This window comes from Ostrea edulis, chromosome 3 (assembly GCF_947568905.1).
Source record: "Ostrea edulis chromosome 3, xbOstEdul1.1, whole genome shotgun sequence".
Classification (NCBI taxonomy): domain Eukaryota; kingdom Metazoa; phylum Mollusca; class Bivalvia; order Ostreida; family Ostreidae; genus Ostrea; species Ostrea edulis.
Window position 1 is genome coordinate 44,406,216 of NC_079166.1, and position 72,089 is coordinate 44,478,304.

At 35.4% G+C, this 72,089-nt stretch overlaps 3 protein-coding genes across 5 annotated transcripts in view; 1 reads left to right on the forward strand and 2 right to left on the reverse strand.

Annotated features, from left to right (window-relative positions):
• Window positions 1-2,128: 2,128 nt before the first annotated feature.
• On the reverse strand, window positions 2,129-34,002 carry LOC125673760 (adhesion G protein-coupled receptor L3-like). 3 transcript variants are annotated; one of them, XM_048910553.2, is made up of 34 exons: window positions 33,893-34,001; window positions 30,339-30,400; window positions 28,989-29,097; window positions 28,757-28,854; window positions 26,376-26,552; window positions 26,085-26,175; window positions 25,597-25,742; window positions 24,532-24,669; window positions 23,154-23,384; window positions 23,008-23,070; window positions 22,609-22,770; window positions 21,881-22,030; window positions 21,654-21,752; window positions 21,355-21,449; window positions 19,886-20,080; window positions 19,569-19,640; window positions 19,303-19,408; window positions 19,035-19,172; window positions 17,681-17,750; window positions 17,064-17,208; window positions 16,753-16,805; window positions 16,425-16,533; window positions 13,626-13,729; window positions 9,907-10,009; window positions 9,249-9,426; window positions 8,779-8,848; window positions 8,632-8,698; window positions 8,290-8,375; window positions 7,977-8,103; window positions 7,391-7,432; window positions 3,769-3,906; window positions 3,339-3,461; window positions 3,187-3,252; window positions 2,129-2,744 (listed from the first exon to the last, which is right to left on the reverse strand). In XM_048910553.2, the coding sequence occupies exons 2-33, from the start codon at window positions 30,379-30,381 to the stop codon at window positions 3,199-3,201; spliced, it is 3,582 nt and encodes a 1,193-aa protein (XP_048766510.2). In that variant the 5' UTR covers window positions 30,382-30,400; window positions 33,893-34,001; the 3' UTR covers window positions 2,129-2,744; window positions 3,187-3,198. The 3 variants fall into 3 exon arrangements, with proteins under 3 accessions (XP_048766510.2, XP_056013809.1, XP_056013808.1); XM_056157834.1 differs by having other exon boundaries at window positions 2,129-3,252; window positions 17,681-17,711; window positions 33,893-34,002; XM_056157833.1 differs by having other exon boundaries at window positions 2,129-3,252.
• Window positions 11,238-13,191, reverse strand: LOC130052568 (DNA-directed RNA polymerase II subunit RPB1-like). Its single transcript, XM_056157896.1, has one exon. It carries the CDS (start codon window positions 12,662-12,664, stop codon window positions 11,408-11,410), a length of 1,257 nt encoding a protein of 418 aa, XP_056013871.1. The 5' UTR covers window positions 12,665-13,191; the 3' UTR covers window positions 11,238-11,407.
• A 33,254-nt stretch (window positions 34,003-67,256) lies between the features above and the next one.
• LOC125673773 (uncharacterized) overlaps window positions 67,257-72,089 on the forward strand; it is a 7,699-nt gene continuing 2,866 nt past the window's right edge. The window contains exons 1-3 of the mRNA XM_056160908.1: window positions 67,257-67,332; window positions 69,951-70,136; window positions 70,483-70,568. Coding sequence (XP_056016883.1) covers window positions 67,257-67,332; window positions 69,951-70,136; window positions 70,483-70,568 — 348 coding nt within the window. The remainder of the gene's footprint in view (window positions 67,333-69,950; window positions 70,137-70,482; window positions 70,569-72,089) is intronic.

Genomic DNA, 72,089 nt, shown 5'->3' on the forward strand with positions numbered 1-72,089 from the left:
TTCCAAAGGGAAATAACTCAGACGTATCTCGGAACCGGCGTATTGCTTTGTAAATATAACACCGCCAGATCATCAGCCACTTTAGTCTTTTTGTTTTTTATTAGTTTGTAAGCAAATCCAGGACATTTAAAGAGAAACGGCAGATTCACTGCGGGTCTAAGATTCAACAATATTTTGTAATGTTGAAGCTGGGCATGGCAGTTATCTATTAGAAAAAAATCAATCTTCATATTCCAGAATCCAAGGTGAATGATAATTAACAAAAATAAAATTCTGAACATTGTGCATGTTTGTTTATCTGTTTATATGTTGATTTAAGTCTCATTCGTGGATTTTTCACTCATACAGGTCCATACTTGTAAGTGAAGTGTCACGAATGTTGATATATGCATGGACCTCATGACCATAGGAACGGTGAGAGTTTTGTGTATCGTGCCAACGTCTATAGTGACACGGATCCTTTATTTTTAAGATTGTATATGAAATACTTCTTGTTGAAGGAATAATTACTACCTATGTTAAACGTCTTCGGTTTGACTCGGCGTCGGGATGGAGAATCGAACTCAGGACCTCTCGGTTGTGAAATGAACATCATAACCACTACACTACCAGTGAAATGCAACAAAAAACCCAAGATCAATACAGAAAACTAAGATCAATACAGAAAACCAAGGTCAATACAGAAAATCAAGGTCAATGCAGAAAACCAAGATCAATACAGAAAACTAAGATCAATACAGAAAACTAAGATCAATACAGAAAACTAAGATCAATACAGAAAACCAAGGTCAATACAAAAAACCAAGGTCACTTCAGAAAACCAAGGTCAAAACAGAAAAACAAGATCAATACTTCGAAAATTAGTAATGCAGCTTCACAAACAAAAATATGACAGAATCAATATGGGCAATTACATGTTCTTTTCCTGAAGGTCCACGTGTTGGCATGGTGGGTTTGTGTAGGTGCGAGAATAGAGTATTGTATTTTACTCATAACTATGACGAGTCTTCAAAGAGTACAAGTTCTTTATCATATTTGCTAATCATACTGTACCCTGTCTTGAAAAACGGGCTTTGTCCACAAGGAAGAGTCAATGGTTGAGAACATGAATGAATTTTTCATCAATCGGTCATGTGTTAATATTGATGGTTATTCAGTTGATGAATAAGTGGACAGATGCAGAGTTCGACATTTGGACATTTGGAATTTGTCCCATGGTACATGTAGTTAGAATCACAAATGGGATGACTTCAACTTCTCAATTGTCAACTTTCCTATTTATGTAGCAATATTCCAATAGCACTTGCATATGGTGTTTATGTCTCTCAACTGATTCGATACGTCAGAGCATGTTTTACGTATTATCAATTTTCGAATCGAGGCCGGTTACTGACGACTAAATTGATGTTACAGGAGTTTCTACACTGTCGTTTTCAATAAGCATTTTGCAAATTCTATGTTCGTTATAATGATCTAATTTGCAAATACAACTTGTCATGTGAATTTGACTACGAATTGCTCCGTTTACATGATTAAGATAAAGGATCACGGCGGGTTTGACCGGGCAGCAGGATGCTAACCTAGGCACCTGAATCCACTTCTGGTGTGTCCAAGGTTCCGTGTTTGCCCTACTCTTATTTTTATATTCATCATACAATTTATGAGATTGATTACATGGACATTGTTGCTTCCTGCCATTTTCAAATTAAATTTAGATAGAGATGAGTTGGAGGTCAAATACTCTTGTTCCACATATATACATTTAACTTGTGGTAAAATAAGGATTTTTAAAATACATGTCAAATTAGAAAAATGAAAGTCTGTTAAAAAACAATACAAAAAAAAGTTTCATTATTTTCTTTTTTTTCTATATATCGATAGTCAACCATCTGTATTAAACATTTAGATTTATCTCGTGTAATAATCACTTAGCAAACATGCATCATTTATTTCCTTCTGTGTATATATAATTAAAAACATAAATTACAATTATATACAGATAAATGTAACTATCAAATAATAGTCATAATAAACCCTTGAATTAAATTTTACAACTATTTGATATTCCTTTATTCTTATCAAACGATTAAAAGTTTACTTTTTACCCACTTAAAAGATTGAAAAAATGTCAACGTATACATTTTAATTTTTTTCTTCTTCATACAATAGATGGAAAAATTCACACTTATTCGACAATACAATTTTAGTGACATATATCAATCATATAAGAAGTGTTGACTTGGATGGGGCAAATAAAAGAGGATGAAGAGGTTTATGTCAAGCATGATCATTAAAATGTACAGTGCATTGTAGTATGTGTATATTGTTAATTATGGATATGATATACTGAGCATGCTGTTAATACCTTATAAAATAGTAATCATAAGTTAGAAAATGGAATGTAGAAAACGTAGATTGCAAATATCAATTCATTTTTGACAGAAGTTTATTTCTTTATGTACAGGATGATGATGCATAATCACTTGTGTAAAATTGTTTTGTAATTTGAGAAAGCAGTCTTCATTCCATGATTGTTGGTTAATCATTTGTCATTGTTGTTCATATTTTCGTGTTTGTGGATGATTTCATCCCCTAGGCATGTCTGTTCCACGATCGTAACGAAGTCCGACTACACCCCAACGAAAAACATGCGATGTTTACTGGATTAGTTTTTAAAATGTAACCCTCTCTGTATATTTCTTCCATCGCTTAGTTTTTATATTTATCTGTGTTCTTTGCTTTTTCTGCAAAAATGAAATACATTTCAAATATTGATCAATGATATGTATTTTAAAAACACGACATGCTTGTAATATACACAGTGGAATTAGCCAGTATTGAATACCAACTTTTCATGAAATAATAGGACCCACAATAAAACGTCGTGACACGAGATCTTAGTTTTTAAGGTAATGTTGGAAAGATCCGTGATTCTCATATTTAAATGCCGAGCGTTTGGCGAAGGAGCAATCACTACCTATATTAACGTCTTAGGTTTGACACGACCATGGCACGAGCGGGGCTCGAACTCACAACCTTCCTATTCCGAAGCGAACACTTTACCACTGAGATACCGCGACAGGCTTTATTTGGTGGATGAATAGGAATCCTAACGTTTTATTAACAAAATATAAAGTCTTTTAAAAATGTTTCAGACTTGGAATATATGCACACAATTCAAATCACCACTTTTTTTTCTCAACATGATTTTGACTCCTCGTTCTTTGATACAACGTCCGACATCACGACAATCTGAAAATAAAAAGAAATAACAGATATAAAGTTGCTCACTCGTCAACACAAAGAATTTGAGATAGAAATGAAAAAAGGCGCTTTACTTTGTCTTGAGCAGCGAAACTACAGTTTTCACTGAACACGGTTTCTTCTGTGAAAAACGAGTCGGATGCGGGAACTTTTTCCTCATTGTTGAAAGAATATTTTCCAGATTTTCCAAATGTTTGCTGAAATATTGTTTTTGCAAAGTGTCAATTTAAAAGCATTAGTACTTTAACGATCTTGGCGATGAAGAAAATGTGCTAATTTATGATTTGTGCTGAAATGACAAATCCTCTATTCGTCCACTATAGCAGAACTCAGTAGTGCTTCTATAAATACATTGTATCTAATCACACTGTATACACACCAAGTCGCAAATCATTGGACCTCAATCCACACACGGAAAATATACAGTTTTAAGCAAAAAGGTAAACTTAATTATAAATCTGTTTAACGACTGTTGTTCGTTTGGCTATGTCCTACTTTCTTTACCTTTAATTCTTTAATCAACTGGCCTCGGGAAGTAGAGGGTTGTTCATCTGATACGTAAACCAGTTCCTTTCTTCTTGACCATGTACACGTAGTCAGGACAGACAGGCACGGGTATCGAGTTTTTAGCACCCTCAATAACTAAAAATACATTATATAGATATACTGTAGACAGGGCTATCTTCGCCCCGTGTTATTTTCGCCTTTCTACACTTACAGACAGTTTCTCCCTGTTTTAAATTTGCAGACATAGTTGTGTTAAAAGAGAGATATGGGAGAAAACAGTTTCACTCACTCTTATATTCGCCCAGTGACAACGAGGGCGAAAGGGACGGAAATAAAGAGGGGGCGAATATGTCCCTGTATACAGTAATGCATGCATCACTGTAAATGCCTTAGTCTATAGTCCATTCTGAGGGTTTGTTAACTTTTCAAAACTATACCAGTATGGTTATCAATGAATGAATAGATGAATAGCTCAGTCTAATTGTTGCAGCTACACATTCGATAATGAAAAATTGAAGATAACAAATAGTGATTGGCCAAACTTAAGAATGAAACTATTTCAAATTGAAAGGAATATCAAAAGAGTTGATTGTGTGGATGAGAAATGCACAAAATCGAAAAAGCAGCGAGGAAATTATTGTGGTAGAGGTATATTTGAAATGACAGATGTATTTCATTGCAGATCGCTGTATGCTGTAAAGAGGCATCAATATAAAGTACATTAGCAATAAGACCCTATACGGTTTTGTTAATTGGTGCCTGAAATATTGGCGGGTATTTTTGTTTTAACTCAAAATAATAAATATTAATGAGAGAGACAAAGACTATGGGATATTGATACCCCTCTCCCCTTAAGCACTAGGCTATTGCCACCTTTATACATATGGCTCTTTTTTCAAAGCCTAATTTATAAACACTTGCGAATAGACTGTTTTCTCTGATATTTTTAAAAATCATGCCCATTGATTAACATTGTCATACATCCAGTGCTTTAAAAATCCGACATTTTCATCTGATAACACCCGCGTAAATAGCCGCATCCTGACATAAAATTTAGTGTATCGCATAACTAAGTTTTCCTTTTAAAAGAAGAATACGGAAACAGCATCTAAAATGACTTCCAGCATATTAGCTACAGAAGTTCAGACTAACATGCATTTTTTAATAAATTCGATCAGTGCATACTATCTATTCAATATTTATTACTGGATTCAGGCACTCTTCACACAATTGCTCTGAAAAATATAGTTCCATTCATGATCAGCAGATACAACATTACAGCAAATGTTTAGAATATCGATGTGTATGTAATACGTAAAAGAAAACAAAATTAACGTCAAATGATTTTAAGAAAATCACTTTTTCACCAGAAATGTAAATAAGAAGTATTCATATTCCTACGCTAGCTGCCTCCTTAGTGTATTTCACGAAAATATATAGGTCATTCTTCGATTGACAATTATATTCCTTTCATGATTATTGTTCGTTAATTATCATACAATTTCTTCTGAGAGAGAATGTTAATCATTAATTTGTGTGTGTGTTTTTTCTTGTAATTTTTTTTAACTGTTTATTCTATAGCACCACAAAAAGATTTTCTTTCATCAGCAAACTTTTCACATTTAATCAAAACATGCATCTCATCACAAAAATTCATTTACATACTATGTTCTGAAGAGCCATCCATTCTAAATATAACTGGAAAATTTATTTTGAACAATAGACACTGTATTTCTATATAACTATGTGTTTTGTAATCACTTCTTTCTTTACTTGTATATGTACATTATTTGTATGTATTTTCATGCTGCCCCTTGAGGGCCCTTGATTGGAAAATAAAATATGTTCTATGTTCTATATGTGGGTTTTTCCAACTTCTAAAAATATAACACATGTAAGAAATGTACGAGTGACGAGGTTTTCTTTTTCTTTTTTAAAGGTACTCAACTTATCAACATTTATATTGCAATTTATGTGATTTCTGCTTGTTGTCAGTGAACAAAGTAAAGAAACACGTGTAAAAAAAATTACATCTGCAATATTCACTGCAAGACAGCTCGGTATTGCGTAGATGAGGTACTAGGTGGTACTTTTGCATGGAAAAAAAGTTTACGCAGACAAGTTTATTTAAGTCTCTCGTTTACGAAATTCCCTGCAATTCAAAATGATTCCCATGGTTTTTTTCCCAATATATAAATAAAATTTATTAAGGCAATGTATACATTTCTTGTTGAATAAGGTTGTGATCCTCATGTACAAAATTTATGAATTCATAAGGATAAGAAAATACAAATATAACCATAACAGAGAAAATTTTAAAAAATAAGAGGGGTGGATTAAAGGTTTGGAAATGAGATATTTCTACTATTTATTTTTTTTTATCAAGAAAGGTGACACACATTTGATTCTGGGGTGGGCATTTTTTCAATTAAAAAAGAAATAACTTAATTGGGCAAATTATTTTTTAGGAAATAAAATTAGATGGGGAGGGGGATATCATAGTAAATATCTACAAAGTGATTTTCACCTTCTTGATTTTTGCATTACTCTATAAATGTATTTTTCAGCTAATATTAAGACAATATTTTAAATTATCATTCTTTAGTATTGTTCATGTAATTGTACATTTTTTTCAAGGTTAAAAGATCAAAGACAGGTGTGAGCACTGTTTGCTAGTGAAGCAAGACTGGTCACAGTATTTGCTACGAGTAAATTAAAAGTCGAATTTCTTGGATATGGGGTAACCCATATCTATTCTTGTATATTCTGTGATTCGTAGTCTTCAAAATCTTTTTTGCCGATACTTTGTTCAACTGGAAACAAAAGCAAGTTCCATTAATGTTTTCAAGTGAGAAAATGTAAGGATACTTTATCATGACGCTGATTCAACCAAGAATCTAACCCCCTGTAAATCAAGTTTCCCAGATCTTATTTTAGCAGTAAAGGTTACAATTAACTGTAAGTAAAAAAGAGAAAGAATAACGAGACTCAATGACCATTTGTTCTGAAACTGAAGAAAATTCATGCATATAAAGTGCATATATACGGTGCAGATCTTCTGATTTGTTTGAGTTATGACAAGAAACTATCCTTAATGAAAAGGTGAAGAGGAATGAAAAATTTAGAATAAGCAAACACGTCCTCCTAGAAACACCAGAGGTGGGATCAGGTACCTAAGGGGAGTAAACCTCCCCTGCTGACCGGTCACACCCGCCTTGAGCCCTCTATCTTGATAAGGTAAACGGAATAATCCGTAGTCAAAATCAGTATGCATGTATCAGTATGTAAACAACGGCCCAGCAATTGATATCAAACGCGTCAGGCGGAATGACAGGTTGTATTATTATAACGACCATTTGCGTAATGTTGACTTTAAATGAATGACAGGTTGTATTATTATAACGACCATTTGCGTAATGTTGACTTTAAATAAATGACAGGTTGTATTATTATAACGACCATTTGCGTAATGTTGACTTTAAATGAGACTGTTGAAACTCCTCTAGCATCAACTCAGTTGTGAGTAGCATGCCTTGGTTCAATAATTGATAACAATGAACATGCGCTTCCTATGCCATGCATATCCAATCAGTTGATACATACTTCATGGATTACTCACCTTTTTGTTAAGCAGCACGTGTGAAAGGAATATGAAAACCCCCTGTAAAGATATATATATATATATATATATATATATATATATATATATAACGGAGGAAACGGAAAACGCTACATAATATGTAGAACTTAATTCAGAAATATTTTTCCACATTATAAAACTGTTTCATTTGCTTGCTAACACATACAATGTAGGTCAGAAGTCAACTACTATGTAAACAAACTTATCAGTCATATATAACTTATCAATACTATTGTAGATATTGTATATTTTACATCTTGCACAGACCAAAAGTTGTTTGTGTTTTTTTTTTTTTTTAATTTCCCGTGATACTTCAGATCGTTATATCATGACATCACAATGATCTTTGTTAAAGCGTAAGGCAAAGACCATGGGAGATTGCTTCCGGACCTTCAGTGCGCATGTCTGGTTACTAAAGTTAAACCATTCTGTAAGCATAGGTCGCTGTGTGGTAGACCAGACATGCGCATTAACACCTATTCCTTTTCCGACAAAATGATAGTTCGATCGTACTAATATTCAACTCTAGTTACTATAGTTGATGACCGAACTAGGCCAACCATACCTGTAACGAATTGGCTATAATGAAAACGAACTGAAATACGATAGCGTCCTCGTTCAGAGCCAAGACTCCCAATATCCACGTAACGCCCAAAACCGGCAACAATGTACCGAGAGATCGCAATCCAGATCTAATTAATGGAAAGATAAATCTTAATAAAGTATTAAATTCAAATAACGAATAAAGGAAACTAATCAAGTAATTTTAAATTAAATGTTGACCAGAACTGAATTTCCTATTAAAAGTTTTTGATAAGTATTAAAGGATGTCGAATGATTTACTTTAACACATACATGCGAGTTATTGTTATACGTACACAGTTTTTTCATGAAGAGACGACTTTTTCATTGCACTTGAAGCATACAACACCCGTATCAAAGATAGTATGATACATACATTAACCTGTAATCAAAACAAAAGAACGCATGAGGTCCAAGGGGGCATTTCACTCACCCGAAGAATGCATTGTTTTCTGCTTGATTTATATCCATTTAATTGAACCCCGTAGTGACCGCGTACTGCTTAAACTGTGTAATGTCTAATGTTATAAGCAAAATTAAATGAGAAACACATTCGAACAGTCATGGGATATAATAAGGTCCTCGATTTGTATAGAAATAGAAATATATGTATGAAGTCCATACATTTAATTACATACCACTGCAATGATGCACACTGGAACAATAAACAGATAGAGAGAACCACTTTCCATTGACAGCCAGCAGCTACAAAGAATATCCACACGGTTTATGTGCGCTTAACAATATAAAAATAGGTATAAATACGAAATTTGTATACAACCTACTAGTTTTTCTGGTGATAACCCTTTCCCCAGAATCCTCCTAGTGTTGATGCGACAATAACGAAGGGAAAGCCTGGAATGAATTGGTTGAATCTTGTAAGAATACACTTTGTGAAGTACAATGTATTATGACTTGTGTACACCATCATAAATACAAAGAGTTGCTTTGTTTCTCGAAGGACAAGATGCCACTCTCTCTATGGATAAACATCACTAAATCCTTGAGATTTTCATATGGTGCAGGCTAGTACCAGTTGTAAACACAACGGCACTCTATAAAATCCTTGGCATATTTTGTGTTACAGAAAAAAGAATTTTCAAGGCAATTCGTTGACTTATACGAAATTCAATATAAACCTCAATGACAGAAGTTCGATCTTTTATTATTCACTATAAAAGACTATCTGATGGTGTTTGTCCATACAAGTATAATCGGCCCCTTACCATGATCGAAACATCTTGGTACAACTCACCCCATCCTCCCAAAAGAAACCAGTGGATTCTCGATTTTGACCTGAAATTGTTAGCCACATACATGGCATAGTAGGTCACTGTGATGCTGAAGAAATAGTAGATTCCCATCCCCAGCATACAGAAGAATGTAACGAGGAAGAAATAGTGGATGGTGGCCGTTGAAATAGTACATAAGATCTGGAATATTAATAACGAGGAGGTTTACTAATACTCTTCAATGTTGTTTAAATGCATGTATCATTTCAAATTCCCAACTGTCACTAGTCACTAGTTACTAGACCAGTAATATAACACTAATGAAAGGGATAGTTGGGCTCCCAAAGCTTTGTGCATTCATGATTAGATTGTAGTGTTGTTCAATTAAAATAGATGTGGAAGATATAATTTAGATTGTTAATTCTAATAAATGTGCAACTCAAACTTATGTTTTGTTGTGTGGGACTAATTATGCTCATTTCATTTATTACACAAATTTACTGTAAAGTATTCCGTGCAGTGATCCAAATTTGCATCTGTATCGACTACCAGCGAACGTCAATTAAGGGGGACTTGACGATTTCTATCACGCCGCGATTGACTTTGTACAAATCTACAATGCCTTGCTTAAACAAAAGTCAAACTAAATCCGGATAAGTAGTAAGAAGTAGTAAGGTGTACCTCATTGCTTGTGTTTTTCACGGTTGACAGGAACATTATGTAGCCTACAACCAACGATCCGCAGAGATTTAACAGCAAAGTATTCTGATCAGTCTGTATTTGTCTGAAAGTTAGGGTATAGACAGATGTTATCAATTATATGATTGTTTAATTTGTTCATCGAGGTATCAACAACATCAACAACAACAACAAAACAATAAATCGCAATCTGTATGGCTTCCATGAAAGTTCATACCTTGATAAAAAATGATTTATGATGTCAATGGTTATATTTCAAATTTTAAACCATAGTCGTGATCTAATTTGTAAATTACAAATGCTTGAATGTGTCGAAAATTACATATTACCAGCTGTGTAGAAATACACAGCCTGTCAATAGACGTCTTCGAGGAAAGGGTCTAGAATTTTGTGACATTATAGATTGCATTGAAATGAACATTGGGCGTCCCCAATGTTTCTCTCGTAGATCACGTGACTAATTGTCGATAGATATATGAAAATCTTGGAATTAAGCTGGTTTTTGTATTAAGCCACCATTTGTTTGCAGTCAAAAATATTTGTGAATAAGCCCGACTGCAAAATAAATTGGACTTCTTATTAATAAAAATCCTACGACAATTATATTTATTTCATATTAGTATTTACTCCCCAAATATGTGCATGCAAAATATTACAGTAATGACAAAGGTGAAGAAAACGAACAGTGATTGATTTCAAATCCTATATAAAAGAATACAAATTGAAAGGGGTTCGTGTTTACTCTACTTCAATTTTGTATTTTTTATGAGGTTGCTCACTGTTTGCTATCTACACTTTTCATTTAATTGCTGTAATAAAATTTAGAAATTCATTTCAAAATTAAGGATTATCTCCCTTATGCATAGCTCTGATCCTTAACCGAATTTGACTCCAGTCTTTGGCACTCTGTATTTCCTTTTAGTTCTTACAAGTTTATTGTTATTTCGGATTTCCAATATTTCGGCCTGAGCATCACTGAAGAGACAGTATTTGTCGAAATGCGCATCTGGTGCATCAAAATGGGTACCGTATAAGTTTTACATGCTAAACAATTATTTTTCATCAATGTCCAATGTCGATGACAGTAAATCTGAATTACATGTTATAGAGTTATCTATTGTCTGTAAAAACACATTTAGTCATATGCTTATTACAGAGCAAGACATAGTAGATACATGTATGATTTAAATTCTAGCTATAAACAAAAGTTTAAAACAAAATATAATAATTTCTTCCGAAAAATAGATGTTTTCTAACGAAGGCAAAACATTCAGTTTATCAACATTGTTTTATGAGTTATTGTAAACAGCATATCAATCCCATAGCTAATAACTACACGTGTGTTTTGTTTATTGTCGACATCTATCTCGAAGAGCATTCTGGGAAGAAACGCTGATCTCACACTAAGTTGCTGACAGCCCAATAAAATTTTCGATAAAGTTATTGTCATTTATCGAAGATATTTAACTGTCCTTTCGATTATTCAATTAGTAAAGAGTAAACAAACATAGACAGGGTATATAATGGGATGTTTTGATGTGGTATTGACATAGACAGGGTATATATTGAGGTGTTTTGATGTTATATGGACATAGACAGGATATATATTGGGGTGTTTTGATGATGTATTGACATAGACAGGGTATATATTGAGGTGTTTTGATGTTATATGGACATAGACAGGATATATATTGGGGTGTTTTGGTGTTGTATTGACATAGACAGGATATATATTGGGGTGTTTTGGTGTTGTATTGACATAGACAGGGTATATATTGGGGTGTTTTGGTGTTGTATTGACATAGACAGGATATATATTGGGGTGTTTTGGTGTTGTATTGACATAGACAGGGTATATATTGGGGTGTTTTGGTGTTGTACTGACATAGACAGGGTATATATTGGGGTGTTTTGGTGTTGTATTGACATGGACAGGGTATATATTGGAGTGTTTTGATGTTGTATTGACATAGACAGGGTATATATTGGGGTGTTTTGATGTTGTATTGACATAGATATGATATATATTGAGGTGTTTTAGTGTTGATGTTGTATTGACATAGACAGGATATATATTGGGGTGTTTTGATGATGTATTGACATAGACAGGGTATATATTGAGGTATTTTTGATGTTGTATTGACATAGACAGGATATATATTGGGATGTTTTGGTGTTGTATTGACATAGACAGGGTATATATTGAGGTATTTTGGTGTTGTATTGACATAGACAGGATATATATTGAGGTATTTGTGATGTTGTATTGACATAGACAGGATATATATTGGGGTGTTTTGATGTTATATTGACATAGACAGGGTATATATTGAGGTATTTTTGGTGTTGTATTGACATAGACAGGGTATATATTGAGGTATTTTTGGTGTTGTATTGACATAGACAGGGTATATATTGGGGTGTTTTGATGTTGTATTGACATAGACAGGGTATATATTGAGGTATGTTTGATGTTGTATTGACATAGACAGGGTATATATTGGGGTGTTTTGATGTTGTGTTGACATAAACAGGATATATATTGGGGTGTTTTGATGTTGTATTGACATAGACAGGATATATATTGAGGTGTTTTGATGTTATATTGACATAGACAGGGTATATATTGAGGTATTTTTGGTGTTGTATTGACAAAGACAGGGTATATATTGGGGTGTTTAGATGTTGTGTTGACATAGACAGGGTATATATCGAGGTATTTTTGGTGTTGTATTGACATAGACAGGGTATATATTGGGGTGTTTTAGTGTTGATGTTGTATTGACCAATTTGAAGTAGATCACTCCGTATATTTTCATTTGCATGATCTGTTACGTAATGACATTGATTGTTCAAAACCTTATTATTATGTAACACAGTTTTAAAAGGAATAATATGTGGGCCACTTGGAAAACAAATATTAGTCCTCTAAGATTTTTTAAAAGAAATTGAATCATTAATTATAATGTTTTTGTTCGACATTTGTACGTTCCTTGGAAATAAAAAAAAAAACTCCATTTATTTTATTGTACATGCAGTTAGGTTCAGTACTTTTGTACATATCCTAGGTATAAAGAAGCCAGAAATAATCGTTTTAATGGCATATTTGGAATTTGCAACTTGTATATTAATAGTTAACACACATGTTCTTCTTTTGGGGTGACAACTCTCCAAGTAATATTGAAAACGAATATTTGTTTACTATCACACAATCTTTTATCAAACAGAGAGGTCGTTTTGATTAATTAGTATATGTTGTATGTTACTTTGTTTTTCTTTAAGCTATCAACATGCGCTAGTTTAAATCTACATTGACATATTTTACCATGCATACCAAAGTAGATTGCTATCTATACATGTATAAATGAAGAGAGTATCTGCTCGACCCCAATGTAAATTCATTTACAGTAGCATATGTTCAAATCAATATTTGGGGAAATGATTATAGGAATTTCCGATATAAATTGGCATGTATTTTCATATTTCAGTATTGAATTTTTACCCATAATAAAAGTTGTATGGCTAACAAAATTATCCGAGAAAGTCCCATTTCACTCCACACCCTCACCATCGATTTACTGCCCTTTGGTGGTTGAGCTGATAAGATGTCCTTGAACAGTAACAAACCCCAAGGCCTACCCAACTGAAATATTCGTGTCTAACCCTCAATAAATTCACTAATTGATTTAATGTCCACATACTTCCAAGTCAGGATGTAAACGACGAAAGTTAAAATTGTGAAAGCAATGGACAATATCACACCGATGATAGACAACATCTCCAGAGAGGAACTGGCTTCCTTGTCCTACAAAGCAAATTCTGAATAAGATTTCTAACAATGAAAATATAAATATCTTTTTTTAAAAATATAAATATATCATGTAAAGTATAAAAAAGAATGTTGTCACATTGTTATTTCGCAGGACGGATTTGCTGTTCTTTTTCCGGGTGCAGATATTTCCATCAAAATAACCTCATGTATATTTTTGCGATTCAAATATTTGCAAATTTTGAACGATATGTCTCTAAAAGTTTATTGTTATTTCGGATTTCAAACATTTCAGTTGAGCATCACTGAAGAGACATTATTTGTCGAAATGCGCATCTGGTGCATCAAAATTTGTATCGTATAAGTTCTGCAATTTGAACAATTTATGGAACATGAACGCTAACAATCAACTAGCAACTATTCTTTAGGACAAACTACTTCAGCTCCTCCATCGTAAACTTCCCATATTTATGTATCAAGATTCCATTATCACCTGCATATGACATTCATGTCTCTCAACTGATTCGATATGCGAGAGCTTGTTCTGCGTTTGATCAATTTTAAATCAGCAGCAACTGAAAAATAAATTGATGTTACAGGAGTTTCAACAGTCTTATTTAAAGTCAGCATTACCCAAATTCTAAGCTAGTTAAAATTATTTAATTTGCAAATTGCCAATAGATCGATTGCTGTCTGGTGTGTTTCATAACAATTAATAGGCTATTCATTTCATAATTAATTTGACTTATTATTCCGTACACAGCGCTCATAGCGGTTGTAACCAGTCAGCAGGGGCGCTTACTCTTCCACACATGATCCCATCTCTGGTGTTTTTAGGGGTCTATGTTTGTCCTACTCTCAATTTTGTATTCTTTACGGTATATGTGGGAATGATCACTGTTCGTTATTCCCAGTCTTTTTTTAGATACAATGCTCCCTCAATATATTGCCCCCGCTATAATGCCACCCCCACTTACTGCATGAAAATCCCAAAGAACGGATTAATCCCCATGTTAACACCCCTGTTATAATGCCAACCGCGCATAATGTCATATGCAACTGATTTTCACAAACAAATGGTCACATGTTACAGGTTTTACCCTCGATAATAATGCCAATTACCTAAAACCCATCAACAACCTGTACTTAGAGAGCAGCGCGGTGAAGTGTGACAGTCTGGACAAGGTATTCAGTTGATCAGGTTAATTACAAATAATTGCTGAATTCAACTCAAGATTATTTAAATGTTTATACAGAGTGGAGCCCAAATAAATTCACAAAATTGAATTTCATTTGACTGTTCCGTAAATCGTCTATAACGGTGAATTCGTTATATTGCCACCCCCGCTTTATTTCCAAAATTGGTCTTGAACAAAAATTGATTTGGTACAGAAAAACCCTACAATGTTCAGTCATAAAGTACAAATAAATGAAAGGTTAAGATAAGGAACAGTGATCAATCATAACTCCTATCAAGAATACAAAATTAAGTGTAGGGTATACACGGATTCCTGGACATACCGGTTGGGATTAGGTGCCTAGGAGGAGTAAGTATCCCCTGTCGACTGGTCACACCCGCCGTGAGTCCTATATCTTGATCAGGTACCCGAACTAATCAGTAGTCAAAATGAGTGTGTAGATTAGGGCCTAACAGTTGGTACAAGAAAATGTATTGATACAAGCATCAAATTCGGCCGCAACTACTTGGTAACTATCAAAACGGTGAAAACCGCAATTCAATGCAATAAAATAATCAAATGATAATGGCATCTGGTGCATCAAAATTGGTACCGTATAAGTTTTACATTACGACCCCTGGGTCGAGGCCTTTGCTGGTGGATTGCTAGTTTTTCTACAGCCCAGTAGCTAAGTACTTCGTTACGAGCTTGAAAATACGGATGTATATTTAATTGCTGGGATAAAATTTAGAAAAGCATTTCAAAATTGAGGATTATATCTCCCTCATGCATAGCTCTGATCCTTGGACGAATTTGGCTCCAATTTTTTGGCACTCCAGTTTTCCTTTTTGCTCTTACAAGTTTTTTGTCATTTCGAATTTCCAAAATTTCGGCTTGAGCATCACTGTGGAGACATTATTTGTCGAAATGCGCATCGGGTGCATCAAAATTAGTACCGTATAAGTTTTACATATAGATAATTAAGTTTATTATTTCATAGTGTAGGCCCGCGGTAAATCACAATCGTTTGTATAAAACGATAACATATAATCGCCCGCTTCCTGGCGGCCGATAATGAAACACGCCTAAAAGTATTTGACCTAACAACAGGTTGTACATGTATTGGTAAATTAGATTAATATAACGACAACTGATTTTGTAGAAAGCTGACTCTTCAGAAGACTGTTTAAACCCCTGTAACATCAACCTATTTTTAAGTAACCTGCCTCGATTTCACAAACTGATTATAAACAGAACAAGCTATTGCGTATCGAATCAATTGAGACACATAAAGACCATATGCAGGTAATAATGGAATATTGCTACATGGGAAGTTGACAATAAAAAACCAAGTGATCAACAATCACTTGATTGATTAATATGGATTAATAACAGTATTGATATTAATGTTTTCGTAAATCAACAACATTGCCAATGATAAATAACTGTCAAAATAAATTAATATGCTATAAGATCCATGCACATCAGCGGATAAGAATAACAAATTACATGATTGTAAAACACCTTTTCTTTGATACTGATGAAACTCTTACTGTATCGTATGTTCTCATGAGAATGGCGAAGTTGGTTAGATGATTACACTGACAGACCGTGCTTTTGCTGGCCGTGGACTTCATCGTGCAGCCCTTTTCTGACCACTGACTGAGGAAACACGACCAAAATCTTAGAATGTAAGTACACTCACTTCGAATGAAATTCTTGTCAACGATTTTTTAAAAGGCATCTTCTATTTTTGTTAAAAGCATCGAGTGATGTTGAAAGCAGTAATTTTTAGATAGTATTTGGAAGAGACTTAGTAGGATATTGCAAAGTAAACAATAGTCAAACACAGTACAATTGATATAAATATGACAAACATACTTTATGGTAAAATTCCAAGATACACATACTGCTTGAAAGTTGGAGCCTTTGTCCTGAAGTTGAAAGATAAATGACTTGATACGATGAAATTATTCTTCTGTAGATCAACAACTAATTAAACTGTTATTGGAAAAGGAAAAATGCAAAAGCAGGAATACTTATAGGATAATATTTTTCTATCATGGATGATTTAATAATTCAGTGTTGTGGATGATGTAATAACTTTCAGATTTATATCAACAGGTGACTGTTTTAGGGATGTTGAATAGAAAAATCATTAAATCATTGTGAAGTGGTGGGTAAATTCTCACCATGCTGACGTGCTGGAAAGTCAACTGTATGGGAGGAGATAGCTCGCCAAGGTCCGTCTGAGTACTGAGGGACAGTATACCAGAATCAACGTATTCTTCTTTGACAATTTTTTCTCCTTCTTTGTCGTGATTTGAATTTGCCATTCTATAATGAAAAGTAAAGATAAGGATTATTTACCAATCTCATAAATGTCATAAAAATACTGGACACACCAGAGGTGGGATCAAGTGAATAGGAGAAGTAGTATTATTTTTATGATTTTTTCTCAAAATGAGCATTAGTGACTCTTTAAACATTGTAAGCATTGAAGGGCTATGTTTATCCTGCCATTCATACTTTACCCTTGTCCAACGTCAAGTAGTTGTGTCATGAACATCCTTCGGAATGAAGTTTGAATTTGTTTGAGTTTCTTAAATGTATATTTGAGAACAATGATTTTTCGCCATAAAGCAGGAAGGAAGTTGCAATTTTTAACGATTTACATACCCTCCCCATAAAACATTGTGAAATGTTTCTTGTGGCTGATTATAGAAAAAGTAGATATAATGTAGTAGAAAAAGGAAGGTGATTCATTGAACAATTTTTAGAATAACTAGTGATTGAAGGATATATTTACCTTTTAGATTTTGAATCTTTGGGCATAATATCTGAAATGGTTTTGTATATAACAGCCACATAGTTAAAAGCTGCAAAAGAAAAAGATACATCCATAACATTCCACTATTTTCATGCTTTCATTGCAGAAAATATGGTAATCAATTCAATCATCAAAGAAAGGTAGCTTTGTATTGAAATCGTATGAACCCTATCTCTCAAATGAGATGTCATTAAAACAATTTTAACTGCTACTGGAACCTTGAAGCCCGGGATCAATTGTCCTAAGACGTTAAACATAGGTAGTGACCTTACCAAAATACGCACTATCATAAGTGAAAATCGGAGGATCCGTATCACGGTAGAACTCGGCACGATAAAGAGCCCTCACTGATACGACCCTAAACACCTTGCATACGTCAGAATTCTGGTACACTGTTGTTGTCGTTGAATGAGTGCAAATGAGATGTAAAGCAGCAAACAAAGAAAGCATTGGTACAAAACACCATGTAAACTAAATTTTAGGGGAAGTTCACGGTGTCTTTCCTTTTACAGATAATACAGAGTCTAGTGTTCTGACGTATTAAAAGTTTGATGCATATCCGTTTTAGTGAAAAATGTACTGTATGTTTAACTTCCACGAAAGGGGAGTTGATGAAGACGTGAATGTAGAAGAAAAAGAAAAACTCAAAGCAATTTCCAATGTCTGATAAAAGAATAGAAGTGTTTACACTCCTGTAGATCAACACCTTTGCTCTTTTTGGATAAAAGAATCTAATAAATTCCACAAACGTGGTTACTTAAATAATGAAATGTTTCTTTGCTTTTTAAGCGAGAGATGGAAGATCGCAAACACTACAAATTTTCTACTCTTTTTGCAACCTTCATGGACTATCTAACAAATTAAAGAAAGACATTTTAGCAATTATGTTGTACTGTATTTTTATATCAACAGTTTCAATGACGTAAAATATAGGTATTATTAACTTGTACCTAAGTTATCGAAACAAAACAACTGCAAATTACCTAACCTTGACTTGTTTCCATGTTTGGTGCTTATTTGTTGATAGTTCAAAAAGTAATTTATGAAATATATGTATTAATACGAGGACAGAAAGCATTAAAATTGGATATTACTAGGTTGAAACAGAATGTTTTGTCATTGTTGCAAATGGCAAACAATGGATTTCAATAGAAATTGAACAGTAAACACACAATGAATGTAAATACATTAGTAAGAGGCTCATATAGCAAGATCTTATTGGGAGACCGTCATCCTTGTTCTGCATTTATGCGCTAACTTTGTTAATTTAGGCAGTATTATTCTAGTAATTTACTATAATAAAAACATTTCATTAACATGCATATCAAATCACCTTTATCTGTCGTTTTGTGTTGCTTTGGCAATTCAAAAAAAGTTGCATTTTCTTCGACAGCTTTTGAAATATTGTTTGGGGATACAGCAGGAAACGTCATTCCGGTTTCACCAATCTTAGTTCGGTCAATTGTTAATTCTTCCAAAAATATAAAATGAAACAATCATTTAAATCGTAAATGTAAACCCTTTCACTTTCTTTCAAGAAACACACCCTTTCTCTTTGTTTTCTGTAAGAACTCAATGATACAGTTTTCTATGTACAATACCTAGATTTTTGCCGTTAAAGTTCGCAGTAGATACACTATTCTGTTTCATAATCACTTCACTAAGAGTGTCCACACTTTTCAAAAGCGAAGTAACTGCTTTATCTGTCTAAATACAAAGGGAACTGAATCAGCGTTAAGAAATTTAAGATAATAACCGGGAATCATGTCAAATAGAATATGTGTTATCCATATGAAAGGAGTTTAATACATAGTTGCAAAATATTACTTTTTTGCCCTACAGAAATATCTTTATGCATTCATTATACCTTTTCGCTGACGGCAGTCCATGAGTCCGAATTATTAGTAGACAACACATTGTCTACGACTCCAAAGAAACCCTAAATAATATATTAAAAATAGAACAATAAACATTGGTATCGTCAATTTAATTTGTTTCTTGTAGGATCTGATTTGGAAAATACCAAAATTTGGAATCAAAAACGTTAATCTACTCGAAGAGAGAAAATAGACCCCGACTTCGTTTAATCTTGTTGAAATCAAAGGTATCAAAACATAAAATAAACACTGTTAAATTGGTTTAAGGCACAGAGTACATTATTAATATGGGCAATATGCTATGAACCTCTTTTTCTATGCCTCCATCCGTCCTATTGGTGATAGTGACGATCTTGTCTAGAATATCTATAGATGAACTGATATCCCCGGAGCTGAGTCCATCAACCTTCGAGGTTAGGTTTTGCATTGTCACAAGAGTGTTGTTGACTGCTTTTTGTAATGTTTCTGGGTCATCAACTCCGTCTTCTATCAGACTGCCTAACTGTTATAACAAATTTTAAAATTGTATTTCAAATTTATTTCTCTTTGTTTTTAGCAAATGACAACACATTTATTACAATAAATTTTCTGTGACAAAGTCTTGGTACTGTTTTCTTTAAATGGCTAGTATCCTTTAACGTCTGGGTTTCAAAAAAGACAACTTTGTATTCTTTTAGACTTAATATCGTTATTTTGTGACTTGACTACGGTGAAGATAACGAACAGTGATCAATCTCAACTCCATTAAGGAATACAAAATCAAGAGTTGGGCAAACACGGATCTCTGGATATAACAGAGGTGGGGTCTCTGGATAGTTCCTAAATATATGCGAAGAAATTATCATCGCGGGAGGTATCACTCGCGAAATAGAATTACTCGCTTATAATTTTCTGTCGCTAGAATACATGCTAGAACTCTTGATTAACAGAGGATATACGAACTTATCCTCACATGATTTGACATATACGATTCATTTTGCCATATCAAGTGCTCGCTTAAAATAAGGAATTTACAGTGTACCAGAGGCAGGATTAGGTGCCTAGGAGGAGTGAGGATCCCCTGTCAACCAGTCACACCCAACGCTACTGCACTTGTGTTTTTATGAAATAATAAAAAGCCTCCGTTTTGATCTCTTTATTTTTGTTTTTGTCTTACAAAGAACCGAACAGTGGATCAGACTAAACGACGGAACGACACATTCCACAATAGCGGATCAGAACAAGACATACATCAACATACTTTAAGGTTATTGTTTTTAAACTTTGTTTGATTGATATGCCGCCATCACAAGAATTCTTTGTATAACGTTCCAGTAATCGTTTAAGATTTTCTGTGAATCGTTCCTTGTCTTCTATTACATCATTACGCTTGCTTAGTCGACTTGTAGATGGATCTAGACCTTCTAGATAATGATATTTAAGTACATTTCGTGATGTACTTGTAAAATCAAGATATGACATATTTCATCATCTACAAGGATACTAAGGATGACTTTAATCCATTACGTATATAAGCTCTTTTTTCTGCAAACCCAAACACTCTTAACATAACTGTACAGGTATGTTCTATTAAAAAAAACCAATTAGCACTTATTTGATGATATAAGCTTAAGATTATCAAGGATACCAAATACATGTAGGGATGTGACAAGTTGCGAAGAAAACTGGTCTGTACTCTATTCGATATTCATAGTGCACGTGACAAGATTAAATGTTATTCAACGTATTTGTGAATGTAACGAACATTCACACATTTGTTCTCCATTGAAAACTTACCGCTATAGAAGCGTTCAAAAATGCTTCATCAGTACAATTCACCAGGTTAGGGGAATCCCATGTGCCTTGTAAATTACAGTAACGGGTCGCAGTTCCTAATTAAATCAAAATTTTGATTATTGTCATAATAGGTACATGTATTACCACTAAGGAAAATACTAAAACATCCATCGATACGTCACGCATTATATACATAGATAGATATATAACAAATTGACATTTTGATCAGAATATTACTAAACATGTTATTTCTTACAACCTATGTTAAAAAGATACTACATAAGGAGCGTAGTGGAAACCTTTTTGATTATTGGGACAAGATGTCTGTTTGTTTCTTCCCACGATCGTTGCACTCCATATTATGCCATCTAAGTTCTCGTCTAGACATCTCTTTTGCCCTACAGTAAAAAAACCCTTAAATATCTTCGGCATAGTAGAGGATGTTACAATGATAATTATTATGTACTGAAATATAAAACCATCTGATAAGCTGAATTCCTATTGAACATTACATTACACACACTACCTGGTTGTGCGACAGTGATATCAATGGAAACAAGGACAGGATCGGGGTAACCAGACAATGAGCACGAGTAACTTCCGGAATCATCAGGTTTTGCTGATAGCTTGGTCAGCATTGTTGTTGTGTTTGTATCATTTATATTGAAACCAGAACCTACAAAGTGAAGTCTCAGGAAATATTGTATGCAAGGTGAAGATAACAAACAGTGATCAATTTCATAACTCCAAGAAGCAATACAAAATAGAGGGTTAGGCAAACACGGACCCCTGGATATACCAGAGGTGGGATCAGGTGCCAAGGAGGAGTAAGCATCCTTTGTCGACCGGTGCCAAAGAGGAGTAATTATCCGCTATCGACCAGTCATACCAGCCGTGAGCCCTATATCTTGATCAGGCAAACGGAGTTATCCGTAGTCAAAATTAGTTTGCCAAGAACGGCGAAACAATCGGTATGATAGAAGTCAGTAAATGTATTTGATGTAATTGTTATACTTGATATAAGTTTTTGTCTATAATGAATACTATTTTATAGCAATGATAATACTTTATGTGTAAAATGAATTCCAAAATAGTATGGACAGTAAAATCAAATACGTGAGGTAATGTTTAGTGTCATAGTGGAGAAAGATAATGCTTGTTTAAAAGACTAAGTAAAAGTTAAAAGAAAACAAAAAAATTCAATGCTAAAGAATTCTTTTCATATCCTAATTTTTGGAAAATTTTAATCAATACCTGATACAATTTCCTTCAAATTCTTCTGCCAAATTAAACTTCCGTTTGTCACGCCGATGATAGATTCAGGATTTATAACACTACACTGGATATTTATTTCATCACCGGTCAGATTCAAAAAATCGTATCTTGGTATCATCTGTAGGACAGGCTTTGGAAGAACTAAACAAAAAGTTAATTACGTACTAAATAATATCATTGTAAGATACTCGTTACTTCAGCAGAAAACAATGTATCTGAACTCTGCTTGCATCCTTCCATTCAACTAATTCCAAATATATCTCTTATAAAAACAAAATCGCCCGTTTTAATAAGAAATAATTGGAAATACACATTTATATAAATTTATGTCTGAGAACAAAGCCGAATAGTGAACTGCCCCTTGTAATATGTCCTTACCCTTTATGCTGATACTCCTCTCTGTTGTTGCAATACCATCGGATACTTTTACTGTCCACATGCCTACAATACAAGTGCAAATTCCAAATGAAAATATAAATTTTCGTACATGCAAGACCCATCAAAAATAACTATTTTAATATTACCTTCATCCCGTGGCAGAACCCTTGATATGTTTAGCATATGGCACTCTGTACCATTGGCAGACGTACAGGATCCCATTATAAGTCTAGAAGAAGTGTTGCTTCTTGATATACCATTGTAAAACCATTGGACGCTGGAGACAGAGCCGCCCTTTATTACTGCCTGAATCCATAATGATTTTCCTTCTCGTAGTACAGAATCGCTGCTTCTGAAGGATAGTATCTTTACGGACTCTTTAAAGGAATAAAATAGTTATCATTGTTGTAAATACTGAAGTAGAGCTAATCATGAAATATTAAGCGTGAGTTGTGGTGGAAAATGTGTTATCATAAGATTTAATATACACCTTTATAATATTTCCACTCGTTTATTTAAATTTTGGAGAGGTGCTGTTTAAGGCCAAATAACTTCATCTATACAGTAACCCTAGTGATTTCATTATGAATCAATGCTTATTAATATTTCGAAAAGATATGGTAACTAAATGTTTGGATGTTGTTTACGTCCCATTTGTGTTCACGGCGGGAGTGACTGGTTGACAGGTGGTGCTTAATCTTCCGAGACACCTGCTCCAACCTCTTGTATATCCATGGGTCCCTGTTTACCCAACTGTTAATTTCGTATTCCTTATAGGAGTTATGAGATTGATCACTGTTCATTATCTTTGACTTTTCATTAGAGAGACGTCATCAGGTCAAAGAGCCACAAAGTTTGACCTATGCATGGTACGAAGTGCTGTAGTATCGTGACAATGGCTATGGTGTCATGTGACCTGCCTTTATCAGATTATATCTGAAAGACTTGTGACTTTCACTTCCTTCTCGGGCACATGGTGAGGGAACAGTCACTACTTATATTAAACTTTTTAAGTTTCACTCATCGCCGGGATTGTGAATCAAATCCAAGCCTCTCGGTTGTGAAGTAAACGCCCTAGCTACTGCTACTAGAAATGAGAAATTTTGAAAGTCCATAATTTAATAATAAATGATATTTACACGTATTAATTTGTAATGATAATAAATTAATCGAACCAATGTTAGATTCTTTGGTTTGCTTGCGTACTTCGACAGTCATCTAAAATTCCGTTCGGAGTCACATTAGAGGGATATGTCTGTCAACGAGTGGAATCGTTTTTGCAGAAAGCGTAACTGATTGTTAGGAAATTTCAAGAGTTTCTTGCGAGAACTAACATTCTATAAAGACATTTTGAAGCCTTTTATCTATTTTAAGAAATGAAAATCTGGATCAGAGTGTGTTGAGAACAATTTTGTGTATCCAAGAAAAGGTTACCCCCCCCCCAATTATTGTCAATTTTGCACGTGGTACACACATCCGGTACCCATGCATGCACATTTACCTAAATAAACGTCAGTAACTGACCTTTAACGTAAAAAGTCAGAACGAATCCGCTCTCTTCAATGCTATGGTCAGTAATAAAACTAACTTCCACAGATGTTTTATTTTTCAGCACACGGGAATGAGTCTGCAGAATGTTTTCTTCGTTTTCTTCACAAAATGCTGAATAAAATATATAAAAATGCTAAGATTCATACGATGTGATGCAAACTAAATCCTTAATCATAAAATCATACAAACACATGCAGCACTGGACAATATGTGTATATTTAATATTGATAATGTTTGGATTTAAGACTTTAATAAAACAAGTAATTTTTCATATGAATGGTACCTGTCTCACTCTAACTTTCCAAGAGTAGGAAAGAAAAGGTAATGAACTATATGTACATTGTACAGCTGTATGTTTATTGGACTTGGATTTTATCAGTTTTGATAGTCACAGAGTACTAATTTAATAGTAAGAATCTACTTGTTATGTGACTCTGTTGAGTTTTGTTAAGTTGTTTGTGCGAATTTTGTAAAGCTGCATGTGTGAGTTCTTTACAACTATTTCAATTTTGTGGGTTCTGTACAGCTGTTTGCATGAACTCTATGAAGCTGTTTGTGTGAGTTTTGCAAAGCTGTTCGTGTGAATTCTATGAAGCTGTTTGTATGAGTTCCACGAAGCTGTTTGTGTGAGTTTTGTAAATATGTTTGTGTGAATTATATAGCGCTGTTTGTGTGAGTTCTATAACACTGTATAATTTTTATGAAGCTGTTTGTATGAGTTCCATTAAGATGTTTGTGTGAGTTCTATAAAAATATGTGTGTGAGTTCTATAAAGCTGTTTGTGTGAGTTCTATAAAGCTGTTTGTGTGAGTTCTATCAAGATGTTTGTAGGAATCATGTAAAACTATTAATGTGAGTTTTATGAAGCTGTTAGATTTAGTTCTGTAAAGCTGTTTTACTGATTTCTGTAAAGCTGTTAACATTAGTTATATAATTCATTATGCATACTGAAAAGTGGACAATCAAATATAAAACCACAGGAACAAAATAATTTCGCTTTTCATCTAAAGATTAAAAGAAATTAATACTTATACTTACTATCTAGCCCATCTAACTTAACGTAATCAAAGCAATCTCCATTGAATGCTGATATCTGCTCTAAAAACTGGGATCGAAACTCAAACACTAAATATGCGTCATCCTCCGGCAGAGCAGTTTCCACCAACCAAGTACATTTCAAATTTCTTAAATCAAGAAAGATGTTTAAGATTACAGAAGTGGCGTCATTGCCCATACCACCGTCAGAAACTCACTGATAACCTCCCTCCGTTACTGCCTATCCGAGTTTGGTGTAACGTGCAATCATTCGCCTCTATAGAGTGGACTGTTGCACCGCGTTTCTGAGACGATCACTCTGAATTAAAACTCGCTGGCTTCTCTATGCAAACATTTCACGTTACAAACTCTTATAAACTTTAGATAAGGAAACATGTGAAAATATCACGAAAACCGGATGGACAGTAACTATCCGTCAGTTTCAGACGATTTTGGTTGCAAAAAATTTCAACAATGATTCGAACATTTACGGTTGATACTGAGATGGAAATCCGGGAGAGGTGATGAAGGTAGGCGTTCTGCTTGCCAACAGTCTTGTGCCACTACTTTCACATGTATTGCCTATATGAAGATAATTGTATGCATAAAATGGCTACTGTTCATGATCAGGAAGTTTAGTCCATTGATCAGTGAAGAAATGTGAGAAATCTTTCTTGATTTGTGAATGTTTAAACCAATATGGTGTTGTTTCCAGTAGTCTACATTCCACAGTAGTTCAATTTCATTTCAATATTCACCAATAATCAAGATCTATACTCAACCTTTGTTAATTTCTACAGCCATGAATCGAAATCGCAGACCGCCTTCATCTGATGAGGACATTGTCGATAGAACCAACCAAAATTGTGACAATCCAATCCGAATAATTCGTTTGGAATTGTCTACCATCTCAGCAGGGCAGTCGAACGAATGATTTCCCAGTTGTAAAAATGTTGTATCTTAAAAAATCAATTTAATTCTAAATATAAACCCCTAATATCACACAATCGCAACTCTTATAATTTTCCAAGAAATTGTATAAGTTTCAAGGCTAATGTCTTACTATGTATATTGCAATTGGTCAGCGTCCGTCATCGTCCGTCAACAATTGAAAATGTTTAACTTCTTGATAACTACCATTTGAATTCTTTCCAAATTTCGCATGAAGCATTTTTGGAACGAGAGGGAAAGGTGAATATAATGAACAGTGATCAATATGATAACAGGTAATCCTATAAGCAATACAAAATAGAGAGTTGGGCAAACACGGATCTCTGGATATACCACAGGTGGGATCAGGTTTGAAGTTTCTCCTTCACAACTGTTGATATTTTCGTGAGAAGCAAAGGTAGAGGCTTGGTAAAACACTTACTGGATCCAACAATATATCTTTATTTGTAAGGATTTTTATGAAGTTTAGGAATCCATTATAGGTACTATAAGTATTATAGTGATTTTTGAAAGACTTTTGAATTTGCGGATACAGTAGAAAAACCCAATGCATATTTAGGAAAATCAAATAAAAACTAACAACTCAATTTTGTGACTAATGTGATGAATTCAGCTTCTCTATCGTCAGCTCTCTATATTTATATATCAATATTCGTTATCACCTGCATGTGTATTTCTCTAAACTGATTCGATACACAAGAGCTTGTTCTACATATAATCAGTTTTTAAATCGAGACAGGCTACTGACAAACAGGTTGATTTTACAGGGGTTTCAATAGTTTCTTTTAAAAGTCATTGGTGTAGAAGAAACAGAGAACGTGAAAAATAAAGAATGAAGGTGAATGACATACAATATGTAAGGTATAACGATTTCTCTGTTTACTAAAACGTTAGAAAAAAAGAATACATTTATCAAAATAACCTCGTCGCGTCCATTATCACTTAAAAGCGTTTCATACTTTCTTTACACACTGATGTTGATTACGGATTACACTGTTTACCCTATCGAGATACAGGGATCATGGCGGGCATGACTGTTGAACAGGGGACGATCATCATTATTCCATTGTATCATTCCAACGTCATTGTACCGTTGCGTCAATCGCTCAACGAAATGCATTGGAGGAAACGATTCAATTCCATATTTAGTTAAAAGCAAAACTGTGCTCATAATTTCTTGTTTATCAAAGTTATAATAATCATATTAATCATGACCTCCATCAAGTAGTAAGTAAGGAACAATATTTTTTTGGTGAGTAAATATTGTTTATGGCATTTATCGGGTTAGGATGTTTACAAACCCCTACATTCCAACCTAACCAGTGGATATGGGGTAATTAAAATGTAAAACAATATGTATACAACAAGCACTCACAAATAAAGAAAGAAGAAAAGAGGACAGAACCGTGTGGAAAAAAAATGATATAATACTATGGCTACATATTCCTTATACAAAAAGTAGGCCAAGGTATAGGACAGTCATATAATAACAGTCTTTACATGTAATTTTCTAAATTGTGTACTTAACAATATCCATACATATACCAATATAAATTCATAAAATCTTCTTTTTTATTCCAAGTTGCTCGAATAATTGTAAGGAACAATAATAATGATAATGATTTTTGTGTAATGAAAAGCTAGCTGAATATAGAAGTTGTATGACACTACTATCATCAGTCATTCTATAAAGGTATTGAAAAGGCTTGGCCTCGTTAATATCCAGCGAATTAACTCCATATGTAATTTACAAATTTACCACTTGAATGTTTGCTGTAATTTCCTTTACAACTGAATAATTTTTGTGGGTAGAAATTTTGGCGCATTTCATATTTGGCGAGTTTTCTGCCAACATTTTCAACACACCCAAATTAAACCGATACACACCAATTTACGGTATAAATCGAGTCAAATTATTCAAATGTTGTAACTTGTGGCTTAGTTTACATATTTCTTACTAAATGTGTATGTATGTATGTCGTAAATGTTGTCTCAATAGCCACCTGGTAATCTAAAACACGCGAGGGGACAGTATGGGAGATTCGACTATACATGTTTACAATTTCGAATTCTGATGAATAAAAACAAGTTTTTAAAAATGTTACTATATGCTTTGTTTAGTTTGTTGAAGTAAGCGGCCGTTAAACAGTTGAGTCGTTATTATATGAAAAGATATGGGGAAGAAACGTGACAAATATATTGAAGTGCATACCATTATATAGTTTGATGGTTGTTCTACAGCCGCACGACCACAAAGGATGCACGACGACATCAAATCCTGAAGGTGCGATGATTTCCCAGGAACAGTTTCTGAAACACGATCATCTAGATTATTTGAAGGTAAAACGAATTAATTTCTTTTAAAGATATGCTAATTGATTTGAGAAATTCATATTTTCATTTTGATGAATCGAAGATGGTCTGTAAAATTGTTATTTTCTTACGCTTTGAATCCCGTTTCTTCCGGATATTTTTCTGGATAAGTAAGAGTTGTTCCCATATAAGGCTGAAGATTCACTTGTTGGTGTCGTCTGCATGTACGTACAGTTTTCACTATCGTACATAAAACAAAGTAATTTCTGACATGTATGTTATATGATGTCATGTTTACTGGTATTTGTCCCCCCCCCCTTTTGTTACAGGGATTATATCATTATCTATAATTAGAGTCGTCCACTTCTGCTTCATACTTAAATATTTTATTGAAAGTAGACATTAACGGCACTCTGACAACTCATCTATATGACAAACGGGGTGATTTCAGCTTCTTCGTCGTCAACTTCCCATATTCGTGCAGCAATATTCGCCCCGCATGCGGAAGGCCGGGGTTCGAATCCCGACCGCGAAAAACCTAAGTCGTTAAAATAGGTAGTGACAGTTCCATCGCCAAATGTTCGGCATCAGGTGTGAATGTCACGGGTCCTCAGAGATGACTTTAAAAACGGATGACCCGTGTCACAGTAGGTGTGGTACGCTACAGAACCCTCACTGCTCAATGACGGTAAGCACCGAGCAAAGGCCAAAATTTGAAGCCCTTCACCGGTCTTGGTGACGTCTCCATATGAGTGAAAAATTCTCGAAAGAGACGTTAAGCAAGATACAATCAATCAATCAATCCATTAGCACCTGCATATGGTGTTTATATCTCTCAACTGATTCGATACGCAAGATTGCAATATTATTCTGCGTATGTTCAGTTTTAAATCGAGGCAAGCTACTGACTGACAATTTAATGGTACAGGGGTTTCAACAATCTCGATTAAAGTAAGCATTTCGCAAATTCTATGGTCGTTATAACAATCTAGTTTGCCAATACAAGCTATCATTGGGTCAAATGCTGTCTGACGTCTTTCATACCGATTGTTAGACCGTTCTTGGCACACTGATTTTGACTATGGATAACTCCGTTTACCTGATCAGGATATAGGGCTCACGACGGGTGTGACCGGTCGACAGGGGTGCTTACTCCTGCTAGGCACCTGATCCCACCTTTGGTGTGTCCAGGGATCCGTGCTTGCCCAACTATCTATTTTGTATTGTTTATAGTAGTTATGAGATTGATCACTGTTCGTTATCTTCACCTTTCTTATAATTACAATCGAAGAAGACAGAAAATAAACTAACAGTACATTATCATACATATAATTCTCAACGTACTTCGTTTAGATCTGAGCCCCCCCCCCCCCCCCCCCGAATAATTCAAAGATAAATGTGGCTTAAAAAGAAGTCTATAAATACATTAAAATCTAGAAATCAAAAACGCCAAGGAATCAGGACTCACAGTGAACACTTACCATACAACAGTGTTAAGCAGAAAAATACAAGTTTTGACCTCATTTCTTATTCTCTTGATAATCTGAAACAGAAAAATAAAAGTTTTATCCTCTTTTCATATACCCTTGATAATCTGAAACAGAAAAATAAAAGTTTTATCCTCTCTTCCTATACTCTTGATAATCTAAACCATGCCCAAAAAAGTTCTTGATGAAAATATCTACATTATCAAAACGCATTCAATCTAAATCAAAACAGAACTGAAAATGGTATGAACAGGGGGTAGTGGGGCTCACAGATCACTTGAGCATTACAAACACAAGACGGAAGATATATGTGTGTAAATGATGCAGTGACTGCAAGTTCTGCTTTCATAAGTGATGGTCACTATACTTGGCGTATTTTTATAGAATGATAGCTTTGGGTAACAAGACTCAGTGAAAAAACTAGCAATGTTCAAACGTTTACAAAAGACGGATAAGAATCGCAGTACGTAATTTGAGTGGTTCCCATGACTTTAAAATGGAATGTGCAAATAGATCTGTATAGAGTGTGGTAATGCACTGAACATGGCGCCTCTTAACAAAGAAATGCTTTCTGGCAAGAATCATTTTAAAAAATTAAAACTGTTATGTATTGATTCGAAAAATTAATGAAGACGATCTTCTTTTTTTGTTCATTAAAATTACTTTGTTAAACACCACTCTGATTGCACGCATACATACGCTGAAATAGAAATTAAAAAATGCTGGAGTTCCTAATTAACAATATATTCGTAGTCTTTGGTGATCAGGTCGTCCAACAGTTTGTTGGAATTCCCATGGACACGAATTTTGCCCCCTTTTTAGCTGACCTGCTTTTATATTCATATGAAGCAGAATTTATTAAAAATTTTCGACATGAGAAAAGAATCTCTTCCTGTGGCCTTCAACTCGACATTTAGATATATCGACGATGTGTTTTTTTTTAACAATAATCATTTTCATTCATGCGTCGATTCGATATATCCCAGTGAACTCGATATAAATTACACCAACATTCGTACTTGTATATTTGATAGACATAAACAGCAACTAACAACTCAAGTTTATGACAAACGGGATGATTTCAGCGTCTCCGTCGTCAACTTTATGTAGCAATATTCCATTATCACCTGCATATGGTGTTTATATCTCTCAACTTATTCGATATGCAAGAGTTTGTACTGCATATGATCAGTTTTTAAATCAAAGTAGGCTACTGACAAACAAGTTGATGGTGCGGGATGTTCAACAGTCTCGTTTAAAGTCAGCATTTTGCAAATTCTATGGTTGTTGTAACGATCTCGTTTGCCAATACAACCTACCATTGGGTCAAATGCTGTTTGAAGTGTTTCATACCGATTGTTAAGCCGTTCTTGCCACATTGATTTCGATTACGGAATTCTCAGTTTATCTGATCAAGATATAGGGATCATGGTGAGTGTGACCGGTCGACAGGGGATGCTTACTTCTCCTAGGTACCTGATCCCATCCCTGGTGTGTCCAGGGATCCGTGTTTGCCCAACTCTTTAACCCCACAATATCTTTATCATATTTTCGTCTTTTTCAATGAAATGTATCTTGTATCTTGTTTGGTGTTTTTTCCCAAAGCCGGAATACTTAAGTATTTTCAATTGATTTCCCTTACTTTGTTAACCCATAAAGATGAGTACAATTGTATGTAAAATATGATAACCACACCCAAAACATCGGAAATAAAAGAAACATGAAAACGATACAAAAATGAAAAAAAAAATGAATATACACAAAACGTTTAATCTGTAAATATTTTGAGCAACATGACGTTTTGTTGTTTACCTGATGCAAAACCCTACCCAAAACTTATTCTATTTATATTACTGCAAACTTAAAGATGATTGTTACCAAGCCATCTCAGTCGTAACTAATACAGGTCTTCATGTAGACGATTTTATAAACATGTAGCAACAATTCAAATTTTACATTGACTTAAAGAGTCTCTTTGATAGCAAAGGTGATTCGCATAAATACGCGTCAATCGTTAAAAATAAAAACACATTATATCGTCTGATAGGAAAGACTCCTACTGCGTCATATTGTTGAATGTTATCACTGTCTACAAAACATACAACATTTCATCATCACATGTGAATTAGGAATCAAGCTGAAAGTAGATTTTTCGTTGTTCCTATAGTTCAGTTACCAAATATAGTGTATCATTAGTTTGATCATGCTCGCTAGCCTTTCTTCTGTACCACGTTTATTGTATCATTAGTTTGATCCTGCACGCTGACCTTTCTTCTGTACCACGTTTATTGTATCATTAGTTTGATCCTGCACGCTGACCTTTCTTCTGTACCACGTTTATTGTATCATTAGTTTGATCATGCTCGCTAGCCTTTCTTCTGTACCACGTTTATTGTATCATTAGTTTGATCCTGCACGCTGACCTTTCTTCTGTACCACGTTTATTGTATCATTAGTTTGATCCTGCACGCTGACCTTTCTTCTGTACCACGTTTATTGTATCATTAGTTTGATCAGGCTCGCTGACCTTTCCTCTGTACCACATTTATTGTATCAATAGTTTGATCATGTACGCTGACCTTTCCTCTGTACCACATTTATTGTATCATTAGTTTGATCAGGCTCGCTGACCTTTCCTCTGTACCACATTTATTGTATCAATAGTTTGATCATGCACGCTGACCTTTCTTCTGTACCACATTTATTGTATCAATAGTTTGATCATGCACGCTGACCTTTCTTCTGTACCACGGTTTGCTCATTTTATTTGTGATCTCATCCTGATGCTGTACTTGTCCTTTAAGAGACGCAACACAAAGATTGCTGGCGTGTCATATATACTTGTGGCATCTTAACAACTTTCTGATTTAGAAATCCTCGAGTGCCTACGTACTACAGTCTCCACTATCTCGCCTTTTTTCCATATCATGAATCCGTTTCTTTGTATTATCCGCCATTATATCATTACAAACGCAAACAGGACTAAGTAACATTTTCTGGTTGAAAGCGGCAGAAAACAAGACTGATTTTAAGAATATTTCGTGAATGGATTTCAGTAAAAAAAAAAAAAGAAGTAAAGCAACAAAATCTCCAGACACTTCAAAATATAATCCATCTGATTATCGATACATTTAGAATTTATCATATCAGGATTTTAAGGACATCCAGGTACCGATTCATGCCCGAGTTACAGGTGCATCTTTCAGATTGCGCAGGTACTCTCTTTTCCAATCAGGACGTTATGTGCATAAACTTTTTAAAAAAGTTCCTGTTTTTCACATCTCAAGAAATTCCTACACACGCACCATGAAAGAGTGATAGCTTCATAACTAATTGATATAATTCAACGTGTTTGTTAGCCTAGTATTCTATTTGTTGAAAAAAACCACAACAATTGAGATTTGTTTCGTGATGGTAGAATGTTGGAGTTATATAATTCAACCAGTGTTTCTACAGTTTTAAACATTGTCTCATACATAGCGATGCTTAAAATGAGAAATATAAATTATGTAAATAAAAACTACAACAATTTTGGTAAACAAACTTACCTTCAAGTTAATGTTTCTTTATGGGAAAATGTCCGTGTGTCTTCCCATTTATTTAGGCATCTTAAGATTGTCAGAATCATTTTAATAGCCCCCTCTTATTGTGTATTCACTTCAGTCTAAGTGTCTTCTTTAAATTTCCAATTACATAACCGGATGTTGATGATGAACGATAAAACAATGCTACTCTCTATACTAGATGGCTAGAAGTGCTTCATTTTGTCTATTGATAAATGTTTCACACTGCTTCACACGATATGTGTGCTACTTGAATTGGGGCGAAACTCGGTTCTTAAGAGAGGTCTTAAACAAACTTTCGTCGGTAGAAAAATTCAGAAATCGCACAGGTCATTAAAAGTAGTGTACCACTGAACATCTTTTTAATTTTTATAAATGTTGTAGCTGGCTGTAGCAGTAGCTCATGATTTCCATGGTAACTATGATTTTCCGGTTAACATAGTAACACTTTTGTCAACTTTCTGTAATAAATGCTACAGATGTTTCAGGTGGTGTTTAAGATTGATACAAAAAAATGAATAATATACATTTTATATCAAATTAAACATAAGGTTTTAAATCATGTATTATTTACATACTATCTTAATTCATTTTTATTTCAAACAGTATCACGGTTGCTTTGGAGCAGGTTTTTTTTCATTGATAGAAGTTAATTATCAAACACCACAGACATATTTTCAATCCCGAGAAATAGGTAGGCATGATTTTTTTATTCTACAAATGCTGTAGCATATGTTGATACCATTGCTTCTTGAATGAAAAATAAATACAAAAAGATTAAGAGAAAGGCAAACACGGACCCTCTGGACACAGCAAAGGTTGTTATCAAGTGCCTAGGAGAAATACGAATCTCCTTTTGGCCGGTCGTAGGTTTTCAGGGTTACGGTGGCGCTGCAGAGGTACATGTAAATGTAGATAAATACATATCCTTTTAACTTGTGTAAAAACTATGAATAACGAATTTATATTTATCACTCAATTCATTTCAGACATATATTGATTTTGACTACGGATTATGTCGTTTACCTGATTAATATAGAAAGCTCACGGCGGGTGTGACTGGTTAACCGATAATGCTTACCTTTCCTAGGCACAAAATCTCACCTCTGCTGTTTCCAGGGGTCCCGGTTTACCATGTTCTCGAATTTGTATCCTCTCTAGGATTATGAGATTTATCATTGTTCTTTATCTTAATATTTTTCATGAACCTTCTTCCCGCTCAAAATCACAGGGCCTCTCACCTCTGTCGGTACGGGTTCGAATCCTGCTCGCGCCGGTAAGTGAGAAAGTTTCCCATTTAACTTTCGGAAGGTCGGTGGTCTCTTCCCAGGTACATTGTATCTGGGTTTTCTCTTACACCGATAAAAACTGGGCGCCAAGAAATAGCTGAAAAATTGTTGAGTGTGACAGAAAACACCAATCAATCAATCATATAATTAACGTTATACAACGAAAATTCTTAATTACATGTGAATTGCGGAAAAAAGACATAGATACTGAGATAATCTTAGGATTACACGTTCAATGTCTACATTTACCACCGAAATGGTTGGAAATTTAAGAAAGTAATCGCCTATCAGTACTCGTGTATCATTATATTTTTAAGAAGTAAAGAAACACTTTGTAAAGTTTCACAAAACCACGTAAACATTCTAGTTTATAAGAAGATGAGGTAAAGGAAATTTTATCCGATATATCAACAAAACATGGATATATTTAATCCAATATAATCATAAGTGGATGCATCGGATAGAATAGCATGATAAAGTTGAATAAATGCATAGTATTAAGAAAGGAGTTAATTTAGTATGTTAATGAAGACGAGAAGACCCTTCTGAATTTGATAACAAATCCATTGCTCTAAATTTCAAGAACAAGTTCGCTTTATTTCTCTTAAACAGAATACTTGTAGTAGATCATTCCCATTACGGTCATATCCTGCGCATACGTAATCTGTACATAGTCTGTAGGTACATGTAATCTGTACATAGTCTGTACGTAATCTGTACATAGTCTGTACGTAATCTGTACATAGTTTGTACGTAATATGTACAGTTTGTACGTAAACTGTACATAGTCTGTACGTAATCTGTACATAGTCTGTACGTAATTTGTACATAGTCTGTACGCAATCTGTACATAGTCTGTACGTAATACGTGCATAGTATGTACGTAATATGTACATAGTCTGTACGCAATCTGTAAATAGTCTGTACGTAATCTGTACATAGTCTGTACGTAGTCTGTTCATAGTATGTATGTAATCTGTACGTAATCTGTACATATCCTGTACGTAATCTGAACATAGTCTGTACGTAATCTGTACATAGTCTTAGATGTCCAGGAATTGTCTTTCTTCTTCATTCAGTAAACTGTATTTACTATATTGATTGTTAAATTCCTCCCTTCTGGGCCAAGGAGGTTGCAAGTTCAATATTTCTCTACGACAAATTCTTTGTAAGAAATTTAGATAGTGTATAATTTTGAGTCAGAACTGTTGTTTAGTATTATTATAGTTGGTGAAAAATTGACTTTGTGCAAAAATTGATTTTGTTCCGCATATTCTGTTTTTAAGAGTCTTAAATAAACGTTTATATGATATAATTTTGTTTAGTTCTGAGAAATGAAAACCAGGATCCCCACCAAACTATTAACTACTGTGAGATAGAGACGTATTGTGCCACAACATACATATGTATGTGCGATATTGGTGTAAATGAAATACGGATTCTCAAAACATTAATTCGAACAGCAGAAGTTTTCCAAAGCCAACAGCATCAAAACTTACGACTTTTCAACACCCGAGTTGACAACATCCCTCACGAGGAATCAAAAGACTAGGCTTTTTGAGGTTAGAGACAGCTGCTTCCTCAATAACAATGGAACTTGGAAATATTCATATCTTGTGATCATTCATCTAAAAACTTACTTTGTTAAACATCACTCTGATTATACGCACAAATGCTTTGAAGTTGTTCATCAAAAGACGCGTTCCTCATTTGACAATATCTACAGTCTTTGGTGATCATGTTTTCCAATTGCAATAGACAGGAATTGTGAATTTTTTTTTAGCTAACCTGCTTTTGTATTCTTATGAAGCAGAATTCACTTAAAAGCTTCTACATGAGAAGAAAATATCTTTTCTTCTAGCCATCAACTTGAAATTGTAGATATATCGACGGCGTTTTATCTATTTACTACACTTTATATTAATATGAAGTAGAAATTAAAAACACCAGAGAGAAGTCCATATCTGTTTCTTATTTGGACATCTTATTGAACACAGATGTTAACGGCAATATATATTTAAAATTAGATCCTTTGATCCGCTCACGTATATCAATACTTGAGCGGATCAAAGGACCTTTTTTTTTATTGGATTGATGTTAACGGCAAAGTAAACAACTCAAGCTTCTCCGATGTCAACTTCCCATACTTATATTGCACTATTCTAATATTACCTGCATAATTAGGGTAGTTATGTCCTTCAACTGGTTCAATATGCAGAGCGTGGTCTTCTTTTGATCATTTTTTTTTAAAATTCGATGCAGGCTACTAACTACGAAAGTCGGATAGACTCATTTTTGAAAAAGTAAACAAAAACCAAAACTAACTGGTTATAACAAGCTAGTATCTCGTTGTAACGTGTTCATTATCTCGTTATAACGAGTTAGTATCCAGGAATTGTCTTTCTTCTTTAGTTAGTAAACTGTATTTACTAATGATTTGTTTAATTCCTCACCACTTAGCCAAAACGGTTGAATGTTCAATATTTCTCTAAAGTAAATTCTTTGAATTTGAAACAGCATATGATTCAGATGATATGACTCAGAACTATTGTATAGGGATAATGTAGTTGGTCAAAAATTGACTTGCGCAAGTATTGTTTTTTTTTTAAATATTGTTGGATGATACAAACGTTTAAATCATAGATTTTGCTTTAGTTTTAAAGAAATGAAAACCAGGATCCTCACCCAACTATTAACTGCTGTGATGGAGAGATGTTTTGTGCCACAATATGAAAGGTGAAGATAATGAACAGTGATCAATCTCATAAATCCCATAAGCAATACAAAATAGATATTTGGGCAAACATGGGCCCCTGGACACACCAGAGGTGGGATCAGGTGCCTAGAAGGAGTAAGCATCCCCTGTCGACCGGTCACACTCGCTCTGAGCCCTATATCTTGATGAGGTAAACGGACTAAACCGTGGTCAAACTCAGTGTGCTAAGAACGGCCTAACAATCGGTATGACACATGTCAGACAGCATTTGACCCAATGATGGGTTGTATTGGCAAACAAGATCAATATAACAACCATAGAATTTGCGAAATGCTGACATTAAACGAGACTGTGGAAACCCCTACACCATCAACTTGTTTGTCAGTAGCCTGCTTCGATTTAAAAACTGATCATTAGCAGAGCAAGCTCTTGCGTATCGAATCAGTTGAGAGATATAAACGCCATATGAGGTGATAATGGAATATAGTTGCATAAATATGAGAAGTTTACGATGGAGAAGCTGAAATCATCGTGTTTGTCAAAAAATTGAGTTGTCAGTTTGCCGTTAATATCTACTCTCAGTAAAATATCTAAGTATGAAGCAGAAGTGGAGAACACTGTGGTTGTCTTTTAATTCGAGTTCATTGGGATATATCGAATCGACATATTAAAGAAAATCATTATTGTTAAATATATATGCGAGATGGGTGTAAATGAAATATGGGTTCTCAAAAAAAATGGTTAGTAGATTCGAACTCACATACGATCCTCAAAACCAACACGATCAAAATGTACGAATTTTCAACACTTTACACTAGCACCCCTCCGCATGATGAACTTTAAAGACTAAGTTTTTAACATCATAGCCAACTGCTTCTAATAGGTATGAAACACGTCAGACAGCATTTCACCCAATGATAGGTTGTATTGGCAAACTAGACCATTATAACCACCATAGAAGTTGCGAAATACTGACTGAAACGAGACTGTTAAAACCCCTGTAACATTAACTTGTTTCTCAGTGGCCTGACTGACAAGCGCTTGCGTATCAAATAAGTTGAGAGATGTAAACACCATATGCAGGTGATAATGGAATATTGCTACATAAATTTGGAAAGTTGACGACGGAGACGCTGAAATCATCCCGTTTGTCATAAGATTGATTGTTAGTTTGTCATTTATATTTATTTTCAATAAAGTATATACGTATGAAGCAGTACTCAGTGATGTCTTTTATTTCGAGTTCACAAGGATATATCGAATCGACATATGAATGAAAATGAGTATGTTAATAGATAGAGCGTCAGCGATATATCTAAATGTTGAGTTGAAGGCCACAACAAGAGATTTTTTATTCTCATGTAGAAACGTTTGAATAAACACTGCTTCATACGAATATAAAAACACGCCAGCTAACACTTAAACACATATATTCGAAAACTATTTCGGTAGGTCACTGTAAAATTCGATAAAAATCAGACAAAATTCAGAGCTCAAAAAGCCTGCTTCACACAACTTGCGCACGCGCATTCGCTTACGGAACAAAGGAACATAATGCGTGCCTTTGGGAATTCCAACACACTGTTGGTAGACCAAATCACTTATACATAAGCTAGGAAATTGAATGTAGAAACCTTAAATCATTTAAGACATTTTTAATTATGATGCAGAATCTTGTATGTGAACTTGAATTTTTAATTATGATGCAGAATCACGTATGTGAAATTGTTTTGTACTTTGAAAAAAACCCAATCTAGATTCCGTGATTGAAGATGTATCATTCGTCATTGTTCATATTTTAGTGTTTGTTGAAGATCTAATCCCGCAAGTATGTCCATTCAACGAAAATAACAACAACAAAAAATCAGACGAGAAGACCAAATTACACCCTGTCGAAAAGTATATGATTTTACAGGATACTTCAAAAACTGTAGATGTCTGTGTACATTTCTTCAAATGGTTAACTTTCAAATGTACGTGTTCTTTGCTCTCTTCAAAATGAAATACATTACATTTCAAATATTGAGAAATACCATACATTCTAAACACGACATGCGACATACAGTGTACACATTTATTATGAAACTAATACAGTTTTAGTAATACAATCTTCATAAATTCTACATAAGCTTAGCGTGTAATACACACACACACACACACACACACACACACGTACACGCACGTACGCACGCGCACGCGCGCTTGCTTGCTTCAAATTCCCTTGTGACCGAATTTTTACAGGGGACATCGTTGAAAGAAATTTGAATCTCCATTTTATAAAAAATAATTCATACCTGTTTTGGCATTACAGGTTTTGTGGTATTGGGGATGAAAATTTACACAGACAAACGCTGAAGAAAACAATCAAAAACTATTAGGAAATAAAGACATTTCATTTTCATCTACTTGCAATCTGACTAAAGTACATACCTATATATATAATAATATAGGTCTGTACTTTAGTCAGATTGCCTATAATAATATAGGTCTGTACTTTAGTCAGATTGCCTATAATAATATAGGTCTGTACTTTAGCCAGATTGCCTATAATAATATAGGTCTGTACTTTAGCCAGATTGCCTATAATAATATAGGTCTGTACTTTAGTCAGATTGCCTATAATAATATAGGTCTGTACTTTAGCCAGATTGCCTATAATAATATAGGTCTGTACTTTTGCCAGATTGCCCCCAAATTACATTTTAAACAGGTTTCTATGTGTTCCATGTTTTCAATGCGAACAGATGACGGGAAATATACACGATACATCCAATTCGTTTTCAGAAATGCCAGATTCTTCTAACTATAACTTCCTCCCAACGGTATCTTAACACGAGATTCCGCGTGGATAATAAATGTAGTTCGAAAGCTCTGCAATAGGCGCTACGCAGTAATTATCAATTATAAATAAGACATTTATTTTTGTTCTCTGCTACGTTTTAAATAGTTTATTATTGCACTTAAATTAAAACTTCCATACACTCAATCATTTTGTTATTGTTCTTTAAGAAGATATATTTTGCAAGGAATTTCCAAATACAGATAATGAAAAGATAATTCCAAATACTTAGATTTTACTTTCATTCCGTGTGGGGACAAGGTGACTTACCTATATTAACCATGCTCTCGTTCGAAATCAAAACTGATTTGCGCCAAAAAGAGCTAAAAAAAACTTTTACAGAAAATGAAATAGAATGTTTAAAGTATTAGATATAAAATTTCTTTAATGGGATAATAGTTTCTAGAGACCGTCACAAACGATAAAGATTAAGATGCATGCTTACATTTTGAATGAAAATGTTGCACTTGCATCGATTTATATATAAACAAAAATACAATTCCTATCATTTTGATTTTTTATGCTGTTCGCTGTGATTTTATCTTCGCTTTAAGAAAAAAAATATCGTCAGGACAATACTCCAAATCACAGAGCAATGGAAAAGGAATTGGGTCATAGACATCTTAGACTCTCAGAGACTAAACTATCCACCATATTCTCATGGCGATGCGCAGACAAGTTTTTCTTGATCTGTATTCAAAGCAATTGATATAATCTGTTAACATTAAACTAGATACATGAATTTTTTTCAAAATAGATTTAGAATACCCCTACTATCTCACCCCTTTCGTGAGCAAAAAAATAAATTAAATGTAGGCCGTTTCTAACTGTCATGACGTCATACGCCAGTTTCGAGATACGAACTCTTCTGTGTAGGAGGTGCATTTAGTGTAACTTTGAATGACTAAGTGGGACAGAGTGGACCTACAGTCAATGAGGAAGACGATGAAATGTATTAAAAGCGGCTTCTCTTTTAATATGTAAATGTGGGAAATACAAAATACTATCGAAAGAAATGTTTTACTAAAGTGGAAACATAAAAACAATGTCATATTTGCAAGTAATATCTTTGATATGGTACTTATGACCAACGAAATAACGTGATATGATAAGAATTATATGTATCTAATTACTCCCTAAATTCTTATAACTTACTTAGTTTGTGTATCAGTCGAATTCGGGTGATCTAACAGTGTATGAAAAACTCACAGAGTACATTCACTTACGCAGTGATGAATATTAGTCCCACTCCCGCGTGTAAACAAATTGTTTCGCGCCTCACTATATACGAGAGTTCTCCAAAGGGAAATAACTCGGGTGTATATCGAAATCGGCGTATTCGTATAGATAGATCTATATAGGAAAACAATCGGGTGTATATTTTTAGCCGTAGTAGAATAGAAATAAAGTTCCTGTTCTCCTGTATCTTGCAGGATAACCTCCTTGGTCTCGAAATGTTGTTTGAAATAGAAAAGCCTCGGCATTTATATTTCAAAACATTTCTCAACTTCGGAGGTTATCCTGCAAGATACACGAAAATGTGATCATTTTATCTTAAATATACTTTTCGTCGTACTTGTATAACTAGCGAATAAGCCGTGTGTGCATTTAACAGGGGTCCAACTCTTAATTTTGTATTGCTTATAGGAGTTCGTTATCTTCACTTTTTCATACTCTATACCATATACCTGTAGATATATAGTATTACTGCATATGTCAAGATACATTAGGTATTATGTTAGGTAAGTACTCTGGGGTCATCCCAACCCTATTCCATGATTGTTGAAATATATTTAAAACAAGTGAGATACTAACCCCCTAAACCAAATTTATTCCTGTTTCACATATCAAGATGCATTAAGAATGCTGGTGGGCACGTACCCTGGGATCATTCCAACTCCATCATTTTTTTATTGTTCAAATATCTTTAAAATGGTTGAGATTCCAACCCTTGATGTAAATATATTTTTGCTGCACATGACACAATGTTTCCGCCCATTTGCCCCTCAAGGTGAAAAGGAAAACTTATTGCACATCTAAAAAGACACCACCATGCAATAACCTCCCAATAGATGATTTGGCTACTGTATAAAGTGTTAGACGAGTTCTGGGAACCAGGTTTTTCTATAAAAAGAAATCGTTTTCTCAATCACTAAGAGCTAGGTACATTAAGCCCCAATTTTCGCCTCAAAATTAGGGTAAACCTAAAATGAGGTTTTCACTTGGTTTAATCATTAAAATATTATGCACTAGGGCATTGACCCTGATGATACATATGGAAATTAGTGACGTAATATGTTCTGTGAATTCATTTTCGTCATCTGCGATTGACAAGATTTACAGAAATCGGCGAAATTGACTGGGTTTTTTTTTATGCCTTTAAAACTATTTTTAAGATAGAGCACGTACGTCAACCATAAATATGTTTTGTGTGCACTTTAATCATGTTGAAAGTCAGTAATAAGCAAAATTTATACGTGGTTGATAAATGCGCAGACTATCAAATTTAACGTAAACCGTTTCCCGCGTTCATCTGTAATGCAAATTTCAACGTTGATGGTGTTCATATATACAAGTTTGATGAATAAATAATAACCATATGTACAGTATATTAAATTTTATAAGACTCTACGTAGTTTGCATTGAAGAAGATCGTGTGTATACAGAAAATTGGAATCTTCGACACAGCTATTTCCGATTCCAATTTTACTCGTTTAATGTTTGATATGGATACGCAATAGTATCAACGCAATTAATGTAACACGTGGCAAAGTTCAATCACATATTCTTTTTTATCATAGATAGTTTATGATATGAACTGGTGTGCACGTACTGTGACGACTACAATGCGTATCTAAATACATGTCTAAATACGCCTTGCCAGTCATAATATTCTAACGTACATGTAGGCTAATTATGACTTATTGGGTATGTTGCATGTATAATTTCAAATGCTATTCTAATATTGTATTAAGCAATATGTCAGACACATCTAATGATTGTCCATCTGAAAAAAAACCCCACTCATGATACATAATATGTATGTTATTAAGTTAGAATTTTATTATGACTTACGCCTGGTTTTTAAAAAATGCACGTCTGCAACCTTAATCGTACCTTTACATCAGGACGCCGTTTCATCAATAAGTGTAAATTTTCAACTAACTAAGTCTTACGCCGACTACGTAAATCTAGTTACGTATAATCTTAGTTTAGCGCAAACTGTGTTTCACGAAACGACGTAAATACATGCGTACGTTACTACTCGACTAAGTTCGTACTTAGTTACCGCGTCCTGAGCATGCGTACATCATACTTTCGTTTTTTTTCACTTGTTGTCTGGACCAAAATAATGAATGAAAAGAACGCAAAGAAAATGCACAAGCGGAATTGGGAGGAGACAGAGATGGCCGTGTTGGCAGAGGCAGTAAAATTTTCCTATACCATACTATTTGGGCACTGCATACTAAATCAAACATAGCACTCCATAAACAAAATTTGTTTTTTATCTATATAGGCCTATGTATATACAGTATTTTACATCTCTTCTTCTACAAAAAGTAGTTGTTTTATGATTTCAAAGATTATTATATCTTAAGTGCATGTTGGTCGACACGAAACATCTACATTGTATCTAGAGCCATGTACCATCGTTTTGCAAAGTGACGGGGAGGGGTGGTGGGGTGGGTGCAGCTGGAATATAATTAGATGTTGGCTTTTCAAATAATCCTTTGCAGTGAATTCCACAATTTTCTCTCTTTCAGGTTACATTTTCTTCAATCGTGGGGGTGTTATAGTCTTCTATTATGAGTGCCTCAAAACATTTACCTACAAACATGTGTGTGTGTGTGTGTGGTGGGGGGGGGGGGGGGGGGGGGGGGGGGGGGGGGGGGGGGGGGGGGAGGGGGGGGTAAGTAGACTTCTTCTATTAATGCTCATACCTCGATAAATAGTTTTATTCATAATTTCCTCTCATTCACTTACAGTACAAATTTTAAAAAAAAAATCGTATTGTTAAAAAAGTGGAGTAGCAACGCAGGGTGATCCCCCTATCCCAGTCACTCCGATTCGTGCCTGATATACATGTACATGTAGATGTTTTTCTTTATTTGAGAACATAAAATATATATCTGCACGGATTATCCTGCACATCACTTATCACCGAAATTCGTCAAGTATCAAACTGTTTACGAAGACTTTTTTTTTTATTTGGAAGAACTTTATTATTGATATTTTGAAAATCTCCACAAAAAATGACGGCATCTTTCCTCCTCATATGGACGAGAATAACTGTGAATTTCCTCATGTGTCTAATATGAAAACACAAAAACCAGAAAAATGAAATATAACTAATAAGCCATAAAGAAGGGATGCTTAAGATAAGTAGGTTACATAAAATTGCAAAGTGAAATGCCTCCAGGATTTGAACCTGATCCTCTTCAAATGCATAATATTGAGTAAAAGCATGAAGTGTGCTGGACCACTTACACCAGGCATTCCATCTATGCAGGCCTGTAGCACCATTTTTGAAGGGGGGTGGCAAAAGTGTGGGAGTCAGGTCCCCTTTCCAAAATGGTTAACATGTAAAAAATCTGAAAAAGGGGGCGGGGCTATCCCTGCATATATGGATGTTGTTTTTATGTTATCAAACCTTTAATTGTTTCATACAGATATGTCTACTTGCAATATAGGTGTATATGTCAAGTCCGAGTGCAATGTTGCACTGTATTTACTGTAACTGGAAGATAGATCAGGAGTACATGCATGGTGCAACTTTGTTTATCTAAATCAACGTAGGACTAATTTTCAAGCATTTGGACATAATCTAAAGAGAAAGCAATTGCATGCCAGTGACAAAAATATACCTACACAAAATATTGATGTACATATAACGCTTGTATGCACTGTTTATGTTTCAACTTAAGCAGGGAGATGATATGGTGATCAGCTGGTGATATTGTGAGATAGACGAGGCTCGTTTAATACTCGAGTTCGGGTATTAATAGATGGTTCAAGGCCGTATAATGCTTCTACAGCGTAGAAAATGATGCATAAATTGTATTCATGTAATTGATTTGCATATGAACCAGCAAGAAAATGCCAAATTGATCAAAATTTAAGTGTGTCTATGTTGTTTTACCTTACTAGCCGCCATATTGATTTTCACAGGAGCGCAGCCATTGGATGGGGATTCCAGGCCTTCGTGCTTGCACTCGGAAGGCCTCGGGTACTAGGCTAAGTTAGTCCGAGCCGAAGTTTTGAGAGATTTATAGATAGCCTACATATGATACGTTCCCTTTACGGTGGACTACTTTACAAAGGGATTTGGGAATAACACTGTACATTCATCATTCATGTACAGATAGACACTTGTGAAAAATAATTATAGCCATAAATTTACTAGTTTACAAAGGGAAGTAACCCTTATGGCCTTACATATTTATCGTTGTAAACGTCTGAAAGCATTCTGTCTGAAAAAATCGATCACGACCAAAGCTCGTCGTTAAAAATTTCATAGATATCTACAAACAGTTAACAGTCGCCATGATTTTTGCTTACGAGAATACTTACTTAATGGACACAACGCATGTTTCTAAACTTTTTCATTTTTTCAGCAAAATTAACTCTTTTTATGCCTAAAACTACTTTAAATGTGTTTTAAATGAAATATTTTGCGTAGTTTTCGAGTTTGAAAGCGATGAAATTCAAATTTGCGATATGCATATTTTCTTTCGCTAGTTTACGCGCCATTTTGTGTGACGTCATATGCGCCCTCGGGTTTGAAAACATCTATTAGCCATATCATAAACAGATTAGATTTAATCGACAAAAAAACCAATTGTCACGTTAACGGCTTGTAAATAATAATGCATTAAGATGTTTTGTGCCGTGCTCGGGTGTACTAGTTGTCGGTAGAAAGGATTTAGACTGAGTATTTTTCAATTTTTCGAAGGAAGGTACGAGAAAAAAGACAGGGATAATTTTTTTGTTGGAGCAAGAACTTTACCTTTAAAAACACACCAACCAGTCACCTTTTCAAACATCGCTTGGACAGAGACCTGATAAACTGCGAGAAAATGGATATATCGAAGCTATAAGCACTGGTAGGCCTATAGCATACATTCTGTTTTGCTCTTCAATTTCAATACACACTCAGATCAACTGACCTTCACCTTGTAACAACATATATCGACGATACAATGTAACTTCTACCAACTGGTAGATTTACAACAACAAAAAATAAAGATACAAAATAATTGAACTTTTAATTATACAAATAATAGAATATTGTATGTCTTAACTTTAAATTGAATTATAAAATATTTCTTTATTGAACTCGTAGCATCTTGAGTGCGTCATGCAACGCCGTGCTCCCACTTCGTACTTCCTAAAGACGTGCAGATCACAATTCAAAAATAGTAATAAGATTGCTTTATCAAAATAAAATAATGTGATTACCACTTTAAATTTGAATATTTTTATTGATTTGTGTGTGTGTTGTCTTTTTCTTTCTTCCGAAATGCGCGTGTGACAATAGCTTGGCATAGGGCCTAGTTGTCAACAATTTAACGTATCATAATTTGTGTAATCCAAAAATAAATAATGATTGCACTGTTTATTTTAGAAAAACAGCGCCAATTACAGATGTATAAAGGAATAACATCCCCAAACAGTTTGTAGACAGCGACTCATATACACATTATTTACTCACATTTTGCCGATTTCATACACGCTTTACTCGCTATATTTGGTATTTACATCGTTATATGTGTTCACTGGTGGTGAACACATATAAAACTCGGACAATTTATCAACATCGATTTAAATGTTGCCATGGTAAATTAATTAGGCCTCTAAAAGTTGAGTTTTTAATAATATCTTGCAGTACTGTCACAATCCGAAGGGCGCATGTGACGTCACTGTACCACGTGACTACCTACCTAATTAACTTGACTTTTTGAAATCGGGGCTTAGATTTAAGTCATGTATTGTGGTTAATTATCGCAAAATTTCGGCGAACGAACTATTAGAATTAATTACTATAAGCATAAAGAAGACAAAATGCATGTATTATTGTATACTTTGAAAACATGAGATAATGTCCTTTAAGGGTTCGACCTGACGTAGTGTTTCTGCTAGTTAGTAGAAAACTTGCGTAAATTATAATCTTACGCCATTTTGATGAAACGAATTACGTAAAATATTTAGCCCTAGTCAGAAAGTTACGCCAAACTAAGCTTACGCAACTAGTTATGATGTTTGATGAAATGGCGTCCAGAGCATAATAGTGCGAGAGTTCGAATGCAAAATTCGTTTATATTTTCCCCGTAAAAATTGAATTAGTAGCAAGTCAAATATACAGCTTTAAATAATACACTTGAAAATCAATTCATTACAATATATTTTTTCATAATTTACATGCTGCAGTACATGTATTTTTATGGACATGCATGTTTCCTATCAAAACAATTCCAATTTCACCGATCTGTCGTTTATACTACAAAGTTGGCGAACTCATTTAGGAGAGGTTGCTTCATGATATATGGTAATGAATGCATCTACCCTGCTATAAGAGTGAATGTTGGTAGTTGATAGATATCTAAGTTATTACTCATTTGTAGGCTAAAAGATAAAGTATACGCTTGTATTTGTATTCCAAGAGGACAAAATCCGGTGAACCCCCGATCATTGCATGTAAAAAATGGATAAAAAACATTTCTTAAGAAAATATCTTCAGTAGAAACGAACGACTCTGACTGCATTTTCAATCAATGTCAACAGATCTACTACTCTAATCGTTTCGTGCTTAAATTTTCGCAACCATAAAGGGAGGGGGGGGGTGATAAATCAAAATTCGAATGTAAAATTTATGGAAAAACTACATTCTCAAAAACAAAAGAATGTGTGGGCCAAATTCTCCTGTTGCTACGTGGCTGTAATAATTATTTGTCTATAGAATCACCTCACATTGTCGATAACTGGCGCACGTGTTCTGTGACATAGTCTTATTAAAAATACATGATAGCTAGTCATTGGTTACTATTTTATTAAATCGTGGAACTGGTGTTGAATAATATATCAATTTCAGCAAAGCATGATATTGTGTAGCATTAAAGTTTATTCAAATAGCCGACGTTACAAAAATAAAATAAAAATATTGAACAGTTGTTCAATGTGTTGTAATTGTACACTACCACTGTTTGGAGACGGTAGTGAAATGAAGAATTGAAACATAATTCCCTCCGAAATTTCGATGCATTTAGATAGATGAAGTACGTCAATCGCGTGTCATTTACTGCAAAAGAAAATCGCATATTCCCAGATCCATGGAAATCGTGCAGCATGCAGAAAGTACACTGAAGAGGTGTCTGACAAAATCAAGTAACAAAGCCCTTGTACACAACTATGGCTTCGAAAAACGTGTGCCGGTTATTTAAGATATATATCATAAATTATGTAAGATATCTCCTAAGCTTTACAAGATATCTTGTATATCAAACACGATATTTTATAATGTTTATGATATATCTTATAAAATAGAAGATATCTTAAATTTATTTTAATGATATCTTATAAAACATAGATATCTGAAATGTTTTATAAGATTTCTCATAAACTTTATAAGTTATCTTACATATCTTATAAGATATCTCATAATTTTTTTTTAAATATCTCATAAACTTTGATATATCTTATAAAACATGCAAGATATCTGATATGTTTTATGAGATATCTTATAAAAGTAAATTCATATGATACATTATAAAGTTTACAAGATATCTTATAAAAAAAATCGTTTTTGAGATATCTTATAAAATATATGATATCTTATTCAGTTTGAGATATATTAAAAGACATAAGATATATGTTTTATGAGATATCTTATAAAATATATAACATATATTGTTAAGAAAAATATAAAATATATCTTATCTTTTATCAGATATCCAATTATAAAGTATACAATTAAGGTATTTCATAACTTTAGAAGATATCTTATAAGTTAAATAAATTAAAGATATCTTCTATTTTATATTTCTTTTTAAAAAACTTGCTACCAAAGATCAATTTCTTTCTTGCCTTCGATTTCGTAATTCGGGGAGGAAGGAGGGTTGACATATATACAAATTCTCCATCGATACATGGATACATATTTGCAGTTCTGTCTTTACCCTAACTACCAATATAAATGAAAATGGAAGAGAGCAGTCACCCCAAATTCTTTATTTGCATGTTATAAACAATTGAATTGTTACCGTTGTTCCCCCCCCCCCCCCCCCCAGACAAAAGAAGACCCCCCCCCCCTTCTCATGACACGACAGTAAGACTAAATATCAGTTAAACTGCATTTTATTCTTTAATTGACTTTAAGTTCTTGAACTTTTCACTATTTCACAATTATCGCCGGTAATGACAGTACTTAATTGAATTTTCTTCGTAATTGCAATGCATCGATGATACATGTACATGTATATTATATAGAAAATGACTATAGTTTTTGGTAGATTATTTTTGGTTTCCTTCACTGCGGAATTTGACCTCACCTCTAGCCTTTTAATGGGTAAAACAAAACCTCACGTGGTGTAAATTTAAATAACAATAACGTTAGTAGGGGTGTTATGGTCACGGTCTCATGATATCGTGGCACTTTTGCACGATGATGAACATCTACATGTAATATGAATTTAAGATCGAATGAAACCTTAATGGCTGTTTTTATAATAATTTAATTGTTTACATAATTATTGTTAAGTATAACATTTTCTACAATTTTACGTTCTGTAATAATTTTCTTGAGGTCGATTAGGTGAACAACGTGAACAAGCATAGACATGTCTCCAAGTGAAAAATTACTTAACCGCCGAGTTTCACCTGAAAAAAAAAACTATTTGGTGAATAGTACACACCCCTTTCTCACACCAAAAATCCTTGAAAAAAAAAGGTGCATATCATATTCGACAAAATACGATACTATGCTACACATCGACGTATTCTTCATAATATTCAAGCATAAATATGGTGGTTTGATATGAGAATCAGAAAAATAGAGGCTAGATTTGGTCAAATTTTCATTTATTTGTCTCAAATGAAGAATTTGCATTTAGATTTTGAAATTTTTTCCAGGACCCCATCCTCTTTAGAGGGGAGAAGCCCCCTCCTGCACTCTTCCCCTCGTTGCATCGTGACTCGGCCGTCTACTTCTAGCAGCCCGACTGGTCACAAATCAGCAGGACTAGTTAATTAAAGCCTCTAGTAGTCTTTTTCACTAGTATAGTGAAAAACCTATTGTCAAAAAATGATTAGATCTTACACCTTTCATTATTTTGACAATTGCTGGAAAATATAAATACCTTTGACTGCTGATGCACTGTCATAGTGATTGACTTTGGTACCGTTAATAGACAGTTTCTGCTTCATTTATCATTAGAAACAGACCGAAAAGGAATTGTTTAATGATTATTAGACAGGAGAACCAAGATTATTTTCATGATGTCTCTGACTAAATCGGCATGTAGCAAAAGGTAAAAAAAAAGAAAAAGGGGGGGGGGGGGTGGTGGCAAAATATACGATCCTCTCCCATGCGGACTTCGGACGTGGTTTGAGACAATGAATATGATTTATGATTCAAACTTTCTTCCTTTGCGTAAATACTAATACATTGAAAGATTTGTTATATAAAAGTAATTTTCAGGAGCCTGTATAATTTTTAGTCGAGTTGAGTAGCAAATCCCGACAAATCCCGACAAATTGGCGAAGGATGGGCGTCCAGTCGGGCGGGCGACGTCCACAATTAGCTTGTCCGGTCTCTAACTTTCATACTTCTTGTTGCATCTTTGTGAGACTTATATAACATGCTCACATCCAAAAGAGAAAGGTTCCTATTTATTTTAAGGTCAAAAGGTCAAGGTCACTTTGTCACTAAATGGCAGAAATTTGAGCTTGTCCGGTCTCTAACTTTCATACTACTTGGTGCGTCTTTGTCAGACTTGCATATTTTGATCACATCCAAAAGAGGAAGGATCCTATTTATTTTGAGGTCAAAAGGTCAACGGTCAATGTCTCCTTTTCACTATATACTGTAGATTTGAACTTGCCTCTAACTTTTATACATGTACTTGCTGTTGCATTGTTGCATGTTTATCAGACTTAAAATCCTGATGACATTCAAGATTCATGTTGCTTTTGAAATCCAAAGGCCAAAGGTCATTATCACACTAAATACCTATTGCGGCCAAGCTTCATACTTATAAACTATATTAAATACGTGCATGTTTTTACTTCGTGAATGCAAGCTTGCATAATTTTCCAAACTGCAACTCGGCCATACACATCTTTGATGCGTTTTAGCGTTTCTTCTTCTTCAAATAATGAGTGTAAACAGATGCAAGTGTATATGCTAAAACATTGAATATAATACCGACAAGATTATTTTTTGGTAGATTTTTCATGGTGTCAGTGTCAAATCTTGTGTAGAACTTATCACATTATTTGTAAATTTTAGCACATCCTATAAGGTTCATATTCGGTCCCATTGCCGTGTGTTGAATTCTAAAAACTTTTCAAATTCGTTTTATAATACTTTTTTTCACATAACTTCTGAATGAATTTCTTGCTCTTTTTACTGCAATCCAATGTTGCATTGGTTAGTGCGTGTGCCTTCGCTGAAAACATATTTAGTGCGTTCGTAAAAAAAAGAACAAAGTGTACATATACACACAAGAAAAGCTTCAGGTAACCACGCGCTACGTACATATATGATATTCATTTAATTTAGATTAAAACAATGCAAATTGGATGTGAATACAAAGGTAAAATTGAATGAATATATATGGGTTGCTCTACAATTCTTAGATACAATTACACTAATCGTCCTTCAAATCACAACATCCGCCGCATCGAATCATCTATAATAGGGATTTTCGAGTTCTTCCGTTCCGTGCGTATTTTGTGTTTTAGAATCTACCTAAGTCACGTGATTTGGCGATTTTCCGGGTTAGCTAACAATCAGACGATTTCGTTCATTTATTTTACTCACTGGTTTTGATACCGAATTTAAGTACCAGTGCCATTGGTGTGTGACAGAGGGATGTAATACGGATTTACGTAAGAGGGGAAAGCAGGCAGTCAGAGAAGGGGGGTGGGTAGTCAGAGAAGATGCCTTCACACTACTTTGTCTAAAATTCTTGACAAGAATAAATAAATATATCAAAACAAACAAATCCTAACATGTTCTTTTGACTAATATTCAAAATCTTTCAAATCTGAAATGCATGGATAAAGGTTTAGTAGTGACATACGACTTATTATACCTCAATATATATTTTTCACACCTTTTAAAATTCAGGAGGGGTGGGGGTGGGTGAATGATTGATTGTTTTTACGACTCGTCGAGGAGTTTTCACTCATTTCTCATTTTAAGACACCAACAGCTTTAGGTTAAGTACCGTAAATTTAGACCCATGCTTAGCGCTCAGGACCGTAGCAGTGAGGGTTCCTTATCGTTCCAACGCCCGGGGGGGGGGGGGGGTAGGGTAGTAACATATCATATATATTGCCTAAGAATTTTTCCCCCCAAATTCTGATTACTTGAATCGTAGGGAGAATGCATTATGGATTCACTTCAAAATTTGCATTCGTACCATTCACTTCTGCCGCCATAAAAAGTCGGGGGGGGGGGGGGGGGGGGGGGGGGGGGGGCTCGGTGGTTGTGTCACGAAATATATTATCTTTATTTGTATATATAAATAATAGAAAGTTATGGTTGTTAAAATGGGGACCATTCCCTCCCCCTCCCTCATTCTACGTGCATGCCTCAAAAGTAACGATATATCCATAATCGGATTTGCAATGCTGAAGTCGCCGTTCATTCCAATGGTGCCCAATAGTTGTAAAGATAAATCATGACATAATAACTTTCAATAGCTGGTATATGTCTTCATTCAATTTCCCCCCACAATTTTATTGATGATTTCCGACAACTCAGTCATACAGTCAGTTTTCTTTACCGATCGGCGATTGACTTTCAAGAGCTTGAGATGAATTCTTTTTACATATCTACACCAACATTTTAGGAAAGGGTTTCCAAATTTAGATTATAGGGCCAATCACAAGTTTACATTACTTTTACGGTAAAAGGAACAAGAAACACTTATGTATTACAAAAATTTCTTTAGTTCGATTATACTTGCATAGAATCAACGTCCATTTCAATAGGTTGTATATACACTTACACAAGACTTAGTGTATTTACGTTAACTACGATAAACCGGATATGACCATGCCTAAAAAGGTATGACGTAATAGCGACTAAATGCAGAATAAACACGGACATGAATCCTCTATTGATTAAAACTTTCGGAAAAAATCAATTAAACTGTTCAAATAAAAATTATAGTGCACATTTGTTTAATAAAACTTGAAGCATATGGCGACATAACTTGGATTATTTTGAGTTCATGACATAGCCCTCTTGTTCATGACGTCACATGAAGTAACGTCAGAATGGCACAACATTGTCGTAAACTATACTGTATTTAGATATATGTATTATACATAAGTAAAGCTTTTTACGAATACATCAAAACCATTTTATGGAAGTATACACCATATGAAAGAATTTTGAGGAATATCATTTAATTTGGACGCGGGGCCAAATTTGCTCTTAGCCCCAAGGTGAAAATGAAAATTCTGAAACCTAATTCCACATCTACATGATACCACCTATTACCTTCGAAGAGATGATTATGCTATTGCGTTAAATGGAAGTGGAATTTTGGGAAGCAGGGGGTTATTTTTGTTCGTACAAATGTCATTTTTGACTCCCACCCCCGATAAAAATGAAACTTCCGAAACCTTATTGCACATCTACAGGATATCACCTATCATATTCCAAAATATTGATTAGCAACTGCTTGTTATAAAAGAGGAGTCTGAGGAAGAAAAAGCGTGACAGACGAAATGACGGATCAGGATAACAATATACCCGAACTGTCTTTAGAAAGTACGGACATTATAAAGAAGTCCTCTAAAGGTGACAAACTTGTCCTTCCAACACAGATTACTAGACACTAACAAACAAAATGGCTAAGGATTTGTATATACATGTATCCGGTTTTATTTGTGCAGGGTATGAATTCAGATGGTGATGGGGAGGATGTAAATGAATATCGTTTAACGGTTGACGGTGATTTGTTTGATCAATTGTGTATTGTTTAATGTCCCTCCCGAGAATTTTTCACCCGTAAGGAAACGTCACCTTTGCCGGTGAAGGGTTGTAAAATTTAGGCCTACATGTATGCTCGGCGCTTACAGCCTTGAAAAGGGATGGGTCTGTATCGTGTCACACCTGCTGTGACACTGGGCCTCGGTTTTTGCGGTCTCATCCGATGGACCGCCCCATTTAGTCGCCTTCTTACGACAAGCAAGAGGGTACTGGGGATCTATTCTAACCCGGATCCCCACAAGATTTGATTTGTTTGATCACGAGGAGGACTTTGATAATGGTGGAAATGATGTCTGGGAGATTACAAACTTTCCGTTTCGCTAAATGTGGATGTACTTCTTGGTATATATTTTTTTCGTTTTGGCGTTAGTTCTTCCAAGGGTGTACAATTATGCTTTCTAACAGGTGAGGGCGATTTGAATACAGAACATGGATTCGGTGGTTACATGTAGGAGCTTAAAGTTTTTACTTTTGCCGATAGCCCACTTTTTCATACTATTCGTCGACAGATTTGACTTCTTTCGCATCATATTTTACTCTGAAATATGAAAAGAAAACTGACAAATATCTGATATTTACAAATTTTGCAAATTACATGTGAAATGTAAGTAAAATGGCGATATAACCATCAACAATCATGGTATCGGGATATACTAGGGCGTATTCAAGCTCAGTCTTAGGATACGCCTATTTATCTCAGGGATAATTCATTGTATGATTGTGACCGTGTTTTACGGGATATTTACGGTCGAGCATAGTCGGCTCTAAATGTGATAGTATAAATATGAATTTCTATATGTATTTATTCGTTTTGATATTTTTCATTGATCGTTTTGCTAAATACAATCTTAAAATTTAATTTACCCGTAAGTTCAATTGCGCATCTGGATTGAGTTGGCTGAGTAAAGTTTTATTCTGTTATTTCATTGGCTCTTTGATTTCATTGGTCATTTCATATTTCTTAATCCAATAATAGTCTTTCAGTATATATGTATAAATCTACCGCGCTTACCTTTGTAGTTAGAGTAGTAATACGTTTTGAAGAGTTACAACCAGCTGATATCTTCCGCATCTTATGCTCAATGCCTTTATTTTCTACTGAATAAATTAATAAAACCAACATCTGCCTTCCTGCTCGGTTACATCTTGGCGCTGCGAGAAATACCATCATCAGGCATTGACTATGGAACTTATATTCCGTGGATGCGAATGTGAGATGAATTCTTCTCTCTGTCAATGAAGTCTACCAATTATCTGGAATGTAGGATGAATTCTACTCGATTTTCGCTGAAGTATACCATTTACGTGGGCTGTGCGCATTGAACTGCATTCAGCGTAACGGTACTTCTATTACCGTGTTTAGAGTCACTCATGTGAAACTTAGTGTCTGAACTCTTTCAAAATGAACGAGCTATAACTGTGTTGGGATGCCAACACAAATGTCTCCGAACACCTCCCCATGTCAGAAATGGTTTTTGATGCCAGATATTCACTCAGGATCCTCAAAAAACCCTAGAAACTGAGTGCGGTTGAAATCCGACGGACTTGATTTTTGGTCGCCATTTTCTTCAATGGCGGCCATTTTCAAACATTTGAAAATAGATTGGAAGGAATTACTGATGCTAGAAATCAACTGTGGACCCTTCAATTACCTCAGAAACCAAATGTTGTAGAGATTTTAACATTTTCAAATATTTTGGTATATGGCGGCCATTTTGAAAATGGCGGCTCAAATTTTTTTTTTGATGGTGGGAATGAACTTGGGGTCACCAAATTACCCTAGAAATAAAATTTGGTTGAAATCCGACAACCTTGATTTTTTGACGTTTTTGGCCGCCATTTTGAAACGGCGGCCATTTTGAAACGGCGGCCATTTTGAAAATTTCGAAAGTTGATTACACCCCACCTCATGACCCCCTATCAGCTCACAAAGTTTGAAGTGGATCTGTTGAAACACTTTCATAAAATCGAGCGGACAAATTTCTCTGGAAAGAAGAGGAATAAGAAGAAGAAGAAGAAGAAGAAGAAAATAAGAATAATAAGAAACGGAGCAAAAACAATATGTCTCCGACACTTTGTGTTCGGAGACATAATAAGAAACGGAGCAAAAACAATATGTCTCCGACACTTTGTGTTCGGAGACATAATAAAAGAGAACTTCAAAACCGTGTTTATGAACTGGAACAAGAGCTTTTAGAAAAGAAACATTCCAAGATAAACATTATTGAAAAACACACGTTTATTCCTGAAAGTCGCAAAATAAATGTTTTTTCTGGTCGACCTAAAACCGAAAATGATTTGTCGATCGATGACTGGATTGACGATCTGGAAGTGGTGTTTGCAGCTCGTGAAAGGACAGATGCACAAAAAGTAGATCTTATTTTCACTCATTTAGAAGGCCAGGCTAAGGACGAGGCGAAATACAGAGCAGATATTCGTCATGATCCGACCGCAATACTAGACTGTTTACGGGCAGCATTTGGAAATCCGGAAAATGTGATTACATTGCAGCAACGTTTCTTTGAGCGTCACCAGAAACAAACTGAAAGGATTTGCGAATATTCTTATGTGCTGTTGGATCTATTTCAAAAAGTGATTAAGAAAGACAACAGTGTATTTCCGGACAAAGAGCACACTCTGTGTGAACGATTTGCTAACGTTTTGTGGGATCCATTCATGCGCAAGGAAGCGAAACGGTTAATTAGAGGTGGATATGGCCCAACCGAGTTCTATACGCTGAGGGATGAAATTCTAGGTTATGTTGGTAGTGACGGATTTTTAAGTGAAGTATCTGTGACCAAAAGTCTGTTTGTGGTTTTGCAAGAGTTTTCGGAACTGTACCAGTGTATATTCCTGCAAATACCGCTGTAGTGATACCATGCACAGGATTGGCGGCAACGTTGTAGTTAACCCACTGAACAATGGTGCACATCTACATGTACATAGGAATTTCCACACAGTAAATACTTGTACTCAAATCACAAAAGGACAAATGTGGATTCGTGCAGCTAATGTTGAGGACATTTACGTTAAACAACGTACTATGATCGGCACAGTGTCCAAATGTGAAATTGAAAATGAACGTTCTGACATTGGTCTCAATCGTATAGGAAATGTAGAGGAAATATTTATTCAGCATCACTTCTAAGTTTCAGAAATAACTACCCTTGATTCTGAGTTCGAATTACCAGATGATATATTCAAACTTGACTGCAGTGTTGAGGATAAATCGCTAATAACAGCATTATTCCGTAAACATAAGGAAGTATTCTCCAAGGATGATGACGACATAGGATGCACAGATATCGTTAAGCATAAGATTCGTCTCACGGACAATACGCCTATCTCTCAGCAGTACAGACGCATTCCATCGTCCCAGTTTGATGAAGTGAAACAACATATTCGAAAGCTACTGAACAATGATGTCATTCGCGAGAGCACTAGTCCATTCGCTTCACCTATTGTTCTAGTTCGCAAGAAGGATAATTCCCTACGGCTTTGCGTGGATTATCGTAAGCTCAATGAGAAAACGGTGAAAGACAAATATCCGTTACCGAGAGTAGAAGAAACATTCAATGTTTTACATGGGTCATCTATGTTCTCAACTATGGACCTTACATCGGGATACAATCAGATAGCTGTAGCTGATGAAGATAAGGAGAAAACCGCTTTCACTACTCCTTTCGGACTATACGAATTCAACAGAATGCCCTTTGAACTTACAAACGCACCTGAGACATTCCAGCGTCTCATGCAACATTGTTTCAGAGAGGAAGTGTTCAACATTTTATTAGTGTTTTTAGACGACATCATAGTGTATTCTAAAACGTTGTGTGAACACATAGATCGCCTTGACAGAGTGTTTGATATTCTCCGCAAGCATGGATTAAAGCTGAAAATGCGCAAGTGCAAGTGTTTTCAATCTTCTGTGAGATACTTGGGTAATGTCGTGAGTAAAGACGGAATATCCACGGATGACAATAAGATCAAATGTATTGAAAACTGGAAATTGCCCAATACAGTGACAGAATTGAAATCATTCCTTGGCTTTGAGGGATATTATCGCTGTTTTATTCGCAACTTTTCAGGGCCGTAAATTAACCTTCAATTTGGAGGAGGCAGGAAATTAGGCGGGGGTCTGGGGGCCGCCAAGGGGCCCAGACGCTGAGCACATTTTGTGCACACTGAACACGTTTCGTGCAAAATCCTTGAGTCTAGGGCCTTCTAAGATGTTACTTGACTAACTCATTCTAAAAGAAAGATTTGGAATGCCTTTTAAGGGAGGTATCATGTTCTTAGTTATTGGAAACAACATAAATTCTAATGAACTTTAAATTTTAATTTTTTTTGGCTCAAAAGTTGGAGGAGGCAGCTGCCTCCTCCGCCTCCATGTAATTTACGGCCCTGCTTTTCCCAGATCGCTGAACCGTTATTGGATCTCTCTAAGAACAACAGAAAACATCCGAAAACAAAGTTTGGAGATAAATGGTCCAAGGAGTGTCAGGGATCATTTGAGAAACTGAAAACCGTCTTACATGTATCTACGGCACCATTACTGGGTAATGCGGACTTCACGCTACCATTTATGATGGAAACAGGCGCTAGTGTGCATGGACTTGGGGGGGGGGGGTGTTATCCCAGATTCAAAATGGACGTACAGTTGTGATTGCGTATACCAGTAGAACACTGAGACCAAATGAACGATCGGCAAAGAACATGAGCAGTCTAAAGTTGGAATTATTAGCTCTTAAATGGTGTGTTACCGAGAAATTCCGAGACTATCTTCTGGGAAATAAGTTTGTTGTGTTAACGGATAACAATCCTCTGAAATACCCGTCAACCACAAAACTTGGTGCTTATGAACAGAAGTTGGCAGCACAACTTGTTGATTTTGATTTCAAAATTAAATACAGACCGGGAAAGCATAACGCCAACGTCGATGCATTATCGAGGATGTCTATGGACAGTGTTAACATTCTTAGTGAGTGTAATCATGGATCCGTTATTCCGTCGGAAATTAAAGTCGCACAGTCCTCGACGATTTTTATGGAATTTACAGATGTGTCAAAATCAGAGACTTTCCCTAGCTACTCTAATTCCGAGATGAGAGACATGCAATTGAAAGATACTGTGATCAACAAGTGCAAAGAGTTTATTGAAGGAAAGACTGTCTCGAAACCGAGTTTTTTCCGGAAAGAAAGTAAAACAGTTCAGGTGTTAATGAGACAGCTAAAACATATGGATATTATTGACGGTGTTATTCACAGGAAGATCAAAGATCCGAAATTAGGTGATTTAACACAGATTTTACTTCCAGAATGTTTAAAGGATTTAGTGCTAGAAAGCCTTCATGACCAAAACGGACATCAAGGGACAGAGAGAACATTCAATATGATTAGACAACGATGTTATTGGCCACAGATGTTTATGGACATTAAAAACTACTGTAAAAAGTGTGAGCGCTGTGCAGTTTCAAATATTCCACCACCTAAAGTGCATACTAGTATGGGACACCTTACAGCGTCAGAACCATTAGAGTGTATTGCTATAGACTTTTCCGTGTTAGAGAAATCGCAGGGATTAGAAAATGTGTTAGTGATCACAGACGGATTTTCAAAGTGGACCATAACCGTTCCTACACGAGACCAGACAGCACAGACAGTAGCCAGAGTATTAGTGAACGAACTGTTCTTCAAATTTGGAGTATGTAAGCGCATTCATTCTGACCAAGGAAAGTGTTTTGAGGCGGAGATTATTGTAAAACTTTGTGCTCTATATCGTATAAAGAAGACGAGAACAACGGCTTATCATCCACAGGGCAATGGTCAGTGCGAAATATTTGATAGGATACTACATGATTTACTCAGATTTCTACCCCCAGCAAGAAAGAAGAGATGGCCGGAATACATCAAGGAGGTCGTTTTATCGTATAATGTGACACCTTATGCATCAACTGGATACTCGCCGTATTTTCTTATGTTTGGACGTCAACCAAATCTACCAATAGATTTCTTATTAGGAAGAAGCAATCTTACGTTAACCAATGATATCAGTTTAGATCGGTGGATTGAAATGCACTCCGAAAAGTTGTCGTTTGTGTACAACAGAGCTAAGGCAGAGATACACCGCAATGAAGATGACAGAAAACAGAGACACGATGCAGGAAAACTCGAAAAAAGATCTGCAAATCGGTGACCGCGTATTCACAAGAAACAGGGGACTCAAAGGACGAGACAAGATACAGGACAAGTGGAGATCAGAGGTATACACTATTGTTGGTAAACCATGCAACTCTATACATAGTGTTAAAGTGGAAAACAGTGACTGGTGGAATAAAGAATGTTAATTGGATGGAATTAAAATCGATTTTCAAGGACTTTTGATGTGTTTTTACAAATCATTGGTAATTATGATTTTGTGAACTCAAATTCTATTTTGCTTCATATAAACTTCTATTTGTATTTATTGTTTTTAGATGTGATGTTTCTGTAATCTGAGGACAGATTAACAATTTTCCAGGGGAGTATGTGATAGTATAGATATGAATTTCTATATGTATTTATTCGTTTTGATATTTTTCATTGATCGATTTGCTAAATACAATCTTAAAATTCAATTTACCCGTAAGTTCAATTGCGCATCTGGATTGAGTTGTCCGAGTGAAGTTTTATTCTGTTATTTCATTGGTTCTCTGATTTCATTGGTCATTTCATATTTCTTTATCAAATAATAGTCTTTCAGTATGTGTATAAATCTACCGCGATTACCTATGTAGTTAGAGCAGTAATACGTTTTGAAGAGTTACGACCAGCTGATATCTTCCGCATCTTATGGTCAATGCCTTTATTTTCTACTGAATAAATTAATAAAACCAACATCTGCCTTCCTGCTCGGTTACATCTATAAATCTCCTGGTATATAAATAACCTCAGTTACGTCATATCCTCCTTTCTATTCTAGCAGCCGAACAAATTGGTAGGTCAAACCATTCAGACATCTCAAATTTCAAAAATATGAATTAAAATCTGCTTAATTGCATTAAATACTAATATTGTTTTCAAGTTTAGAGCCCGTTATCCAAGTATAAGTACGCTACGTTGTCGGATGGTTAATGATTGCTTTTGGATTGAATATGACACATGTGCTGCATTTTTAAACCACCTACCACATGTTTATCCAGTGCATAATTCATCTGTAAGTCAGTCAGGTTCACTTTCATGATATATTTATCTTGCTTGTATTTAGTCTTTGGAAGTGGTTGCTTAACCAAATGTTTTTTATCTGATTGATTGTTTGGATGTATATTGTTTTACGTCCTGTTCAAGAATATTTGATACTTAATTTTGCACGCAAATTTAGTAATACCATGCCAAAAACAGTCAAGGTCATACAAACCGGCTATGGATGACCAACATCAATGCGGAGAGTAGCTATACGGCCACGCATCAACGACAAGTTGTCGTCTCAACATCCAACAGGGGGCGGGGTATCCAAACTCAAATCTTATCCATACTATCTATTATCATAGGGGCCATGCAACTGGTAGCCCAACCTAAATAACAAAAAAAAAAAATTCAAAACAAACCAATGCACAGAGACATCTATTATTTTTCATGATCATTTATAGAGCTGCACATCCTGAAAAAGTTCAACAGTTACTGATATGCACGCATGACAGTAGGCTGGGCGCACAACTGTCAGAGGACTGGGTTAATTACTAAAAAGAATTTGGTATTGGGGCATCAATTAATCCAACGCAGATTGGCGAATAGTTGGCACTGAATTTCGAGTGCCCTACAGGACACCCAGTAACACCCCCCCCCCCTTATGCCGAACGGTGGGATATGCTATGAATTTAACTAAATAGCTTCGTGCTTGAGTTAAACCTAATTGCCCTGGTATACCCAGATGCATCAAATGTAAAAACATGCATTCAATTAATTAACACCAATTATAAATACCATAAGTCCAGGGTGGGGGGGGGGGGGGGGTATTAGCTAAACTAAAGTACACACTAAAAGTCCATTCAGGTTTATACCAGAATTTACAGGGGACTTTTATTGTATATGGTTTAACGTCCCTCTCGAGAATATTTCATGCCGGTTATGGACTGCAAAATTTAGGCCTATGCTAGGCGCTTATGACAATTGAGCGGGAAGGATCTTTATCGTGCCACGCCAGCCTTGGCACGGCCTCGGGTTTTTTCCTGTCTCATTCGGACTGCCCCATATAGTCGTCTCTTACGACAAGCAAGGGGTACTGAGGACATATTCCAACCCGTATCGCCAGGGGACTTTGAACTATTAGGACTTTACTTACGGAGCTTCTTATATCCAGTTAAAATGTTGTATGATTCAATTTTTTTCCCTGTTTCTTCCCCTCTGCGAAAGACTGGGAATTGATAATTAAATATGAAATGGTTAACTTTTTGCTTGTTTTTCTTATTCATTTCTATGAAACAAATTTTCCAATTTCAAGCAAATATCGCTATTTGTACAGGCTACACTATAGGAACACTTTGTGGACGCAACTCCCCAGAAACGGCTCAACGGATTTCGTTCATATTTTGTAGGATTGTTAGTCTGACACCTTGTGTAGTTGATCATATTACGTCGCCATTTTTACATGAGTTATGGGACTTGGTTGCATTTGTACATTTTATAGGAACACTTTGTGGACGCAACTCCCCAGGAACCGCTCATTTCGTTCTTTTGTAGGATTGTTAGTCACCATGTGTAGTTGATCATATTGCACTGCCATTTTGATTCGACAACTTTTACATGAGTTATGGGCCTTTGTTGAATTTGTACATGCTACACTATCGGAACACTTTGTGGACACAAATCCTCAAAAACGGCTAAACGGATTTTGTTCATATTTTGTAGGATTGTTAGTCGTAGTTGATCATATTGTGATGTCATTTTGATTCGACTAAGTTGACAGGAGTTTTGGGACTTTGTTGAATTGGTGCATGATATACACTATAGGAATACTTTGTGGACGCAACTCCCCAGAAACAGCTCAGCGGATTTTGTTCAAATTTTGTAGGATTGTTAGTTACCATCTGCAGTTGATCACATCGCGCCATCATTTTGATTTGACAAATTTTACAGGAGTTATGGGCTTTTGTGCTTCAACCTTTTTTGCGGCGGTGGGGGACATGGTTATGTGTAGCAATCTTGTTGAGTGTAGGGGAATTGGCCCCACCAGGGTAATTCACCGAATAAAATTATTCAGGTTCAGCACATTTCCGCCCAAGATTCATCAATTAGTTTACTTATCTATCAAGTTCATTCCAAAACTGACCAAAGTCAGTTAGGTACCACCTTGTCCATCCAAAACACCAGACAAGCCATGGCATGACCAAATACATATATACAAGTTTGTGACTGTTTGTCCTAATATACCAGGTCTTGATTTGCTCCTTTTCTGGCAAATATTGACTTGTTTATATTATTCTCTTCGGTGTTGTATCAAACCCTAAATTTGCTAGAACCGCCGCGGTGGCCGAAAGGTTAGAGCGTTCGCCCCGCATGCGGAAGGCCGGGGTTCGAATCCCGGCCGCGACACTCCTAAGTCGTTAAAACAGGTGGTGACAGTTCCATCGCCAAACGCTCGGCATCACGTGTGAATGTCACGGGTCCTTGGAGATGGCCTTATGAACGGATGACCCGTGTCGCAGTAGGTGTGGCACGCTAAAGAACCCTCACTGCTCAATGGCCGTAAGCGCCGAGGATAGGCCTAAATTTGAAGCCCTTCACCGGTATTGGTGACGTCTCCGTATGAGCGAAGACTGCGTATGAGTGTCGAGCGAGACGTTAAGCAAGATACAATCAATCAATCAATATATCAATGAATTAAGCTAGGGCCCGGTTAGATTGAGTGGTACCTAGATCAGTTGTGACCCAGGGAGGTTCATACATCCAGCACCGACAATTCACTGCCAGTTTTACTTAGCTCTTTAACCTGGAGATGGTACACTGGTATGATCAACTAGGAAATGATTTGTTTTTGACTAACTTACAGTGCTTCATGGGTGGTCATAAAATAGGCATCCATGGCCAATCATTATATCGCTTCGCTTTTACTACTATGACGCCCCCATATTTATTTATTGTCCAATATTATTCACCGTGACCAAATACGCCAAACTAAAATAAACTTCTTCAAGTAATCATGTGCGTGTTTTGTCTCCTATTTTGTCTGAGATAAATACTCTCTATCAAACAAATCAAGTAGGCAGAGAGATGAAATGAGTGTATTTATTTATTGTCCAATATTATTCACCGCGACCAAATACGCCAAACTCAAATAAACTTCAAGTAATCATGTTGTGCGTGTTTTGTCTCCTATTTTGTCTAAGATAAATACTCTCTATCAAACAAATCAAGTAGGCAGAGAGATGAAATGAGCGAGAAAGATGGGTTTTAATTATCAATTTCAACTTTGTAGACCTACTCGTGAAACGCGAACGAAGTGTTTATGGTAAGTACGGGTTTCTGAAATTCGGTGACAAATTTGAATGATATATCTACCACACTCTATGCAATATGATGTTTGCAGAAATATGGTGTAGTTTATGAGAAAATCGATCTCATACGCAGTGATACTGCGTTTTCTCCGCTTCGGAGTCGAGCCGTCATGCTCCACAGTGACGACTCCTCGAATGTGACGTTGTATACTGTGTTATTGCAACAAAACATAACAATGGTAAGCCGGACGAAACAAGTCACAAAAATTCACTATGACCTTGACCTTGGAGATGTGACCTTGCATTGTTGTTATGACACACCGTTTCGCCATAAGGAATATCTCCACGAAGTATGACTTTTCTCCCAGGCATCTTGAAGGTATCAACTACACACAGCAACGAACAGACAACGCTGTAAAATAATACGCTTCGTCGGAAGATAGTTATTAGTTATCATACGATGATTGATTGAACAGAGTGTTAATCATACGACAATTTAACTGAATACCGTCAATTACATGTACTACCAATCATAGGACTGTGTTTAATGGTGGTAATCCATGAAGCCAGACAACGGAGAAGACAGTTGGAGCGTAAAGCCATGAGCTCAGGTCTGGAGGTGCATAGACAGATGCTTGCGGAGCAGACCCGAGCTGTGGTGCATATGATCAAATCCTCCAAGTCCAGCTATTATCAGGAAAAGCTCATCACAGCGGACAGTAAAGAGACTTTTAGAGTTATTAGCAGTCTGGTGAAATATAATGCAGGGACTCCCTTACCACCGGCTACCAGTAACCAGACCCTTGCCAACGGTTTTGTGCAGTTTTTCTACAGCAAAGTTGAAAAGATCAGACAGGGTCTCGATGCCTCAGATCTCCATGACAATACACTTCTCCAGACCTGGGCAGACCAGTGCCTCATCTTGGTTCCTTCAAGATCCAGACGCAGGAAAAAGTGGACAAGGTCATCAGGAGCTGTGCTAATAAGACTTGCTCACTGGATGTCATCCCCACTGCGCTCTTGAAAAACGGCATTGTTCGCTCTGTAGTGCTACCGACCATTACTGAGCTGGTGAATACATCACTTTCAACCGGGGTCTTTCAAAATGAGCTGAAACGTGCACGTATTACACCACGTCTGAAAAAGTCTGTACTTGATATGAGAACTTTTAGTAACTATAAACCAGTATCAAATATCCCACTCATCAGCAAGGTCATCGAGCATGTTGTTGCACAGCAGCTTAATAGCCATCTCACCAGGAATGGTCTACATGATGATCTGCAGTCAGCTTATAAGACCGGTACCAGCACTGAGATAGCCATCCTACGAATAAAAGCAGATGTATAAGCAGTACTGGATGAAGGTGACGCTATGCTCCTGGTCCCTTTTGACCTAAGTGCGGCATTTGATACCATCGATCATACCCTCTTGCTGGAAAGAATACGCGAGGAGGCTGGATTGACGGACACAGCACTCCGTTGGGTGCAGCCTTACTTGAATGGCCGCATCCGAGCGGTAAAGATCAACACCAGTGTGTTCTCAAATGTACCGCTGTCCACCGGAGTGCCCCAAGAGTCTGTTCTCGGCCCCCTTCTCTTCCTGGTGTACCTTCTCCCACTCAGGAGAGTTATTAACCAAGATACCATAAACCGTCATGGGTTCGCAGATGACAGTCAACTTTACAGCCGTTTGAGTGTAAAAAACACTCAAGCGGACCTATCAAGTCAACATTATGGAGGAATGCATAGCAAGTGTCCCAACCTGGATGACTGTGAACAAACTTAAACTAAATGATGGAAAAACTGAGATTATGGTGGTTGCTAGTGCCCACAACCAGTGCCTTGTGAAGGATATCCGTCTGAAGATTGGTGAGGCAATAATGACACGTAAGTCTACTGTTAAAAACCTCGATGCTGCCCTGGACGCCACCTTATCAATGGAAATACAAGTTAACTCCGTGGTAAGGAAGATGTACTTCAACATCAGGAAAATATCCAAGGTGAAACACCATCTCACCCAGGAAGCGTGTGCGAAGGTCATCAATGCAACAGTCATATCCCACCTTGACTATCACAATGCCCTCCTGCTTGGCATGACCTATCGCCCCATGCACCGACTACAAGTGGCTCAGAACAACGCTGCACGTTGTCTCACAAGAACATGCTACAGACAACATATTTCGCCGGTACTTCAACAACTGCACTGGCTGCCTGTAAAGCAACGTGTTGTGTTTTAAAGTGCTGACAACCATACACAAGTCACTACACTCTTTCTCAGCACCAGCATACATGAGAGAGCTATGTTCTGTTTACCAGCCACATAGGACCTTGAGATCATCATCCGACCAATGGAAACTGGTAGTGATGAAGTCATAAAACAAATACGGTTCAAGAGCCATAAAAACACTAGGTGCACAATTGTGGAATAAACTGCCACTGGAACTTCGAGAGCTTGAAGCACATGGAGCATTCCGCAAGAACCTTTTTAAAATCACTCTTGTTCAAACGTGAATATGCCCTGTGAATGTAAAATTCAGTGTAACATCAAGGATTCCATGTGCAAACTCTTGCAAACTGAATTTTGATCTAGCATACGAATACCTGTATGCCAACTGTATCTTGTCAACTCAAAGTCAACCACTTCGTCACTATACCACCATGTTTTATTTTAATTCTTTCTATTGTTTTATCATTTCTTTACAGCTCTTGCAGGTCTTTTATTAGTATATTATCAATGATTATTAGTACAACCATTGTACAGCGCATAGAAACTATAGGCAAGTTTGCACTTTATAAATGAATAAAATAAAATAATAATAACGAATGAGAAGATCGTTAATTAATTTTCACCAAGATTGGTGAGCATGAAATAAAAGTTTAAACTATACGCAGAAGTTTACTTGCTAAAAACAGGATACAATATCTAAACTTTCCCCACAGGAGTTTATCCGGAAAACATTAATATTGATGATATTATTGGCTGCTTTTGATTTTCGACTCACTTTTATGTAGCGCATGTCATCACCGCAGAATCGTTCACTTGTATCAAAGTCCTTGTGGAACATGCATCTTCCTATGAATGCTGTCGCACGTAAGGCAATTGACCTGTATCTCACGACACTGGGGCTAGCACACTTCTGTTCTTCCCAGTGTGTTGGTACTAGACATTTGAACTTCCAGAGTAAAGAAAGCTCTTCCATTGGAGCTGGACATGCTTTTAAGATTTTGTCCAATGCTGACATCTGGCTTTGCATGGAGTTATGCTACAAGTATACGCTGTGTCGTTCAGTTGAATGGGACCGAGACAAAACTACATGCAGATTAAACGTGAGATCCGCCACCGATTATCCCAGTTTACTTGTGACCAAACAACGCAATATCCATGTTGACCGGGAACATTTTCCAGAGGTATGGAAAATGAATTTCCGTCCAAATAGAAAGCGTTCTAAATTATGACACATGTTGAGCTGAACTAAATTTACATTGTGTATCAATTTGAATTTTAGATAGTTGCAGGAGATTGCCTACATCATTCCTGTAATAATGTATCCATTTGCATCCGCGGTAATTGTGTTCCTACATTGCAAGGTAGTGTACTGAATCTAATATTTATTTGAGACTGAAAACTTCACAGATACTGTTTCTATGAGAGAAAAAATCTTGTACGGACTAAGGAAATGTACAACCATGACTATGTGATTATTATTATTATTATTATTATTATACTACAAAATTTATAAGGGCTAAATATAATATAAAATTACTCTAAAGCGCTGTACATAAAACAATTATGGACATAAGAGCATAAAAAATACTTAATAAATACTAGAGCTTATAAATGCAAGTTAAAAATGCGTAACAATGATAATGCATATTGTATGCATAATGTATAATGTTGGAATGCATCACATATGCATAATGAATAATGTATAATGTTGGAATGCATCATGTATGCATAATGAATAATGTATAATGTTGGAATGCATCACGTATGCATAATAAATTATGTATAATGTTGGAATGAATTATATCTTTGAGGGCTCTACATTGGACAGTGGTTGAAGTCGTTCCAAACAATGTTTCGACTATTAAGCTCTCAAATGATAATATGGCATAATGATAATGTAATGTATAAAATTTAGGGCTAGCCATTTATCACCCGGCAGCCCTACGTCCGTGGCCTCGTTCGCCACCAACGAAAAAAATCTTATTTAACTTTACATTTGCCTTCATTGTCTATAATAAACATGTACATATAACTTTAACAGGACTAGTAATGTTTACATGTAAAATTGCTGTGTTGATATTAGGGAATGTAGTAGTAAAATAGTCCTCGATCACTGAAAGCTTTTATCAGTACTCTTGCAGAATACAGATAGAAGTCAACACGTGTTTCTGTAGTTCGGGTAAAGAGACATAAAATGAGGACATACAAATGTACTGTTTCGGACATCGTGATTTTCTTCTCATATTTGAATACTATTGACAAAGCCGGTATATTTCAGACAAGACCTGTGCACCTCTCCCTGCAGTCCCTCACGCCGAAAGGACTCCCTCTTCTGGTCCCTTGCCTGTAGGACACACCCTCAACTACATATCGTGCTCGATGGGCTACTTTCCGTTCGGTTACCCTTACACTTCCTGTCAGGATGATGGGAAATGGTCGGACATCACCTTTAAATGCATTAAAGGTATTATTTGATATTTGACAAGTTTCTATTTGCATGGTACTTACATTCTCAATAAAGAAATAGCACACCAAATTAGTGCTCCTGTTAGATTTTAAATAATTTGAACTTGAAACATATTACATGTACTGTTTTCGAAAATATTACATGTACCTACAGCTTAGTTTACAAAAGGTCCTATTATTCATAATCATATGCATGATACTGATGGAGTTAGGAAACACATAGAATTAATATATTAAAAGTAAAATGCATATCTATAAATCGGAATTTTCAAAGTCATAAAACAAGCAAAACTTAGATTCATATTGTAGCCCCATGTAGTGTATATTTTTTTCAACAATTGCAGACCAATGCTTTCATAACGGTAACTACAGAGCAGATCGTTGGTGCTACTACTTTGGGAATATCACAATGAACTCTACTGCAGCTCAAGTAAGCCTTCTATTATCGTAAACGTTTAGGAGAATCTGATCATTGATCGTTGTTATCAATGTCCGCCCAATCAGCAAACCTCTCCAATCTCATTCCTACAGAGGAATAACACATCGTCATGATGACTGACTTCCTTTCAAAACACGAAATGTAAAATTAATATCAGCAATATATCCCTTGTCCTTTTAAATTGCATTATAAAATCTACACGGGCTCAGTCGGTTACATATAATGTGTTGATCTGTAGATCATGGGATCGAGTCTAACAGGGTTTTTGCGAGAAGCTCTCTACTAAAATCACCCCCTTTCCCACTGAAAACATGCGTGGTAAATTTGATTATTTTAAATTTCAAAATATTATTGTACAGATCCTCCACTTTCCATTCACAACATTTTTCTCTGGTATCATTCCTCTTTATCCTGGACCATGGTTTTCGAAAGTGTCTTAGGACTGAGACATGTCTTAAAATGGTCTTAGGTCTTACGACATGCTGAAGTTATAAGAAATGTTTTCGATTGAGTCCTAAGTTAGGATTCCTCATGAGATCGGACTCAATCTTATGACGTTAAGCAACATGTCTTAGGACGTGAAGTTTGGATATAGTGTCATGTCTTTTAAATAAAAATAAACTAATCTTCGTGCTTTTATACAAACGTATCGATAGATAATCCGGAAAAGCATGGATAAATGTTTGGCCGACTATTTTTTTAACCATTGCCAATTACTTGTCCTTCATATAACAATATACATGTACATTCCAATCATGCGTAAATACCCCGTTAGACTCGATCCCATGATCTACAGATCGACATATCACATGTAAACAAGCAAATACTAGAAAGAGGTAGATGTGCATGCGTTACAAAAAACGTCAAGCAATTATTAATAAACAATATTGGTGCCACCTTTTTTTTTTATATTAGTAGTGTTTTTAGATATATATTGGATAGGATCAATTTGTGTAATTAACTAATTTATTTGCTAATTTGCAAACCTTGTCTTTAGTAAACGGTTGTTTGTATTACATTTTTTTGTACGTTGTCCTAGTCAATTACTTTTGTATTGTGGTATACGTCGTTTGTTTGAACTTACAGTATTCCCTCAATTAATTATTCATTTTCACCTCACATATGATATAATGATTGATAATTTTGATAATCCCATGCAAGTGAAATTGATAGATTTGTTTTTAAATTTTGTACACGTATTTCATCCTTCAAAATAGTTTATATAAATGTCTAAATTTGATTTTTCCCCCATTTCTATGAATTAAACTAAAAGGTGAATTAAAAAGAATTTTTACTTTTTTGCTTCAAAATTAATGTTATAATTCTTTTTATCTATAAATTGATGCTAAGACAATGTGCTAATCATATGACAATCTTAAGACCATTTTTAGTCCAACATTGTTGGGACAATCCAAAGATATCAGTGATTTACAATTTAGAATTGTCCGAAGATAGTCCTAAGACTGTCGTAAGATTTGTCCTAAGATATATCTTAGGATCAATTTTGGCATA

What these genes read in the sequence shown, in the direction of transcription:
- LOC130052568 (XM_056157896.1), bottom strand. Translation starts at nt 12,664, where the DNA reads ATGTCAATACAACACCAAAAATACCTCGATATATACCCTGTCTATGTC.
- LOC125673760 (XM_048910553.2), bottom strand. Translation starts at nt 30,381, where the DNA reads ATGAGGTCAAAACTTGTATTTTTCTGCTTAACACTGTTGTATG. An exon ending in GAGGAGTATCAGCATAAAGG is followed by an intron (nt 22,771 to 23,007) that starts GTAAGGACATAT and finishes CTTTTTGTTTAG; the next exon opens with TTCTTCCAAAGCCTGTCCTA. An exon ending in TTGTCCCAATAATCAAAAAG is followed by an intron (nt 21,450 to 21,653) that starts GTTTCCACTACG and finishes TGATTTAATTAG; the next exon opens with GAACTGCGACCCGTTACTGT.